Below are 69,120 nucleotides of genomic sequence, written 5' to 3' on the forward strand. Positions count from 1 at the left end.
AAATAGAAGAGGAAAGTGAAAACAGCGACATAAATGAAAACAAGAACTAAAAGCAAACTAAACAAAATGCAAACTATAGTGGGCCAAAGAACTTACTCCCATTTGGGTTTTATTTGTGGCTGCAAGCAATCCCCAAACTGAGAGATTAATAAACTAGGGACCAGTTTCAATACACTGAGGGATCACAATTTGCATAAAAATATTATTAAAATATTTTCTAAGAGTTGTGTGTACTTCATTGTTGAATTTGGTGCAAACAATCAAGAAATGACCAAATAAAATAAACTTCGAATGTTTTCTTTTTACTATACCCACTTCCAAAAATTTCTAAGCATATTTAACCCAATTTTCTCTGCTATTCCTCAACTGAATCAGTAAAACATATAAAAACTCAAAATAGAACTGTAATATTACACAAGATAAATTCTTCTCCAATAACTTAATCTGTTCCAAAGCACTTCTGTCCAAAATGTGTAGGTGTCACAGGATGAACTTCAGTGGTTAAAATTGTGATCTCTGGTAACTCCTGAATGACTGATTTGTCACCATGAGGAGTGGAGAAGAGACTGAGTAGAATGGTAACACTGGGTTGAACCCCACATTCTATAAGAACCTTTCTTTACAGCTTCAGGTACAGTATCTCCAGTGCTGAGAATCAGAAGGACTTTTCTCTGACAAATGTCTGGAGGGGACTTGGCATAATATACTTTGGCTCTTGGTGTCTCCTCGTCACTCTGAATCAAGATCTTTCCAATACACACTGATCGACAGCAGTCTCGCAGACCTTGTTCCGTTGCCTCACCACTTCTCGTTATGCCGACCCCACAATTTCCCTTCTCAAATTTTACTCCTTCATACCTGTACCCTGTTGGAGTGGTCACCTCACATTCTTTACCTGGCTGCTGATTCAATCAATCCCTCTTCCACAACAAATGTAATCAAACGATCCTCAGAAAACACGAAGACCCGTCTACTGGCCGACCTAGATTGTGGGTTCAGTCCCTGGTCTGGTTGCATATGGGAGGCCACCAATTGATGCTTCTCTCTTGCATCAAGGTTTCTCTCTACCCTTTCCTCTCTCCTTATCCCAAAGGATGGTTTGCAGCTCCTGGATCTGGTCATTTCATGGGTAATAGCTTAAGCTGAGCCCCAATCTGCCAGGAGAGTTGGCTGTCCCTTAGGAGGCAAGAGCGGGCTGATGCGTCATAGTCGTCACTGCCACCGTTGCTCTCTGGGTTGAGGCTGCGGCTGGTGCAGGCCTGAGGACCCACCTCCCCCAGTGTGCTAGAATGGGCATCCAAATCAGTGGCAATTTCTATATGAAGCAAAATATCCACTAACAGATGTAATGTTTCCCCAAAACAGTTTGATACAATCACTGGATTGAACAATTTGCATATTTTTAAAAAGACCCATCTCTAAAATTCCTTTTAATGGTAATGACAAGGCATAAGTTTCCTTTTTTATGGTAATGAGGTACATAAGTAAAGAAGAAAGAGAAAACAATAGTTGGTAAATGTCTTGGTAGCTCATTCCACATTTCACTTGTAAAATTGTTTAGGAAAAAAACATTTAAAATATTTTCCATTATCTTATTAAAAACAAAAAAACAAAACAAGCTCAACATAATTAAACAACCTAGCAACACTGAAACCATATTACACAGATGGATCATCTTGTTTTCATCTGGTTTAACTATCACATGCAGTTTAATTGGGATGCGTTTCAGCTTAAAAAACTGTGATAAGTGAAGATGTAACGTTAATGGGTACTTTTAAATTTGGCTTTAACATTGTTGAGTATGATAAGAGTATACTTATTACACTAGAGTGTAGCACATCCTTCTATTCTAAAAAAAATGTAAGATCCTCTACCCATCTCTTTAAGCTAAAGGTGTGATATCATAAAGAGTGTCAACTGGCTGGCTGGTTTTACAGCACACACATATATTATGAAGTAAGTTCTTAACAAATCTGATGGTTAATTTACACAGCTCCTGTCTTCACCTTTCCATCGGTGAATTAACTGCTTGAGGTGGAGTGAGGGGACATCCCCAATTCGGCCCGCCATGCTGGTACTCAGATTTCTCTCCAGATGGTTTCAGTATCTCAAATAAACATGTCAAACTTTCATCCACATTCATCACTCCACCAGCATTATCAAATTTGCCATAGTGATTTGGGGCTGAAAAAATAGGGTCACCTATTGTCATTTAGCAAAAAAATTTATATCTACCTTCCACCAACTGATCTCAACAGATCAGGTCTAAATCATGATGATTCAAAAATTTACTGCTTACGTCAACAAGATAATACCACAGTTATTTTCTCACCCTTGCACACCCTTACCTGGGTCAGATCACAGCAAATCACAGAGCAAACTTGTATCAGGGACATCGGTGGGTCTCCTAATTCTCCAAATCTGCTACATGGATTGCAGGTCTACTGACGGTCCTCCATGACATCAGATCTTCTCATCAATGGCAGCTACAGGCAGACAGTTAAAACAATTGGTGAAGATCTTCCATAATTTAATATTAAACCTTTGTTTGCATTCATCATAGAATCCATAAATGCAATTGATGCTACTACACTCATGGTTTCCTCTTAAGAGAAAGAAGTTCTCTGAATATTTGATTTTTTTTAAGCCAATAACGAACAAATGGCTTCCAAAGACTGCTTTCCTCTGTCCACAAAATCTCCTAAGAAAAGATAGTTGTGCCCTGGATAGGTGTCTCAGTTGGTTGGAGCATCATCCCATGCAGAGAGAGATTGTGGGTTCATTCCCAGCGAGGGCACATGCCTGGGTTGAGGGTTCGACCTCCCTGGTCAGGATGCATATGGGAAGCAATCAATTGATGTTTCTCTCTCAGGTTAATTTCTCTCTCTCTTTCTCTCTTTCCAATGAAAAAAATGTCCTCGGGTAAGGATTTAAAAAAAAAGAGTGTGGGCCTCTGGGGAAACCTCCATATTCAAATATTCACAGTAAATCTGTATACTGTCCATGAATATCTCCACACATTCTCAGTGGTGCTTTCAACTCCAAGTGTATAGGACCTCAGCTTCTTCATTAAAATGGGAATGATAACAGTACCTACACCATAGGATCGTCAGGAAGCTTAACTGTAAAATAATGTGCCACATAGGAGGCTAGATGAGAGAAAATTGGGGACATCCCACTGTAAATTCCAGGAGCTGACTCCTTTCCCCCATGTGATGGGACTCAGTGTTCTCAGCAGCACAACACAGTGATCCGTGGTGGGAGCTGGGGAAATGGCTGCTTCCTGAAGCTTCCATATATCTTTACAGTAATGGGTGCCTTGGCAGGGGTCCCCACTCTGGCATGTGGGGCAATAGGCTTACTAATTGATCATTCAAATGTAGTGAAGACTGGGACAGTACATTAGTCTACCTGGCCACAGTAGTTTTACTTGTTAGTAAATTAATCTGCTGCTTTAGTATTCTATTTTTCCTTTTTAACAACCCTGCTGCTTGCAGGTTATAGGGGAGATGGAACCTCCATTCAACATTATGTTCTTTTGCTCAGTCTTGCATTTCATGACCCTTGAAATGTAACTTCTGATCACTACCTGTGCAGCCCGGGTATCCATATATGGTACTCGGCTTCTCTTATCCCCTAATGGTGGCCTGGTTTGCATGGTGACAGGGAAAGCTTGAGTTAAACCAGACATGATGTCCACATAAACCAAGGCATGTTTAGAACCCGCACTCACAGGGAGCGGCTGATGTAATCATTGCCAACCCCTTACCTGTTGGGAGCTCCTGTGGTTAGGCTCAGACTGCTTTGGCAGTTGCCTTGGCTGTTGGTTAGAACACACATGACATGCTGTTATTGCATCAACCAAGTCCCTGTATTTCAATGGCAATCCAGTATCCTTGGCAATATGCCATCCCCCTTGGGCACTGTGATGACCACAGTTTTTATGCACCTTATCTCCTGTATCAAAGGGTCAATGGCTACGGCTTATACCCAATCTAGGACATCAGCTCCTTGATTTCCAGTGGTGTCAATGCCTTGTTAACTGGGACGTGAAAGACAGTAAGGACCGCCTGAGGCTCTTGCAGGTGAATCCAGATAGCTCTCCACACATCCTGACCCTGTAAAGCCCACTCATCAATCATCCACCCCTCGGTGTGCCATTGTCCAAGCCATAGGGCTATAGGGTTAATCTCTTCTGAACAGCCTGTCAGTGCAAAGGGTTCATGGCCAGGACTCATGAGTGGTCACCAGCCACACTGCTCGGCGTTCAGCCCGCTGGCTGCTGTTGTCCCTTCCTTCCTGAGAGGCTCCACCTGGAGGAGTGGTGTGTAGTTGCTTTATGGAGTATATGGGATTTCTGTGCCCTGCCAGAACCAGGACCGAAACCTCAGGGCACCCTTCCATTGTGCCACAGTGCCTGATCCATGCCTCCTGGGGTCACAGACATGTCTGACTCAGATCGTAACCCTGCTTAGGCGAGGCCCAGAGCTCTTAATGGCTTCCCTAGTATTTTTGCCTTCTCAGAGGCGGTTTGTTGCTCTGATCCCCAGTCCCACATGTGCCCTTTCTCTACCAGGCAGCATAAGGGCGGGAGGCACTGTGCCAGGTGGGGAATGAAAGTCCTACAAACTCCCAAATTCGTTCTTAGGCGATGGATGGGCTGACACCTTATCATTCACAGCTTTTGGGACAACACGGGTCTTATCTGGTCAAATGACAACTAACATCTCCTGGTGGTGCCTAGGCCTTTAATTTTCTGTGGGTTCACTGCCCATCTTCTCCCTAGATGTTCCAGCAAAGCCTGCGGGGTGTCCTATACACTCATGTGTGCCAATGCTAACATTCTATCACCAGTGTAGTGGCTTCATTCTCCTGACGTGAGGAAGGAGAACAGAGCCAGTCTCAGGCTACCATCCCATGGCATATTGTGGGGCTGTGCAGGTAGTCTTGGGAAAGCACTTGAAGGTTTCATTACTGTCCCTTCCACACGAAGGCAAATTGATCTTAGTTATCAGAAACATGTACTTGTCAGAATCTTTCCATGAATCTCCAAGAAGGTGAAGCACCTTGGCAGTAACACTTGAGCAAGAGCATCAGAGAAAAACAGTAACTGTCTGCAAATGACAAAAGACTTCCACACCAAATGATACAATTGACTTAGTTATCCATTCCACTCTTAGTCAGCTTGGTCACACATACAATTCCTTCTCAAGATTCCTTTTCTTGGAACATTCTGCAACTTCTAGAAACTTCCTGCCACTTTCGTATACCTTTCAATTTTTGTTCTTTTTCTTTCCTATTGTGAAACATTCACTTTACTTTAGGGCAAAATTACTTTCTCTTTTTTCCTTTACAAAAAATTCCCCCTAAAATCCCATGTCCTTTATCAAACACAACACACACACACACACACACACATTCTCTATTGCTTTCACTTAACAAACATGCATCCCCTTTTTCATATTCCTTTACCAAAAACATATATCCTGCTTTCTGTATACAGTCATTATCTTTCATCCATATTATTTTCTGGTAGTTTTGTAAAAATACTTAGCTCTTTTTTAAAAAGAATCACTTTTGGCAAGAAAACTGTATTTTGGGGGAGGGGTATGTAACATTAGTTTTATTCTATTTTTAAAAATATATTGTATTATGTTTTTACAGTTTTCCTGATTTTTCCCCTTTGCTCCCTCTCCACCTGGCACCCCCATTTCCTCAAGCAATCCCCTCTCTTAGTTCATGGCCATGGGCCATGCATATAAGTTCTTTGGCTTCTCTATTTCCTATGTTGTTCTTAATATCCTCCTATTTTGTACCTACCAATTTGTGCTTTTTAATTCCTGCACTTTTTCACCCATTATTCTGCTTCCCCCTCCCTACTGATAACCCTCCAAAAGATCTCCATATCTTTGATTCTGTTCCTGTTCTGCTTGTTTGCTTAGTTTGTTATTTAGATTCAATTATTGATAGTTGTGAATATATTGACATTTTAATGTTCATCATTTTTATCTTCTTTTACTTATATAATTGTCTTTAGCATTTCGTATAATAATGATTTGGTGATGATGAACTCCTTTAGTTTTACCTTGTCTGGGAAACACTTTGTCTTCCTTTCCATTCTAAATGATAGCTTTGCTGGATAGAGTAATCTAGGTTGTAGGTCCTTGCTTTTTATCACTTTGAATAGTTCTTGCCAGTTAATTTCCTTTTGAGAAATCAGCTCAAAAGAGAAATCATACCCTTTTTGCCTGCAAAGTTTCTTTTGAGAAATCAGCTGATGGTCTTATGGGAACTCCTTTGTAGGTAACTTTATCCTTTTCTCTTGCTGCTTTTATGATTCTCTCTTTACCTTTAACTTTTGACGCTTAATTATGATCTGTCTTGGTGTGGTCCTCTTTGGATTCATCTTGTTTGGGACTTTCTCTGCTTCCTGAACTTGTATGTTTATTTCCTTCACCAAATTAAGGAAGTTTTCTTTCATTATTTTTTTTTAATAAGCTTTCAATTTCTTGCTCTTGCTCGTCTTCTTCTGGCAGCCCTATGGTTTGGATGTTGATATGTTTAAAGATGTCCCAGAGGTTTCTTAGGCTATCCTCGTTTGTTTGTTTTTTTCATTCTTTTTTCTTCCTGCTGTTCTGATTGAAAGTTTTTTTCTTCCTTGTGTTCCAAATCATTGATTTGATTCTTGGCTTCATTCTCTACATTGTTTGTCCCCTGTAGAGTCTTCTTTATTTCACTTAATGCAACGTTCATTTCTACCTGGGTCTTTTTTATGCTGTTGAAGTACCCAGTGAGTTCCTGGAGCATCCTGAGAAGCAGTGTTTTGAACTCTGCATTTGATAAGTTGCTCCTCTCCATTTCATTCAACCCGTGTCACTGTTCTGTGGCTCTGTGTGGGGGAGGGCTTGGAAAGGGGACAATGCCACCATCTGGCTTCTGGCATTTTACCCAGAAAGAAGCTGTCTCCCAGCACTCACCCTGTTGCCAGTCACTTCACTTTCTCCCTATATGTCACTGGTGCCCTTCAAGCTCTTGCCCTGGTGTTGAATCCCAGAGGGGGTGGGTCTGCATGAGTCCTAAAGTTTGTTGTGTGCCCTTTAAGAGGAGTCTCTTGAGAACCCCACAGTTTTTTCTGCCACCCCCAACCCACTGGTTTTTACAGCCAGAAGTTATGGGGACTTATCTTCCTGGCGTTGGAACCCTGGGCTGGGTATTCTGGTCAGGGGTTAGGGTCCCTCACTCCCAAGGTATCCCTCCTGATTTTTGTCCACCACACATGGATGTGGTAGCACACGTTCATGTCTCCGCACCTCTCTGTGCCTCTCCATGCCTCTCTGCATCTCCACCCCTCCTACCCATCTAGATGAATGTGTCTTCTTTAAATCCTTGGTTGTTGGACTTCCATACAGCTCTATTTTCTGATAATTCTAGGTAATATTTGTTTTGTAAACTAGTTGTATTTTTTGCTATAGTTGTGTGAGGCAGCAAGGTATGTTTACCTATTCCTCCATCTTGACCAGAAGTCCTGGGCATTGGAGGGAGCACAGCTCTGATGTCACCTGCTTTCTCTTTTGGGTAGAGGCTACATTCAGTGCTGCTGCAGTTCCTCTCTGATGTCTCCATGGTAACATTAACAGGCCATTCACAGGAAAAGAGAAGGCAGCAGGTCCAGACAGGGAACGCCACATACCCAGTGTCACACAACAAGCCAGGGACCCTGACAGGACCTGGCACTATTCCCAAGTAGGGTCTCTTTCTCTGAGATTGTAGACAGCTGAATTCCATAGAGTTACTGAAAAAATGGACCCACGTGTGTGGGGGGGGTGCCCTGATGCTGTCACCAAAAAAACACCCACCCCTCTTCCCTGGGGTTCCTCAGTTGTAGGTCCTTTGCCCACCACCCTTGAAATTATGGCTCTGAATGGCAGAGTTTGGTGAAAAGGAAAGAAACTATTTATTAAAAAGTTATACAGGTTTGATTAATGACTAAATGTTGCCCTTAAACCTCAAAATCCCTTTAAAACAATCACCAGTCCACACACCGTCCTGCCTCCCCCACTTTGCCCAGTTAGGCCAGTCAGGGGCACCGTCCTTCAGAAGAAACAGAACAGAAGTCCGGGGCTCGGCTGGGCAGGTCTCTCGTGGTTCTCAGTACCATCCATTGCAACGCCGCAATCTCCAGCTCTTAATCCATAACCATGTGGCATCTTCTCATGGCCCACAGGCAAGAGTCCTTTCTCCCCTCTTTCTTCCCATGTGGTGTTCACACTGTTCCCCAGAGTCTGTGTCCCTTTGTCTCTCCCACAGGCCCCTGTCCCTCCTATTCCTCTCTCCAGTTACCTTCTGTATTAAGTCTTTCAAACCTTCCTGTTTAGCCTTGGTGATATGCAAAATAACCCTCTTTGCATATGAGGAATGAAACTATCCTGTTATTAACATGCAAAATGACTCTCAATGGCCCTGCTCAAGGCTCCCATCCCCCATGGCGGTCCGCCCTGGGGTGGGGAGAATATATTTTTCTTGGACACCCCAATATCTGGACCCCATCCCAAATACCCTTTGAGGGGCTGTGGATGTGCCCCATTACAATAGGACAAACTTGCCAAGAGTGCTTTGGGAGCATCTGGTGGTCTGTGGCCTCACTGAGACCTGTCTTTGGAAGCAGCCTCAGAGAAATACCTGCTGTGTCCTCTCAAGGAGCTGTGGCCTGACAGCAACCATGGTTGTAATGATGTCATGTTTCTAGGTTGCGTGTTCAATCCCCGGTTGGGGCTATGGGAAGCAACAGATCAGTGTTTCTCTCTCCCCACCCCTGCCCCCACCTTCCTCTATCTCTTCACTGAAAACCCATCATGTGCTATGGGTTCCTGTGGCCAGGACTTCAGATGCCAAGGTCAACCGTGAGGTCCAAACACTGACCAGCTGGAGACAATGCGGGCCATTTTGAACTAAAGAAGCCCCTGTCCCAAGAACCGTATTTTTAAAAGTTTTCTTTTTCTCTTCTTCTGTCTTGGTGGGCAGTGTTTTGGTTAGCACCTGTGTGTTTATAAGTCAAATACACAATAAGATTTACAACTTTAAGAGACAGAAAGAACACAAGTTTTCTCCTAGGAGCTTTGGGGTATATTTTTCTATTATCAGAAGTCTAGGGTAATTGCTATTTAACATTTTCCTTTGTATTAGGAGTTGGACGGGGAGGGGCACTCCATCCATTTCATTGTCAATCAGCACTGTATTCTCCTCTTTGTTTTCCTTACTTTCCCAGGATTCCATCTCTTAGCATTCCAATCAGGCTGTGCCACAAGTTCTCAGGTTTATTTTGTAGCTGCTTGCACCCTCCTACCTTTGCAAAATGGCATGATAAGGTCTCCAACTTATTATCCTGCTCTCCTACCTTGTTTGCCTGCCCTAAAGCTGGGAGAGTAGGGAAAAGCTGCAGGTCTTTCTCTAATCTCAGCTCATTTTCCAGATTTCTAATGCCTCTAGTTGGGCACTGATGATGAGCCAAACTACCCACGGTAGAGGCCAGCCCACCACACAGTCATGCATTTCCCTTCTCCACTGCGATGTGTTAGGCGCAGTTCTTCAAACAATTGTATTAAAGCAGCCAGCATTTTCAGGGCATCTCTGTACTCAGATGCCCAAGTATCTGGGATATGAGCCACCCCCTCCCCACATAGAGGTCATGGCCAACTCAAGGTTTCCCCTGTTAATGCCTCTTTCCCAAGGCCAACTACATTGATTGCCTCATTGGCTTGCTAACTACTGGGTTAAAACCTCTTTGGGAGCTTCCTGGTTGTAACCTGAAATTGGTCCCCCGTATACAAAGGGCAGGGAGGGACCAAAGAAAGAGGCATATCCCTCCAGATTGGTAGGTAGCAGGTTTAATAAGCAAGGGAACTGACATAAGTGGCTTGTCTTGGGTGGCTGACAGATGAGTGATTTTCTGTACATACTCAACAAACTTAAAAGTTTATATAGAAGCCCTAACTGGATTCAGTCACGTACCCAGGGGGTCTTACCTCAGGTTAGCCACACAGCCAATGCAGAGAGTCTCATCACCACATTTCTATCTCAAAGCTGTATCCTTGGAGCAGCTCTGGGAGCAGGGAAGGCAAGCAGAACCCACAGTGCAGACAGGGGAGGTGATGCCAGGGTCCAGCTCCTGGGTCAGTATAAAAATCAACTGAACATACTTCAAAGAACAAAAATGAACTGAAAAATATAACTAAAAGTTAAAACTTAGTAGGTAGGTTAAACACCAGATCATCATATCCTCTGCTTCATTTATTCTTAAGAAGAAAAATGTGAAAGATATGTTAAAAGGTATGGAGAATAGTGTGATAGGTCTAATAAAAAACAAGTTGGAGTTTCAGAAGTAAATAATGGTGAAAATGGGAAGGGGGTAATATTCAAAGATATGACTGAGGAATCTCCAAAATGTTGAAAGATACTAGGTGTTGCCTATAGGTATCTCACTGAATCCTAAGCACAATAAAAGAAAAAATGGAAACTACAGAGCAAGAAAAAATAAGAGAAACTCTCTTACTCTTTTTTCTATTTGAAAAGAAGACAAATAAAGGACAGGTCTACGAAAACCAGCAACTAGTCTGACAACTTTTTACTCAACAGGAACATGGAAGTCAGAAAAAAAAAAAAAAAGGGAGGTGGGAGAAACAGCACTGAGAGAAAATAATCATCAATTCAGAAGTTTTTAACCAAAAATTTATCTTTTAAGAAAAATACCTAAAGGGAGATAGTCTCAGGGAAAGAAAAAGTTTACCATTTAAAAAAATCGTCATTAAAGAATATTCTAAAAGATATTTAAGAAAGAAGTAAAATCCCAGCTGGAAGGCCTAGGATTCAAGTTGGAATGGTAAACAGATATTGGGAAATATGTAAGTAAATTGAAACAAAAATTAACTATAGAACAATTATAATTTCTAATTTGGAATTAGAACTAAAGACTTGATTATATTTTTATACATCTTCAGAAGGAGTAATCAATGTTAAAGTATTTTAAGGTTCTTATATTGTTTGAAAAAAAGTAAAACTATTGATTAAATTTAGACTTAGTTGTATATTTATTTTCAAATACCTAGAGTGACAACTAAAAGAATGGACATAGTGTGTACACCTTCTGATTTCATTCCAAAGTGTATAATGAGAAATAGAAAAGAAAAAACTCAATGCAAAAGAAGAACAGGAAGGCAAAAAAGAAAAAGAAGCAAAAACAGAGAAACAAGTGGAAAGCACATGTTATATTAATATATATAGATCTATAATTATAATAAATGTAAATGTATCAAACACTCCAGTTAAAAGACAATGATTTTTGGACTGGATATGTTTTATACAAGAGGTATATTTAAAACTTAAGGACACTAGCCCTGGCTGGTGTGGCTCAGTGGACTAAGTGCCGGCCTGTGGATTGAAAGGTTGCTGGTTCAATTCTCAGTCAGGACACATGCCTGGGTTGAGGGCCAGGTCCCCATTTGGGGATGTGAGAGGGGCAACCAATAGTAGTTTGTCTTGCACATCACATTCCTCTCCCTCTTTTCCCCTTCTTTAAAAATAAATAAATAAAATCTTTTTTAAAAACTTAATGACACTAGAGAAATTAAAAGTAAAATGATGGGGAAAAGATATGCCAGGTAAACATAATCAAAGCTATGTCACTATATTAGTATGAGACAAATAAACTTTAGGGTGCAAATATTATCAGAGGTGAAGAGAGTAATTCCAGAGTGATAAAAAGTTCAGTTCAACAACAAAGGTTAACAGTCCTAAACTTCAATGCACCTAATAAAACAGCCTCAAAATAATATAAAGCACAACTTGTTAGAATCACAAGGAGAAATTGACAACTCCACCATCATTTTGGGTAATTTTAAGTTTGCTTTTTATTAATTGATAAATGGAATAGCAGAGTCTGGCGTAGATCAATAAGGTATAAACATCACAATTAACTGACTCAATCTAAGGGACATTTGTAGAAAATTGCATTGTAAAGTTCGATGAATACATATTATTTTCAAGTGCACATAGAACGTCTATAAAAATTGATCATAAACTGGATAGTCAAAATGACCTTAATAAGCATCATACAGACTTTATTTTCTCACCACAATTAAGTTATAAATGAATAATAAAATGATAACTGGAAGAATTAAAAACAGACTCTGTATACACTCAAGGAACATTTATCTCTTTGGATCTTGTGAAAGTGAGACTTGATATGAAGGAAAAAAAATGAATTCTGATCTGGAGACTTTGAAATTAGCTTACTAAACCCAACTAGTCCACTTTTGTTTCTCAATCTGTGCCCCATTAAACTTTCATGGCAGAGCCAATTTGCTGCCCAGCACTGGGTGTCAAAAGCTCCAAGTGATTACTTCCTGGTTTTCCTTTAACAGAAGTTAATTTTCCTCTTAAAGGGATACTTACAGTTCTAGTCTCATATTTGTTCCTTTTCAAAGGAGAGGCTTATCTTATGTGGTTTTTATAGCTGTTAATATATCTTTAAGATATTTCAGGTTTAGCTTTAATTAATAAGAGTATAAGTTCCATGAGGAATTTTTGTCTTTTTTGTTCACTGCTGTATCCCCATGTCCAATATATAGTGTGACACTTGGGTAAGGCACTCAATAAATGAATAAATTTGTTAGATGCCTATGATGTGTCAGATCAAGTGTATATGTTTTATGCTAACAAATAATTTAGCGCTCAAAATAACCTTGTAGTGTTAGGATGATTAACACCATTTCAGATGAGGAGATTAAGACATTAAGGTATACAGAAGTAGAAGGGCTTGCTCAAGCTTGTACATAGTAGAATAGTTGATTTATAATAATTTTATAGTTGCTACAGGAAAGTTATATTAGTATACATTCATTCCACAGGGCAAATGAGTATATGTGTGTGTCTGAAGTCTTAAGGCTAGGAAGGAAAACATTTCCCTATGCTATGATGATACAAATGTACATGTTTGTGCCATTTGAGGTCCTCCAAGAAGCATACACCAAGAGAGTTGAGGTACAAGATATTTATAAGTGGATAATGCCTCTGAAAGATGAAGGTGACAGAGCACAGAAATAAGCAGATGGATATTAAAATTGTGAAAAGAGGAAGAACGCAGGAGGATTATGTAGGAATAGCCTCAGACTGTGGTTCAGCTCTGAGGAGGCTCAGCCAGGTCGACAGGGAGCCTGGGTATGTAGATTGCCCGTGGAAGAGCACCACACCATCCAGGAGTGGTGAGTCCTTGTGTCACTGCCATGCACAGTCATTGCCCAGGGACTGCCTGGGAAGCATCTGGCATGAACTTAGAAGCTGATGCAGAGCCCGGAGGCATCCACAACTGAAAGCTGTCAGATGACTGCACACCCTGTGGCAGGTTCTCCCTTGAGGACAGCTGAGTGGCACATCTCCATGGCTGTCACAGCCTTTGTGAAGGACTTGTATCACCCAAGTTTGTGATTAAGGCAGAGACTAACATGGTCGTCTTGTAGGCTTTGACAACAGACACTCTCATTAAACCCTGGCAATACTGGTTGTGTAACCTTGAGCAAGACACTTGATGTCTGTGAGCCTCAGATTCCTATCATTCCCAAGCTCCTTTGACAAGTGTTAACTCTCTTGTAAAGAGCTGTTTGATCCTCTCTGCATCTCCAGAATTGACTCCCTAGGAAAAACATGATATCTTTACATTGGGTCAAATTTGATGTTAGTAAATGGCACTAAGGCCTCCTTGCTATGAATATCAAGAAGAATCACATCCTGGTTTTGAATCTTCTTCAAGCTTCATTATATCTTGTTGATAATAAGACTATCCACTTTATTGGCTGGTGTAGAGATTTCTCAGTTGACATAGGTAATGCATAGTGCTAGAGGTAGTAATAATGATGTCATTTGAACAGTACTTATCATGATGGAGGTATGGAGAGGGTGGAGATGATGGTGATTGTGAAGGTGGTAGTGATAACATCAGAGATTGGAGAAGTGGTGAAAGTAGTGGTGGGGAAGGTAGAAATGATAGAGATTGTAGGCATGATGATGCTGATGAAGGTGGTGGAGTGATGGCGATCACGAAAGTAATGGTGGCAACCATGGAGGTGGTAGAAAAGTTGATGATGGTGGTGGTAACGGAAGGGATGGGAAATATAAGGGTGATGATGATGGAAGGGGAGACGGTGGTGGTGGTGATGCCATTGGCAGAGGGGATTGGTGAAGCCGACTCCAGCAATCTGACGTGGGGTCTCCTGAATCCCACTTCTGGCCCACATGAGCCACCGTGAGTTGTGTCCTTACCCTGGGGACTACATGCCAGTCCCCACCCATCCTCCCCTGTGCCTCTGCAGTCACAAGCCAGGAATGATCTCCACCTGACTTGGGGAAAACCCAAGAAGCAAAGGTAGTTGTCCACATGTCTGAGTGGTGATCAAGGTGACTCAGACTGAGACACACTGGTGTATTTGTCCTGGTCTGTGGGCAGACCCACAGCAGCCGCAGGGACCAGCCCTCCTATTCTCCTGAGGCCCCATGGACCCAGGAAGTTTGTCTCCCTGGCCTCTCAGAAGGAAGCAGCCAGGCCTCTCTTCTCCTTTTGCAAACCCACAGCCTGACATTCCTCCCCAGGTTCCTGCTCAGGTTCTGTGACATAACATCTCTGGGCCTCATCTCTTCATCAAGGTGATTAATGCCTACCCCGTGGTTCCATTTATGATGATGAGACCATGTACAGGAAGTGTCTAGCTCCCCACTACCCTGACTCAAGGAATTGTATCTAAACATTTTAATACATCACCATTATCCTCATTGATCTCCAAATCAGTGGAACAGAAGATACAAAGAAGGTGATTTTGCCTCTCACTCATAAGGTGGGTGACCTCAAGAACTACCTGAGCCCTGACCTTGATCTAGGAACCTGGGGCATGAGCATATTGCACATGACCCAGTTGTTCAGCTCCCTCTCTGCAGACCCCTCTGCATTCTCTCTTTCCCCTGCTTCTAGTCTCTGACCATAAGTTTCTCATCCCCAACACCAGGCCGTAGGTCGTGATTTGTGAAAAGCCATGACAACGTTCATTAAATCAGTGTTGCCCAAAGTGTGGTTCCTGTGTCACCCTGCTGGTAACCAGATAACGAGACAGGAAGTGTTCACCTACAGGCTTTAAATACAGTGGACCACATGGAAATAAAGAGGGTTTCCTTTCAATTCTTTGTAATCATCACCACTATTATTATGAAATGACTATTTTTGTAGACCAAAACAGACAAATAGTAGCAGTTTCATATGACTCAGTCTAGTAGGATATTTTAGACATATAAGAAGTTATAGAGAATAAGAACATAAATGGTTATGTACTCAAAACTCTGCTAGTGAAATAAAACATTAAAGTTTTATTGAGGTCCCCAGTGAATTTTTTCCTGACGCTGTTCCCATTATCCCTCCTATCTCCACACGCCCTTTGCTCTAGAAATAACCTATCTCCTGAAATGACAGTTGGTAATTTTCATGCACATCCTCCCCTGTTATGAACCCCATACCTAGATAATTCTTTGCAGACTACAGTTGGCTTTCTGCTCATTACATTTTTGAGCTTGGCATGTTAATATTTGTAGGCCTACTTTACGTGTTTTACTGTTGTGTAGGATTCCATCATAGAGCTATATAGCAACTTGTTTATACTCTCTGCTTTAGAAGGCTATTTAAGTTGTTTCTAGGGTCTTCAGGTGATTTTTTTAAATAGTTACTGAAATGACTGTATTCTTTTATTTGTTTTTGTTTATGTGTGCTATGCTTCAACTTTCAATAATAAAATTCAATCACTCTGATTCCTTAAAACTTTGCTTTACACATTATTTTCATGCTGCCACAGTCAACAGCCATACAAAAAATTTCAAGGGCTTAACTGACTCTACACATCATCTAAGAGGGAGCTGATTAAGTCACAGCTATTCAACGATGAAATTATAGATATACACAGTATATCTGTCACTGTTCTTAAATATTATAATGCCTTCATTTCTGAGATAAGCATTTTTAAGCATGTATACAATATACAGTATAGACATTTGTGTAAAATCACCCAACTTTATAAGAAAAGTCAAACAATTTAAAATCAAACAATAACTAGAATTGGGACTATTTGGGAACTCAAATCTTCCAACATCTTGCTCTACTCCAGACAGCTGCCATCCACAAGACAGGTTTAATTTGGTTGCGTTACTGCTATTGGATTGTCAAACAGAAACTACTTTAAGATATTATCCTTTAATACACAGAAAAATGAACAGCACTTTTCTTTAAAATTATCAATTCTTCATGGAAGTGCAGTCAGATAGCCCTAATGATACATAACTTGTGATGCTTTTGGAAGGAATTGCAAGTGGATGATCATGAATGGCTACAAAAGGTGTGGAGAGTGTGCCAGCCTCTGAGCTCATAAGGAGAACGTAGCTGAATTCAGAGCCCTTAGTAACCTGTTTTACCGGTCTCTTCTTAGATATATAACACTCTTGTGGATTTAACAGATTATGGTTTTCCGTGTATGTGTTAACACCATACTATGATGAAACAGAAGGAGAAGTTGTAAAGACTCAACCATTAAACCTTTATAATTTGGGTTATATCCCAATGTGTAATTGACTTGACTCACTTCATTTTAACAACCATTAAATTCTTTCATTTCAAGTGGGTCCACTACGTTTAATTCATTAAAGCCCCAAGTATTCCTGAATGAGGAGTGCAAATGTAGCATATATACTCCCATTTTCATAGGTATTGCCAAATTGTTACCCTAAGTGATTGCACTATTCTGTATGGTTTCAAGGAGAGTTTTCATTTTTCTACACCTTTACTAGCAGCTTTTAAATTGTTTTACTAGTTTGCTGATGCAAGCACATTCAGCTTGGTGCTAGACTATCTTTAACATCTCTTTAACACTTGCTAACCACACTTTGTCAAAAACTTCACGAAGAAGACTCTAAACTTTCATATTAACATTTTACTTCCCACGTGTTTGTCACAGTTGCCTACCATTCTTTGGCAAATTATATGACTTCCCAACTGTGAAGTTTCCTTCTATGATAAATAAATAAGCCAGATTAAAGCAAAATATCTGATAAATAATAGTACAGGCAGCATGAGAAATGAAGTCTTGCAAGGGGATCTGAATGACTATAGACGAGGGAAATTCTACTCTCATGACTAATCACAGGGGAAATACATGGAACTCTGAGAGCAATGTGTTCTGCAGCTGAGTAACACATCCTTGAAAATGGCAGCATTTCGGAATGAAAACAGATTTTAGGAATCATGTAATTTGACCAACTTCTTTTGCTGGTGACGAAATTGTGGTCTAGAGAGAGGAAACGTCTTGCCTGTGGTAGCACAGTGAGTCAGTGGCTGAGTAGAGGCTGGTATCCAGGCTTTCCTGACCAAACTCATGACTTGGTGGTGGCTGGATTGATGGGAAAGAGGAAGACACCTTATAAGTGGCTTAGGAAAACTTATCCTTATCCCCAGTTCTGTGCACTCAATGTTTGCTCTTTCATTATCCACCACTCCACCTTGGATGCTTGAGGATGGATTCTCATGGTGTAGGCCTCTCTCCCAAGTGCCTCAGAGGTGAGGTCCTTAAGAACACAAGTTCCTTTTCTAAAGTAGGCAACAGACGGGGCAGAGGGGGGTGAGGTGGGAAATAATTAGAACAACTGTAAAACATACAAATAAAAAATACATAAATAAAATAAAACTTTATTTTTCAATTATACTTTACATTCATATTTATTTTGTATCAGTTTCGGGTATATAGTATAGTGGTTAGACAATCATATAATTTACAAAACGATCCCCTCCTATATGTTCAGTACTCACCTGGCACCACACATAGTTATTAACAACATTACTGACTATATTCCCTATGCTGTATTTTACATCCTTGTAACTATTTTGTAACTATCAATTTGTACTTCTTAATCTCTTTACCATTTTCACCCAGCTTCCTAACCCCTCCCTACTTTCTGGCAACCATCAGCTTTTTCTCTGTTTTATATTAGTTGAAACAACTTCAAAACCAAAAATAGTAAAGCTATTGCCAATGAGAAAAAAAATTAGATTATGTAAATGTGAAAAGATACAGACAAGGTTCTTTACTGAAGTAGAATTCATAATGACAAAAAGATTGAATGCTACCTTGAAGACCAACAAGTATAGATTGGGGTAGTCCAAGCAATGGGATACTGTTGACAATATTTTTGACATGATATATTATTTTTAGAAATCAAACAAAAATACTGCATTTTCAATATGATCACAATATGGTAAAAATAGATGTGTGGCAGTAGACTGTATTGAAACATAAATTCATTACTCTGTGTTTTGTTCACTAGACATAAAAAGAAAAAGAAAAAGAAAAAGAAAAAGAAAAAGAAAAGAACACGGATTCCTTATACCTTCCAGCACCACCCCTGCCATCTTCTCCGGGGCTGTGGCTGGAGATTCCATGCCATCTATCCCATCTGTGAAAATACTCTTTTGGCTCCTTCTTTCCTAACTACTAGATTTTAAGCTCCTCAAAACTTCTTTTTCTCTCAGGTCTAATTGATGGGCATTACTGCCTTGTCCAAAACCTGCATGGTCTTCTAACTGCTGAGAAAAGAAATCTCAGAACGAAGGGCAAGTGGGCGAAAGCTTCCTCTTCCTCTCTAGCTGCAGTAAAACAGACACTGTTCTGTATCACAAAGTTATTTCTGGTAAACTTGAAAACATTTGCACAAGCACCCATCTCATTGTCCTGCCTTGAAAGAAGACCTGTGTAAAAATGCAAAGTTTTGTTTTGTGATTATAAAACTATCCTTGAAAGTGTTATTTGTACAAAGGAGTCTTAACATACCCAGCCTAAAAAAATTATTGACTTACCCTGAATTTGCCTTTCAAAGCCTAAAAAGTATGCAGTTTTAATTATCATAATTGATAATTTGTTGTACTGGTAATAATATTTACATTGACGTCTCTGCTTACTCAAAAGCATTAATACTTTGCTAAGTGAGAAGAGCTTTGGAATTTCCCCTTCTGCCTTTATGCACAAAGTTTATAATGCCATGATCTTGTTGGACTGCTTATTCAAACCAAGAGTTGGGAGTCCATCTCATTTAAAAGTCTGTATTCATTTCTTATTGTTGTTTAGCTATAACCTTTTGTATTATGTTTTAGTGGTTGCCCAAGGGATGATAATATACATCTTCCATTTCTCCCACTTGATATAAAATATAGAAACTTTGCAACTATATAGGCCCAACCATCCTTTATGCTATAATCATCATATGTATTATATTTACGTATATTTAAAAGTCACAAGACAATACTATAATTTTTGCTTTAAGCAACTGTGTTTTTAAATAAGAGAAAAAACTGTGTTTTTTATCCTCACCCAAGGACATTTTTTTTCATTGCTTAGTAGAGAGAGAGGAAGGAAGATAGAGAAACATTGATGCAAGAGAGAAGCATTGGTAGGATCGTTGCCTCCTGTACGCACCCGGGCCAAGAATCTGGGATTGACACGGCAACCCAAGTGTGTGCTCTGATCAGGAATCGGACCTGCATCCCTTTGGTTACCAGATGACACTCCAACCAACTGAGCCACACTGGCCAAGGCGAGATGACTATTTCTAAATGCTCTTCGATCATCTCTGCAGATGTGGGTTTCTAACATGTATCATTTACCCTCCATAGAAAGAACTTACTTTAGCATTTCTTGAAGTGGAGGTCTGCTACAACACATTCTTTTAGTTTTCTTTGATCTGAAAATACCCTTTTTTCCGAATTTTTTGAAGGAGATTTTCATTGGATTTAGAAATCTGGGTTGACAGTTTCTTTTCCTCTCAGTTCTTTCAAGATACTGTTACATAGACTTCTGGCCTCCATGGTTTCTAATGCACTCCTGTACGTAATACGCTGTTTTGATCTGGTTTTCAGCAGTTTCACTATGATATGCCTGGGTGTGGTTTCTTTGTAATTATCCTGCTTGGAGTTTACAAAGCTTCACAGAAGTTGTGGGTTTTATTTCTTTAGGTCTTTTTCCTACCCTGTTCTCTCTCTTTTCCTTCTGTGACTCCAAATATGCATAATCTCGATCTTTTGACATTGTCCCAAAAAATCTTGAAGTTCATTTACTTCAATCCTCTTCTCTCTGTTATTCAGGTCAAATAATTTTTATCATTTCATCTTAAAGTTTTCTTTCTTTGTCCTTCCCTAATTTCCTGTTAATCCCAACCAGTGACTTTTAAAATTTGATATATTGTACTTTTCACTTTGATAATTTTCATTTGTTAATTTTAAAATATTTTCTACTTTCCCACTGAAATTTCCTATCTTTTTATTTTTATGAGCATATTTTCCTTTACATCCTTTATATCTTTTTTCATTCACAGCTTTAGTCACTGCTTTAAAAATCCTTGTCTGCTCATTTCAACATCTGGGTCATCTTTGGGTCGGTTTTAATTGATTATCTTTTTCTTTTGTGAATGTGTCCATTTTTTCCTGTTTCTTTATAATCAAGTAATTTTGGATGTATACCATACATCATAAATGATATATTGTAGACACTCTGGACTCTGTTATAATAGAAATAGTGTTAATTTCTTTGTTGTTTTAGCAGGCTCATAAACTTGGCTGGCATCAAAGGCAAAGTATCCCACCGCCTCCCCACCTCCGGCGTTGGTTGTGACTCAAATCTCAGCTGTGGGGTCCCTGTTTTGGCACCAGATGAGGGAATACCTGCCTCACAACATCCCCGTGGCTGCCATAGATGAAGAAATAAGTCATTCCAGACACTCTTGGTCTGCCAGGAAAAGGGGTGGTGATTCCCTCTAGTGGAGAATGCCCCGAGCCCTTCTCCTAACGTAGCTTTTATTGAGAATGGTAAGTGCAGGGGTACACAACACGGATGCAAAGTTTATCAATCAGTGCCTAAAGCTTATGTTTAGAGAAAACAGATAAAGATCATAGACAACAATTGAAGGAACACAGAAATTTGCCTCAGGTCAGGGTCTGGTAGACAGGGTGGTGCCCACAAAGCCCTGAAACCTGGGAAGCTAATCTCATCCTATGCTTAGACCCCAAACATCAGTACTCATTAACTGGAGGGCATTCTTAGGAAAGTAGGTTTCATAGGATTTAATGTATTCCTTTTTAAGGCCTAATTGTCCCCAGGGAACCACCTGATCCATTTTAGGGCTGTATCTGCCTTTAGTACTGTTTCACTGACCTGGTCAGGTGGTGGGCAGAGCAGCCAAGAGATAAGAAGACTTCTTTCAGATAGAATGAGGACTCTGGCCATGACAAAGCTGAGGGATGAGGGTCTTTTGTCCCTTCTCCATGTCCCCCAAGTCCTTCCCTGATGGTCTCTATGTGATTGTGCCTGTCTTAAGTTGCCCCTGCCATTGAGGGGTCTTACCAGTCATTGACTAACCAGCCATCCTCCGGGGTCAAGCAGGAGGATGTGAGGGAGGCAGGGGCTGTGTCCCTGCCAGGGGGACAGGTTTTGTCTCCCCAGTGGCCTATTTTCCCAAGGCCTCTTTGCTCAGCTCTAGCCTTGGGGACCTCTTGCCTGTCAACGAGGCTATAGTCCCTGAAACCAGGCAGGAAAGTTCCCAACACTCAATTCACTTCTCTTAGCCTTAGCTGAGCTGTTTGGAGTCTGATCATAAATATGTGCATGGTTCAGAGGTCATCTAGATATATGGGCAGTTTATACATAGAATTTGGAGCAACTTCTCTCTGTTTCTCTCCTTTCTCACACTTCTACCCCCCACTTTCCAGTAGGGATTGTTACCCCAAATTCGTCCTCTGGTCATCTGGGGAAGTAACACATTGTATATTTTAACAGAGTTTTAGTTGCCTAGCATAGCAGCAACTGAGGCCTGCCTTCAGACTAAACTTGTAAGCCAAGAATTCACCAGTGATATTCTTGTCTTTCACAAGTTGACTCTCTTCTAGTATCTGCCTTCTCTGGTCACTCTCCAGTGGCTTCAGATATTTTTTATATTTTTTCCCCAGAGTTTATAGTTGTCATCTATGGTAGAGCTGGTCAGATAGGAGCCACTCAGCCACACCGGAGGCGGCAATCCTTATTTGTCCCATTTAAATGAGCAAATGCAAATGGTCCCATCTAAGAGATGGTAAATCTGAGGCCAGGAGAGGAAGCAAAGCCATGGGCCTTTCAGAATGGGCAGGGAGAGCAGTCAGCTATGATTTAAAAAGTTGTTTTGGGGGTTTTTAGAGTAAAATCCTGAAAGAGACCAATTCCTGTGCAAAGCCTCTGTTTAATGCACTAGTAAGTTTGAGGATAATATTAGTACATAGTCAATGTTCATTACATGTTTATTAGGTCTAATGCTAAGCCCCTTAATGCATTATCTCTTTTAATCCTCAAAACAACTAAGTGAGATTGGATTACTTTTAATAGAATATTTTGCAGAGGAGGAGATTGACATTTAGTGAGGTTAAACTCAACATGACACAGAGTTGTTTGCATGATTAATCAATAATAATATTAATGACAATAAATATTAAAATATAAGTAATGGCTCATATTTACCCAACTATTATCATATTGTAAATAATGTGAGGTAGTCTATAAACATTATCTCATTTAATCTTCCCAACAAATCTATGGGGTAAATACTATTATTATCACTCTACATTTTCCTGTGGAAGAATGTAAGCTAGAGGAAACTGAGTAATTTGCCCAAGGGCACATAATTAGCAATCAGTGGACATAGAATTTGAACCCAGACAGATTAGCTCCAAACCCAATTGCTTAACTTTTATGCTCCAATTGCCTTCTTGTTATGATAAAACATCTGTAAAGGCCTTTTACCTTAGAGGTCTTCAGTCAGATTTCCTTCCTTTTAATAAATACCATATTACATAGAATAGAATCCACAAGGCTGCAGGCTTCTCCTGCATGTGCACACTGCTGGTACCTGCAACTATCTACAGGGTCTGAAGCTAGCCAAGAACCCATTTCCAACCATTCACCAGACACCCCAGCCTACAATGCAAATGAGGAAATCTTCCTAAGCAGGAATAAACTACAACAAACTGCAGAGGTTCCCTCATCCTGTTTTTCACTTCATGTTTTGGATGCAGGGTGGGTAAGCAGAAATCCCAGACTCTGGCACTGGGCAGCTGCCCTCCTCCGAGTGCTGCCATGGACCACTTCCAGACCATCCTAACTCAGGTCCGGATGCTGCTCTCCAGCCATCAGCCAAGCCAGGTGCAAGCCCTTCTGGATAACATGCTGCAGGAGGAGCTTCTCTCCAAGGAGTACCACTGCGCCCTGCTCCATGAGCCTGATGCAGAGGCTCTGGCCAGGAAGATCTCCTTGACCCTATTGCAGAAAGAAGACCCAGACTTGGCCCTCTTGGGGTGGGCCTGGAGTGGGCTGCAGTGCCCTGCAGTTGAAAAGGATCCCATCTACCAGGACCATGGTGGTAAGTTGACATCCCCTTGGCTCCAGGAGCAATGACTAGCCCTAGTCACCTCAAGGATTTTTCTTCCTCTCTGAAAGGGAAGTCAATGGGAGCATTCTTATTCCAAGATGGGAAGACAGACCTAGACAGGAATCAGGACTTCTGGTGGAGCTGGCAGGAGCAGCAAGGGCAAAGAGAACTCAGGGCCTATGATGATGGGTGTGCTGGAGGCTTACGGCATGCTCCCCACTCAGCTTGAGAGAACACCCTCCTGGAGGCATGCAGGTAAATGCCCGCTTGGTTTACTCTCTGAATTGCCTTGATGTGTCAGGCACTGTACCGGGCATGGGACGGGCCACAGATGGACAGATCAAGTCTTGCCTGTGCCAGGAGTCCACACTCCAGTGGGGAAGACAGATGAAAGCACAATCAGTGTGGTTCAGTGTTGGAGAAATGAGGTGCCACAGACAGGTGGGCCAAAGTGCTGGAGAGCAGAGGATGCTCTGTGTGCATATATGCATGTGCATACATTTTGTGCAATTGTATGTGTGTGTGTATGTGTGTGGGCATATGTGTGCATGCACATGCATTTGTATGTGTGTGCATCTGTGTCATGGAGAAAGGAACAAAGATGAACAGGGAGACAGAAAGGAAGAGGGAGATAGAGTAGAGACAGAGAGACAGAGTTAGAAAGGAGGGAGGGAAGGAGAGAGAAAGGGAGAGAGTTGTGGAGGAGAGAAAGAGAAAGAAGGTGGGGAAAAGAGAGAGAAAAAGAGAGACAGGGAATAGGAGCTGGATCAGAGGGAGAGAGTGTCTAATGTTGAACATGATGACACTCGATGCATCTTAAATCAGAAAAAAACCAAGCCTACACCATATGTTTCAGTCACAGCCTTAGCTCTTCAAACATGTTAGGTCTTCATTCTCAGAATTACAAAGAGTTTCTCTCCGTTGCAAACAACCTTCTTCCCAAAGATGTGTGTTTGTTCTGTCTTTGTCTCTTTGCAATTGTGTTTTTCCAATTTTATGACTTGGCATCATAAGCTCCTAATCCTCTTTGGTCCCTTTATGGTTTCAGTGTAACTTGGAAACTTGAGATAATAACAATGATTCACATTTCTTCACTGTTTACTGTGTGCCAGGTACAACCTAAACATATTCAAGCACCTTTTTTAGGTTGTTCTCACATCCAACCTAAGCCCTTTGATGATCTCCATCCTGATTTTATACATAAAGAAAAAATAGAGACTGCTCAGAGGTTACACAACTCTGGGTCCCCAGGTGGGAAGGGGTGGAGGTGGAAGGTGGTGGAGTCAGGATCTGAAGACAGGCAAGCTTTATCCTCCACTTGGCCTTGAGGGGTAAAAAGACTTCTGATGGTCTTGTCTGTGGCACCAGGGTGCCAAACTCTTCTCCAACTCTTCTGCCAAGACAAAAGTTTACCTGGGATTGGCTCTCCTGTGGTTAAATTCTCACCCAGAAAGTCTCCTGGACACATATTTACTCTCTCCCTCCTAACAAACCTGTGGGGAAACAGGCATCTTTACAGCTGAATGATCTCTCTGTGTTCTTAAACATGGCTGGCTGTCGTGCCTGCAACCCACGTGGTGGTGGCGGCGGGGGTCGGGGGAGGGAACAAGGGTTGCAGAAACCAACCTTGGGGGAAGTCAAAGCCTTCCTCTCTCCTAGGCACACCCTGCTCTGCAAATTGCAAGCTCCTTCAGACACCTCTGCCCCTCCCTCCTCTATCTCTGGTTCCTGTTGTTTAATTGCGTTTCCTCCCTGGGGATGTCATATTTTTATTTCTGATTCCACATGACTCTAGAAAGGGAACTGGGCTCAGAGTCACATGGTCTTCAAGAGGATGGGAGAGAGAGAAGGACAAATCCCTTTCTCTTCTACTTCTTCTGTCTTCCAGGTCAGCTCCCTGGGACTGAATGCTTGACACAGGCCTGGGTCAATGTGCGGCTGTGGTGCAAGTGAGGCAGAAGCAGCTGTCAGAGGGGGCAGAGACAGGAAAGACAGTTGTATGGTTTATAAATAAAGGCCACTGACTAGTTTCACTGGGGGTTCAGAAAAAGAAATCATCATGTGAAGCTTTGTAACTCTCTCCATAACTCTGTAACGATCTTCACACTCCACTGCTCTAAACCCTGCACTGCCCTCACCCCCACCCCAGACGAGAAGCTAAATCCGGACAATGGCCCAAAGATTTCACTCTCTGGCTCTTATCAGCATTCTGCTCTCATCATCTACTTCTGCCTTGCTCCTACTCCAGCCATGCCGGCCCCCTGGCTATTCCTGGGACAGGCCTCAGGACCTGTGCGCCTGCAGTTCCCTCCATTAGAACACTCCTCCAGATTCCCTCTAGGCCAACCACCCCACAGCCTTCAGCTCTTTGCCCAGATGTCACCTTCTCAATGAGGCCTGTCCCAACCACCCCGTTTAGAATTGCAACTCTCCCTCCACACTCCGAATCCCCTCCATGGATTACTATTTTCACCTTCTGTATATTTAACTTTTGGATGTTGTTTATTGTCTGGGTCTCCCACTGGAAAAGAAGTTCCATGCGGTCAGGGACCTATGCTTTGATTATCAATGCCTCCCAACTGTCTGGAGTAGGGTAGGTGTGCAATATGTATTTGTTGAATGTTGGATGGGTGGATGGATGGAGAGATGGATGGATGGGGGGTTAGATGAATGAGTGGGTCAGCAGTTGGGTGATAAGTAGATGGATGGAGGGATGGATGAATAGGTGGGTGGATGAGAATGTGGGTGGGCAGGTAGGTGGGTGGGTGGATGGGGAATGGGTGTGTAGATAGGTGGGTGGGTAGGTGAATGGTTCATGTACTGCCATCATTCTCACTTTACAGATGAGTAAACTGAGGCACAGAGAGGTTAAGTGATTTGCTTCAGGTCATGGCCTGGGGAAGGGGGCTATTGCATCTCCCAGGTAGAGATCTATCACTGCACTTTTTGCTTGGCTGCTTCTCTGAAACAACCCAAAAGAATACCATAGCAGTACCAAAAACAGGTTAACCAGCTTCAAACTGAAACTAGCCAGATGATTCAGAAGGCACCTTATGCTATAGCAGCATTTTGGCTGCAGTTGTGCAGAAAGCCCACTTCTGGGGATGTGGCCTTGGGAGTTTGACTCTGCCACACAAAGCAGCATGTGTACATCCAGCCCCAGGCAAGCTGGAGGACCGGGAGGCTGGACAGCCCCAAGAGTCAAGGCCTTTGCCCTGACAGAACTCAACGGCTTCACTGGGGAATCAGAGCAAATGCTTGGGCATTCTTTGGTTAACAGGGCGTGACAACCCCTGGAAGGGCAACCTGAGGCCAGAAAAGGGAGAGTTAGAAGGGCAATGATGATAGAAGAATGAGGCCAGAAGCTGGGTTGTTCCTGGTTTGAGGCCATGCTCTGTTTTTTATAAACCTTGAGGCCTTGACTATGTGACTAAACCACTCTGATTTTTAGTTTCTTCATCTCTAAAATGGGAATGATCCTGTTAGGTAACAGCTAGGAATGAGAGCGGCCAGAAGGGATAAAAAGACAGGGCCCTCGTCATTACAATCTAACAAAGAACTTAATGCAGGAGGCTAGAAACACAAGGGACACATGTCTCACCAATTAGCTGAGTAGTCCTGAGCTCAGTTTGGTAAGATTGCCAGGTGTCTTGAGCATTACAAGCAAAATTGCGCAGGAGAGGGGGAGCCCTTGAGACTGTGCTGAGAAAAGAGAGGCTCCTGTAACAATCTTACTGAGATTGACAGGTGTCCTGAACATCACAAGCGGGAACTGCACAGGATAAAAAGGGGGGCCTATGCTAGGAAAGGGGGCCTCTGTAATAATTTCACTAAGAGCCTTGACTAAGAAAGAAAGTCTTTGCAGCTGTACACAATTTTCAAGGGGAAGAAGTTGGGGGGGACCTAGAAGCTGACTAAGGTGTTTAACCCCTGAACCCCAATAGTGTACTTAGGTTGGCTAAGTACCCACTTGTAGCCTCGGCTCAAGTTTATAAAGCAAACTTACCAACAACTTTCTTTCCTCTGTATGTGGGGCATTTAAACTTGCCGGGGGCCTGCTTGCAGGTTTGTGTCCGTTTGTGTGTCATAAATAAACTTGCTATCTCATTTCCACTATACATGCTTGCCTCTCACTTGAGTTATTCTTTTGCAGGCAAGATAAGAACCAAGGTCGGGGGAGGGATCCTCTTGACTGGGTCTCTCTCTCCCCTCTGGAACACTCCCAGGGCTATAGTGAGGCTTAAATGAGATGGCACCTGGGAAACTTTTGGAGGCAGTGCCTGGCTCTAGGCAGATAACTCTAGGGAGATTAATAGCAAGGAAGAAATAAACCAGCAGTTTGAGATGTTGAGAAAACAATCATGCCTATAGTCTCATTGGGAGCCCCACATAATATCTAGATACTCATTTCATGCGACTCACAGCTCTGGAGTGCTTGGGTGCCATTGGCACCTGAGCAATGAGTCAATGTGGCCCCTGCCCTCAGACTGGCACACTGGTTAATTGGGTTGTGCCCTCAGAGGGCCTGAATTCCAGTTGTGGCTCCCTGATTCCATGGGGCATGGCTGTGAGCACTTCCTGGGGCACTTCTGGGCCTGTTTCTTCATCTAAAAAATGGAGGTAATAATAGTGCCCAGAGTGGTGTTCTGAGGATTCAGTGACCTCTCCCAATGTAAGGCATATGCATTTCTGGGAGGAGGAAAGCTGGTTCTAACTCATGAGCCTTGAGGATGTTGTCTGGGGCAAGCACAGACCCAAGGTGAAGAGAAGGATGGCCAGGCAAGGTCATATGCAGCCGGCCTTGGGTTTGTGAACACGTGGACGGGGGAAGGGCAGCAGTGCATTCCTGGGCACGCTTTCCCATAGGCTGTAGGACATAGCCCTCTCCTCCTACTGCTCCCCCTCCCCATTTTATATCCTATTGTTTTCTTCAGCTTTCTTTTGTTGTTTTGTCACTCTCTGTTTTCATGATGTGATATTTTTGCCCATGAGAACTCTGTTTTAGAAACCATAGAACAAAGGCTCCTTCTATGATGTTGCCTGATCTATTGGAAAAGGAGGGAAACACCCCAGGCTGCCAAGCTCTTCCTCCAGCTTCCTTCCTCTTTTGGCCATTAGGATGGGATCCACCAGAGCTGGAGCCACAGAGAGAAGAGGGGCTGCACATTCCCTCCTCCTTCCTTCCTTTCCCCAAACCCTCTCCTGCTCCTATAGGGAGGCCTCCTTTTTTTTTCCTGGAAGGAGACATGTTGTGTTGGCAAGAATGACCGTTGTCTTTTCACATTAGGCAGCTTCTCAGCCAGTCAGACCCTCTTCACCTTCACCCCAAGAACCACAGAGGGAGAGGAACCCGCATCCGGAAGTTGGCACTTCCCCATGGGTTTTCCCGGGCTGACCGGTTGCCTACTCCATACTCAGCTTGGCTCCAAGCCTGGTGTCTGACTCAACCACAGATAGTTTCTGTTCTCTGTTGTTGCTACCTTGAGCAGCACACTTGTGTCCTTACTGCTTATTAGTCTGTCCAGCCACCTGCCCAGTCACCTACTTGCCTGCCCTCAAACTTACTTGGTTTACCTACCTACCTACTATATACTTATATCTATGATATACTTATATGTACTTACCAGCTTATCAATCTTTCTACTTATATATTTATGTATCAACTTATTTACCTGCCTTTCTACCAACTAATCCACTTGTATATTACCTACAAAAGGGCTTAAGTTCTCATACGCCTCTCTACTTGCCTAATTTGGATACGTACAGTTTTGTTGTCTCTATTTACCTACCTCTCTATTTGCTGACCTCTTCCTTCCTTCCTTCCTTCCTTCCTTCCTTCCTTCCTTCCTTCCTTCCTTCCTTCCTTCCTTCCTCCCCTCCCTTTCCCTCCTCCTTAATCGTTTATTTAGCACCTGCTAGGAATTGTGGTGGTCACAAAAAGCATAAGAAAAAGCATTTCCAACCTAGTAAGGGAGGACTCTTCATCCATTTGGAACTTGAGTCTACCTTGATCATTCAAATTCAAGCTTCATCCCATTCATTCAAACAATTTTGGAGTAGTGTGTTTTTTAAGTCAGAAAATAAAACATTGGTTTACAGACAGTAACAACTTAATGACTTTAATGGGGGCTATATTCATGGAATAGGAAGTTCACAATATATTGCAAAATGCATGGCAACAACTTTTCTAAAAATGAATAAAGCAGAAGATGGTCGTTAGCTGGAAAAGTAAGGAAGGTGGGAAGTCAGGCCTTGAAGGATGGCTAAAATATGGGGAGAAGGCAAGAGTAGGGGCCTGGGAGGGGATATTGTTTGAGCAGAGGTACACAGGTAGGGCCAAGCCAGGTCTCTTTGGGGAGACTGCAGCAAGGGACGGTGAGCTTTCTCAAGTGCTAATCTTACTTGGAAGATCAAGTCCCCCCACATCTCCTCTCCTTGGGACCCCCCAATCTGGCAACTTTAACAACCTTTCCACTGGTAGCTAGTGGTATTTTTCATGTTAGATCCTAACTTAAGACAGAGACATTCAGATGCCCAGGGCAAGGCTGGCTTCAATAGCACTGAGAAGGCCCCTCGGCAGGAGGGGATGGAGCAGCATCAGCAGGAATGCAGGATGCTTTAATAGGGAGAAAATCCAGGCTTGGCTTAACCTCTCCACCATACTACTTGCCCTTATTCACTCAGTCTAGGAGGCTTGCCTTCTACCTCTGTGCCAGCCTGCCCCCTCTCCCCGTCTCTCCATCTCCACTGCCTCTGCTGGGATTCACACCTCCATCAGCTCCTGGGTGGGCAGCATGGTGCCTCCTGCCTGGTCTTTCTACCCCAGGCCCTCCTCGTACTGGTCTACGGCCTCTGCCATCAGCCAAACACACAGGCTAGCACAGGTCTCTGAGACCTGTGCTGACACAGTCATGATCAGATTCTGGTCCTATGGAGAGGCCAGGGAGAATGTGGAGAATCCTCACCCTGTGGAAGGCTGCCACTGTCGTCCAGGCAAGAGATGATGGCCTCCAGGCAGGCGCTCCTCCAGCCCTGGCTGACTCGCACCGTAAGCCTCACTGTAAGTCCCACTCTAAACCCCTGCCAGGAGGCTGATTCAGAACTGCTTTGGCCATGGCCATGGGGGCTGGCTGCCCCTGAGGATAGGAGGAGACTCCCGTAGGTGGTCTCAAGGTAGCTGAGTAGCCAGGGATGCCTCTCTCTTGGCACCAGGTCTTGGGACAGTGAAACGTCTTGGGATTTCTAATATTTGTCCCTTCTGTTAGCCTTCCAGAACAAGACTCCATTTCAAATGGACTCTTTGCATCTCTTATTTGGTTGCCTACTTCTCCGTGGGACTTCTGAAAGCAGCAGTTGTTTCAAAATAAACACCATGCAAAGACAGGCATCATTTTCCTCATTGCGTGCATGGGGAGACTGAGTCCTGCACAAGGGAAGTGAGGGGTCCAAGGTCACACACTGCCAGTGACAGCAGGAGCTACACACCCAAGCCAGTGCTTTTCAGTAAAAATGCATGAGGCACTTAAGTGATTGTTTCCTGAACTTCTTTCATTTCAGTACCACCCTCATGATGTCTGCCCACCACCTATACTATTATTTACTTGACAGTTGTCTTCAAACCACTCACATTTTTTATTCAACTTTACTTCCTAAGAAAAGTTTGTGTCTATCATAAATGAAAAAGAGCACCACACATAGAAGGTAACTCTGAAATAGGAAAGCAGAGCAATGGTATTTGATTCTAGCCAAATAGTGTTGTCTGCCAAAGGCTTGAAGGTGGGGGCTGCTCTCTGTGAAATGGGGACATCTTACGTTAGAAGAGCTATTAAAGACATATTAGCCCCACACAGGGAGATTTTCTCCCTGGTGCCATCAGGAGCATGGGCAGGGACCTGAAAGGGCGCCAACTTTCTTCCTAGGTGAGTCAATGTTATTTGGTACCACATCTACATGTCACGTCAAACCATCTGGCATAGATCCCATATTTTGGATATAATCTTTTTATGTTTCAGTCCAATGTCTTGGAGTAAAAATGATGAGCTAACCATACATGATCTGCAGTGAAATTCAGGGCAACCTGGTCTGGGGGTAGCTGTGGAATCTAGGAAGCCTGCTGGAACCCAGCAGGGACTCTCAGCTCCTCCAAGACATTTCTGGGGTTCTCATCCTCGCCCCATCCTGCAGAAGATGGTAGATATTGGCACCTGGCCCCCGTGGCCTCCACCATTTCAGAATGTGAGTGTGTTGAAGGTTCACCACAACAGTCAACTTTACAACCTTCTTCAGTCACCCCATTTTGTTCACAATAAGGAACTGAAATTAACAGCAGAGGCAATGGGAGAGTTTAGGGAGTGTGGACAAATTAGAGCATGTCTAGACCAGAGAGATCCGAGAGCTTAAAGCCACATCAAGGGCGGAGAACTTTCTTCCAGTCCCTTACTTTCATCTTTTGCTTGCCGGCATCCTCCGCATCTAGGGAAATAGGTTAGAGATGAGGCGGTCGACTACTAAACGCAGCATCTGAAAGCTCCATCCTCCGGCAGGCTGAGGGTATCACCAGGAAGAGCTGCCAGACTCACCGCTTTTCCTACACCATGCGTTGCCTGGCTCCACTCCCTGCCGGGTCTTGCCTGCCAGAGCCACAAGGTAAAAAAGCGGGTGGTGGAAGTTGGGGCTGAGAATGTTTCTTAATTTAGGGTGAGGTCTCAGCTGGTCTTGCCACCCCAAATAAACAGATCCACTCTGAACTGGGGAGTGGGTCAGAGAAGGGGTCCTTGTCCTGCTGTGGCTGTTGAAAGAAGGGAGGTTCTTGGCCATTTCCTTCCACTTGAGGACATCAGGTTGGTCCAGATGCTCGGAATGTGAGAGGATTTTATCAGTCCTTGAAGTGTTCTAGAGGGCCCACTTTCAAAGTTAGCTCTCAGCATTAATGGTTTGACCCAGCCAACCACAAGGTCCTCTGCCTGACAGGTAAACACTGAGGGTGCGTTTAAAGCACGGGACCCCTGCCAGACCCCACCCTGTCTTCGGGGAAGCAGGGAAACCAAAGCCAAAGTCAGCCCCTTGGTATCCTTGGTGAACCTCAACCAGCGGGCCATCGCCCGTCACCTGGACAGATGCTGCCCTTTCCCCAGTTTCCAGATGGTGTTTTGGGGGAGAAGTGCCGGTCAAGGGAGACCGGGAGATAGTGAGAGGTCAGCATAGTGCAAACAACCGGCGCCAGCTCTGAAGTCAGAGGGTCAGTTTTGAATCCAAGCTTCACAGTGTCTGGGTGTGTTGTGACAGAAGCATGTGACTGAGCACGTTGCTACCCTGCCTGAGGCTGAGCTACTGGGCTGTAAAATAGGATGAGGGGAAGTGTTGTATGACAGGATAATGGTGAGGAATTAGAGGGTCTAGCACAGTGCCTGGCGCACTGTAGGGACTGACTATCATCATAGGAGCCCAATAGTATTGGTGTGTTGTGTGGTTGAGAAAGGTGGAACTCCTTTTCTTGGACACCACTGAAATGTGTGACTTCTCCGAACCCCAGAATGATGACAAATTGCCAGCTCTTTGGATACAGCCAGAGCTTATTGGGGGAGTTTTTGAGGGGGAGAGACAGGTCACCTTGACCAACCTCTCGATTCCAGAAGAGGAAATCCAAGGGGAAGGGAAGTGACCTCCTCAAGTTCTCCTGGTTGGCTAGGCAGGGTCCAGGGCCCCGAAGGAAGAAGGCAAGGGTAATGCTCAGGTTGCTGGGCTGAGCCTCCAGCCAGTGAAGGTCCCTGAGGAATTTTCTCTTTCTCCCAAGGGCATCCAGCTTCCAGGAATAAAAAGGTCAGGGGGCATCCTCAGTGTTCCCATGCCCTGCAAGGATGGTCTCCTTCCCAGTAAAAATGAGCTCCCTGCAAGCCAGGGCTTACAGATCACATGTTCATGGGCAGGCTGGCTCCATTTCAAAGAATAGCAGAGTGGATATTCCAAAAGTGCTCAGGAGTGTATGGGGTGCGGCAGAGGAGCTTCTGAGAAAGCACGTGGTAGATGCAGCAGAAAGAGGCTTGGGTGCCTGTTTAGTCTCCAGTTTGACCCAAGCCCTGCTGTGAGAAGAGAAAGTGAAAGTGACAACCGGCTGCTGGAGGGGCCGGCAGGGGGGAGAAGGTGTGGCCAGGTGCTTGGCCATCTCAGGCTCACAACAGCCCCAGAGCGGCCCGTGTGAAGAGGTCACCAGCAGCGCGGCAGCCCTGGGAGTTTGGGAACAACGGTAGGTGACCAAGGTCCCTTCTGCAGCCCCTAGAGTTGGGCTGGGAACCCAGACTCAGAGACACGACTTGTCCAAGGTCACACAGCAAGGCTGGGAGTAGGCAGGGAGAATGCGCAGAGTGTAGGTAGATAGGGGAAAGTCCTCATTTCCAGCTGCGGTGCCCAGAGCGAGCTGAGGGAGGCAGGCAGGGAAAGCCAGGTGCGAGCAGGGAGTGTCTGCAGAAGGACTGGGATGAAGAGGGGGCACACAGAACAGAAACAGGTGATGGGGCCAGGCCCTGGGCTAACAGACACTGCGTGTCCTAAAGTCTGTAGAGGCAGGCAGGGATGCACAGAGGAGACACAGGCTCTTCCTACGAGGGGGACCTTGGACCAGGGCTGCCCTCCTCTGAGGCTTAGTCTCTCTGTTAGATCTTATTCTAGCTCAGACTCCGGAGTCTGGGTGCATGACCCTCCTTGTGCAGGGCGGGCTGCGGGAAGCCAGAACTTTAGCTATCCAACAGGAGAAATCCTCACCTCTTTTTGATTGTATTGGGAGGTGGGGTTTTTCCTTGACTGCCTTTGAAAATTGATATCTCTACCTCACTTTGGGGTCGCCAGCCTCATCATCTAAAGAGAGAAATAAGGAGCCTCTGAAAAGAGGGTGTGGGGCTCTCTAGGGTCCCAGAATGCTGGAATTGGAGCCACCTTAACACTGAGGTCAGTCCCACAGCCTCTCTCTCCATCTGCATGTCGGGGGTGGGGGGTGGCAGGGGGGTGCGGGCGGGAGAGGGGAGGAGGAACAGCAGCTCAGGAGCCCACAGTGCCCCACCTCCAGTTGCAGCCAGGAGCCCTCACTTTGGCAAGAAGTCTTCCATCTGTGCACCACACCAAGAAATACTCCTGGTAGATCAAACGGTTAAAAACAATGGTGCTTCTTATTCTGAAAGGGGAGGGGAGGAGAACCCAGCAAATCATCGTCTTCCAAATCCCAGGCTGCCTTAGGCAAGGACCTGATCTCCAAGGATGTGGAGTGGAAGGGTCCTCAGAGATAACTGAGACAGGGGATCCCAGACTCCCCAAATGTGGAAATCACTTGGGAAGCTGTCTAGTGCGCAGCTTTCTAGGCCCCACCTCTAAACCCCATTTGCTAGGCCTGGGATGGGGCTCAAATGGCAGGTTAAACGATTTATCCCTGGTGATTCCTATGTCAAGGGTCCAGTGGTCATACACACTTTAAGACCACAGACGTGGTCCAAACCCTGTACTCTGTCCATGTTATCAAAGCTCTGGGAACTTCCCCAAGAGGTTTTGTCAAAGGCCACATAGCAAAATAGTTGTTAGAGCCAGGATTTGAAGCAAGGTCTCCAGAGCAGAAGGGAGATTTTCTAAAGACTCTAATACACATGCAGTGGGTGGTCCAAAGACAGTTCTCAAAGAGACATTAATTTACACTGGTTCTCATAGGGAGGAAACTCGTGCTTTTCTGATCATTTTTCATCCTTCTTTTTCTGTTTTTACAAGGATGTTTAACAGCACTCTAAATACTGTATTGTACTTGCTAACTGTTTCTTTTAAACAAATTGGTAGGGCAGCAGGCATTATTTGATAACATTGTTTTGTTTTCAACGGCAAGTGATAGTTTGTTTTTTTCCATCTGAGGTAGTCATAGAAAGTTTTCATCTTCTAAAATAATAACAAACTTTGCCTTTGCTTTTGTGACTCAGTTGGTTGAGTGTGGTCTTGTAAACTGAAAGGCTGAGGGTCTGATACCCAGTCAGGGTGCATGCCAAGGTTGTGGGTTTGGTCCCCAGTTGGGGCACATAGGAGAGGCAACTGATTGACATTTCTCCTCCATATCTATGTTTCTCTCCCTCCCTTTCCCTCTCCCTAATATCAGTAAGCAGGCCCTCAGGTGAAGAATAAAAAGTAAATAAATAAAACAATAAACTTTATCAATGTACCATTTTAAATGTACAATTTAGCGGCGTTAAGTACGTTCACAATGTCATACAACTATCACCACCATCCATTTCCAGAACTTTTTCATCTTTCTGAACTGAGAGTGTGTCTCCATTACACAATAACTTTATTCCTCTCTCCCCGCAGCCCCTGGCACCCCCCTTCACTTTCTGTTTCTATGAATATGACTACTTTAGGTGCTTCATGTAAGCAGAATCATGTATTTGTCCTTTTGTGTCTGGCTTCTTTCAGTTAACACCTTCAAGGTGCATCCACACTGCAGCATGGATCAGAATGTCATTCCTTCTTATGGCTGAGTAATATTCCAGTGTATGGATAGGCCACATTTTGCTTATCCATTTATCTGTCAATGGATACTTGAGTTGTTTTCACCTTTCATCTGCTGTGAATAGCACTGTTATGAACACGCATGTATATGTTTGTGTCCTTGCACTTAATTCTTGAAAGTTTTTCTTTTCAAATGAATATATTTATTTCTTTAAAAGTTAATGTAAGTGAAACACAAAGATAAAGTATAGAGTAGGTGAAATGACAATCTGATGAAAAATTGTAAAGGAGGCAGATTAATGGCTGAAGTATGGGAGACTCTGCATTGGTGGAAAGAACTGTAGCTATTATACGATCTAGGCTGTGGGTCTGAGGGCTGCTAGATCAAGGGCATGGCAGCTGAGGGACTTTTGGGAGGAAAAATATAGGAATTGAGGTAGTGTTCGATGGTGGCAAAAATGGATAGTCTGGACAGTTCATGTCAGGGAAGGAGAATTGCAGCCTTCTTGGTGTTCAAGAAAATCCATGCAAAGTGAGGGAGTCAGTGTCTTCTTGGCAAGTAGAAACTCAGGCTTCCTTAGAAATCAAACCTAGTTCTTAGAATCACCAATTTGTGTGTGTGTGTATGTGTGTGTGTGTGTGTGCGTATGTGTCTAGTAGGAGGCGCAAGGGGCATGCTCATTTAAACATTCAGATTCCAGGGACTTGCCCCACACCTACTGAATTAGAACTTTGTCGGGGTGAGGCCCAGGCTGCTATGTGGTTAGCACTCTTTCAAGGCCCAAGCCTGCCTACAGCTGGGCTCTGTAGACAGTTCCTGGCAGGCAGGGCCAGCCTGTGATTCATCTTGGAAACTCCAGCCTCCCTTTCTCCCTCAGCAGAGGGCCTAGTACTGGCTTAGGTGCCATGCTGGGCTGAACTAGGGGTCAGAACTGGAGTTGGGGACCTGTCTTGCTAACTGCAGCCACAGCACCCTCATTCCCCTCCCTGCCTCAGCATCTGGCTCAGGTTCTCTTCCAAAAAAACTTGTTGGACTCCTTTTGCAGGTCATTAACTATAGCTAGGAATGTTGGGGCATGCAGAGGGAAGGCCACCGGACGATGGGGGAGGCCAGGCGAGCTGGAAGGGGGACTGCATCCAGACCAGCACTGAAGGCAACCCTCTGCCCCTGGCTGCAGCTCTTAAAGTTTGTCTCCTCCCTTTTTATCCCCGGACCACTGGGCTTCCCACCCCCCAATAACTGTACCATTTATAAGCACATGTACAAGCCCAGATGGTCTCTTTTGAGTTCTAAGTTTCCCAAGTTGTGATAAGGTAGATGTCTTCAATGGGGGTCCAGAGAGATGGGTGGCTTACCTGAGCTCTCAGAGGTGGTCTCTGTGAGGCATTTTGTGTGTGTGGGGGGGATTCTTTATGATTTCCAGACCCCACCTGGGAAAAACCAGAGCCAAGTTGTCTCAGGTATGGCTCCCGGGGAAGCAAACTAGGAGATGGAGATTTGCACATGGGAGATTTATTGGAGAAGTCACAATGGGTGGGGAAGACCCAAGGGGTAAGGCAGGAAGCAGGACTGGGCAGAGGGAGAAGTTGGGATGCAATAGAGTCACAACAGAGGTCTCAGCCAATCCCATGGGGAGCACTGAAGCTGGGACAGACTATAGGGTTATCTCAAAAGACTACAGGGTTATCTCAGATTGAGGCAGAGTGACCAAACCTTTGCACTCCACTGGGACCAATCATTACACTTGGGCTACCGCTACAGAAGGATGTGACTTTGGGCTGTTCAGAAAGAGCTTGAGCTGTGAGCTTGATCCACTTACCCTCCAGCAGCTGGTGCTAATGGGGCTGATCTGAGCAGCACACACCACAGCATCCACTACACAAGCAGAAATTGTCAAGGCAGAGAGTATGTGGAGGCTGAGGCCTAAACTGTCACCTAGAGTTGTTTTTAATACTGGTGGCCTTTTTTGAGGAAGGAAGGAACAGAGTCCCCCATCCTCTTTAAGCACACAGCTCCATCACCTGTTCTAAGATTTGGGCTCCTTGATCAATTTCATCAGAAAGGCATCGCCCTAGAATGACATTCTTACTTAACAGATGAGGGCACTGGAGACCAGAAAGGAAAGAGGACTTGCCTAAGGTCCCACAGCCTGTCAGATGTGGAGCAGGATCCAGAGCTCAGGTTTCATGAGTACCTGTGTTGATCCCATCCCCAGAGTGTGTTGTAAACTCATCCGTCTCCTTGGCTGTGACGTCCATTTCCTCCACCCTCCCTCCAACTTCTGAGAAACACTGTGAACAGGGCCTGGAGCCAATTGGGCTTCCATTTTCAGTTTTCCTGCTTTGCAGTGCCTTTGTCCTCACACGGGCTTGTCCCAGCACAGAGGAGCTGGTGAGCTGTGATGAAATATCAAGATACTTGAGGGAGCTAGAACTGGGGGGAGGTGGAGCATCAAGCTGGATCCAGAGGGATCCAAAGGCATTTGGTGCCCCACAGTTCCCAGATGGTTTATCTCTTAATCCCCTCTCAGCCCAAGCTGGCCCTAGAGCGGGGAAGACACGCCTGGCACCATAGATGCTACAACTCCTGTGCTTCCTGCTCCTCCCCTTTGTGGAAGTGTCCAGTTTGGGTGAGCAGGGCCAATTTCCTCCAAGCCCTTCCGTTGGAATAGACCTCCTGTGCATTTCAATTCCATTGTGGGGCAGGAAAGAATTTAATCCTGCCTCTTTCTGCCCCAATCACCCATTCATGCATGCCATGCCATCATCTTTCCAGCAGATCAGAGACAGAAGGACCTTGGAGGGCCTCCAAGACAAGGGTTGCAAACACAAATGCCTGAGGGGCCATAATTGTGCAAAATGGGGTCAGACAGAAGGCAATAGGGAGTAGCGGGAATTTTGGCAACACTATATGGAGTACACAATTGTGAGGGTAATTAAGACACACACATATACATGCTCAAATTGCTTTAGGAGATAAAACATCTAGGTCCATGGGCCTGACTTAACCCTCATTTTTGAGTCCATACTCAAGCCACACCTGCCATGGCAGAGATGAGGGGCCTGCCGTTAGAGTCAAGCACCAGAGCTAACCAATTGCAGCATTTCCAGGCCCCTTCTGACATGAAACTTGTCTGGCCTGCTGCCTCCTATTCCATGTTCACATACATGCATATGCAGATGCATGCACACACATGTTTTCTGATCACCCTGCTGGGAAGAGAAGCAACTAGAACCTCTAGCTGTCTTTCAGCCCTACAAGCTCCTCAGCATTGCCACATACCTCAGTTTCCCTTCTGTCTCTTGTGACTTCCTCAAGTCCCTCCATGAAGTGAGACTCTTGAATGAAACCAGCAGTTTCTCCACGTCCTCTGTTTTATTTTCCTGGGACGCCCAGGCTGGGCTGGCAAACACTGTGCCAGAGCACTGGGGCTTCCTCCTCTGAAGACAGTATCTGCCCTCCTCAAGTCCCGAACATTCTCATCTTCTCCCCCAGAACAGGGGGCTCTCGGGCCCAGCTTGGCCTCTCCTGGGATGGCCTAGCAGCGGCATCCAACCCTCTGGCATCTCTGTCTCACACTGGAAGAAGAAGAGTTGTCTTGGGCCACACATTAAATACATTGAGACACGTAGTCACAAAAAAAATCTTGTAATGTTTTAAGCAAATTTATGATTTTGTGTTGGACCACATTCATAGCCATCCTGAGCTGCATGTGGCCTGCAGGTCACAAGTTGGACACCCCTGGCCCACAGAGCCACAAGAGCACAGGTGGTCCTATTTGAGCATCTATAGAGCCCAGGCCCTGTGTAGGTCCTGTGTAGGCCCTGTTGGGGAGCCGCAGAGATACCCCACCCCATGAAGCTTCTGTCATACTTGGTTTTGCTTTGTTTCTTGTAATCTTTAGGAGCCTCTAACCTTTGTTTTACTACGCACTTTACTTTATGGTACTCTTATGATTTTTGGTCCGCATGAGGTAACTCTCAATTCTCCTTTTCCCCTTCTGGCACCCATTCTAATGTATTTGAAATGTATCCTTTTGTTTGTATGTGTTCTTTTTTTCAAAATTAAGTTTGCTGGGGTTACATTTGTTATAACATTATATAAGTTTCAGGTGTGTGATTTGATAATGCATCATTTGTGTATTGCATTGTGTATTCATCATCCAAAGACTAGTCTCCTTCCATAACCATATATTTGACCCTCTTTACCCTCTTTGTCCTCTTTGTATGTGTTCTTGTAAATTATGTGTTGCTTTTTTTATGTGCATATTGTCACTCTGCATGTCTAGAATTGGGCTATCAGAGCTCATTCTCTTTTTTACCTTTTAACTCAGTATTGTGTTTTAAAGATCCACCTGTGTTGCTCTGTGCACATTTTGGTCTGCTTCTTCTAATCACTGTATCATCCTCCATGGATTGTAGCTGCTACTTTTTCCCATCCCTCCCCCAGCAATGGACACCCCGTTGGCTTCCAACTTTTCTATCACCACAAATAGCATGGCAGTGATATCCTTAGATGTGTGTCCTTGCAGAGTTATGGGAATATTTCTTTCAAGTGTGTATATCCAAGAACTGAATTGCTGGGCTGTAGAATCTACACATCCGTAGGTATGCTAAGTGGTGCCATGTTCTCCTCTGGGATGGTCAAACCAGCCCACCCCCACAAACCCATTCAAAAGCATTGCCTAGCTTTCTAATTTTTGCTAAGTGTAGAGTGTCAAATGACACCTTGCTGTTTTCATTTTGGAGATTACATCTTAGTAACACATCCTGGATATATCACATTAGACAATTCACAGTCAACTGATGAGGTAGACACTATGCCAACCAAGTACAGTAGATTTCACAACCCAGAGAAGCTGAGCAACTTACGTAAACTCACACAGTTAGTGTTGAACTGGGGTTTGAACCCAGAGCTCACCTTCTTAACCACTGTACTATTATCATGTTTTGTATCTCTTCTAAAACATTATCTGGGTCTACTACACTATAAGCTTCTTGGCAGGGACTGTGTTTTAAACCTCTTTAGGACCCCTGGAAACCTGAGCCCAGGGATATTTCTTGTGGGAGATGCTCAGTAAATCATTGGGTTACAGATTTGGAGAAAAAGAGTGCAAGAGGTTACTTAGAGTTTAAGTGAAAGCCTAGAGGGTGCAAGAGAAAAAGAGGAACTTATTTGATCTATGAGCCCCACAAAGATGCTGATTGGGCACTGGTTATGGTAGATAAGTGACTCTGGGCTCCTGCTTTCTACCATCGTCTGACCTCTGGAAGCAGCTTGTCATTTGGTTGCAGAGCCAGGTGGTGTTATGGGGGCCTTGGCAGAAGATAAGGGGGAAAGACTGACAGGCAGAGAGGAACCTAGAATCCCAAAATGCTTTAGCTGTATGGGCTCCCACACCCAGTGGGTGAAACTCAGGCTCAGAGGGGTAAAGAAATGTATTCAAGATCAAAAGCAGAGCAGGGACTCAAATTCGTATCTCTAGATGCACAGTTCAGAGATTTTCCATTCTTTCCTCAGGAAGAGAAGTTTATAGTTGACAAATAGGGAAGAATCCCTTCTCACACTCTTGTACTGCAGTGCAGAGCAGTGCTGAAGGCTTGGGGGGCAGCAGAGGAGCCCATTTCTTCTTCTCAACACTTCCTCAGACCTTCAAGGATATATGCCCTCTTTCTGGGAAGAAAGCATCTGATAAACTGAGCCTAACTTCATTGTCATCATCTGTAAAATGGGTAGAATGTCAAGTTGCTCAGGTTTGAGTGAGGAAATTCTTGTCATACTTGATTTTCCTCATGAGAGAGAGAAATGAATTTTTGTTTTAGAAAACATTTTGGTGCACCTGCTTTTTAAAAGTCTACACTATAGTGTCAAATGGGGATGGAAAGGAACCCCAGAAGGAACATGGAAGGTGGTGGCCCAGGGAGAAGGGTGTGTTCAAAGAGGACCTTCTAAAAATACTGTTATTTACCAAAAACACAGAGTACTTCTCTGCTGCGGCTCAGGAGCTCCTTAAAAGGAGAAGTAGTCTTGCCTTCTCTCACTGAGTGAGGGCAGCTCCCTAAGGGGATTGGGGGTCAAGAGTGACTAGAAGAAACTGAGACTTTGGAGCTAGGCAGTTGGTTCAGATCCCAACTCCCTTCTCTTCTCTCTAAGCCCGATTCTTCATCTGCAAAATGGAAATACAGATAGCTAATGTGTGAGTTAAGACTCAGTGGGGTAATGTTTATACATCATATCCTTTGGTGCCGGGCACTGAGAAGATAATTGTGAATTCTAATTACACTTCATTCTTGTTGATGGAGGGAACCCACTATGTGCTGGAACCCAGGGATAGAGGAGTGAGGTGGACAGGGTCCTGCCCTCCCAGGGCTCCTGGCCTCTGAGATCTGCCCTGTGCAGGCCAGCTGAAGGGGGCACTCTCCTCTGCAGTGTGGTGATCAGGGCCATCTCTGCTTTTCTGTCCCCTCTGGAATTGCAGGTGGGAGAAAGAGCACAGTTGATGGGCCTTTGAATAATATCCTAAGCATCTAGAGACAGAAGAAACATGGTTGTGGGAACTCCAGATGGGAGAGGGGCTAGACCAAGATGCTAGTAGACCTTGGCATGAGTGGGAGGCACTATGGGGAGATCTAGACTGAGAGCTTATAGTCTTAGGTCTGAGTCCCAGCTCTGAGACTTCCCAACATAATGGGTTTCCTTTGACTGTGGGCCTTCTATGTACCTGGTGCACCACACAGAGTCCCCCTTGGCCTTTTGATGGTCCTGCAAGGCTGGCCTTATTATCCTGACCTATTGGTGGGTAAACAGATATTCAGTTAAGTCACTTGTTAAGGCCTTCCAGCCAGAATGCAAACTCAAACTCTCTAACCAGGTGCCCTTGGGTAAGTGTTTGAGGTGTTTGAGTGTCTTCCTCTGTCTAGTATACATAACATTCCATCCTGCTTTCTCCCCGAGGCTCTTTAGGAGCAAAGATGGGGACATGGGAGTGGAGGCAGAAGTCTGTTGTGAGCTGCAAATCCCTGTCTATTTGAGAGGAAGTATGCAAGATGCAGTGTTCATCTTAGGGAAGAGAGATGTCCTGGTGCATGTTGGAGGTATCTGAGAGTAGATTTCTTCTTGTACAGGTTGAGCAAATGACACAGAACTCAGGCCCTGGGGCGACTTCTCTCAGATACCTTCTCGGTGGTAGTGATGGGGGAAGGGGCAGTGTTATTGGACCTTCCAGGTTACACTGCTGACTGTGGGGCTTTCTTGTTCCTATGGGGTCTATGAAGTCTCCCCATGCAAAACAACAGAAATCTTGGCTTGGTAAGTCAGGCAGGAGTGGAAGAGAAAGAATCCCTTTGTCAACCTCAGAGATAAGAGACGAATTATAATAAAATAATAACTATAATAATGGCCATCACTCATTGTGTATATGTTAGATGTTGTTCTAAGCTTCCATTTATTAAGTACTTCCTAAGCACCAGTCACCTTCCTGAGGGCTGTACATGGGGTGCAATATCGTCACAACAGGGGTCTCAGCCAATCTCATGGGGAGCACTGAAGCTGGGACAGACTACAGAATTATCTCAAAGGACTACAGGGTTATCTCAAATTGAGATAGGGCAACCAGACCCTTGCACTTCACTGGGATGAATCATTAGATGCAGGCTACCCCTAGAGAAGGGCGAGAATAAATACACCCTTCTACATGAATTAACTTACCTAACCCTTATGAGTTATCAATTATTATAATTCCCATTTTATTTTTTAAAGATTTTATTTATTTATTTTCAGAGAGGGGGTGTGATGGAGAAAGGAGGGAGAGAAATATCAATGTGTGAGTGAAATAGCGACTGGTTGCCTCTTGCACACCCCCAACTGGGGACCTGGCCCACAACCCAGGCATGTGCCCTGACTGGGAATCAAACCAGTGACCTTTCAGTTCATAGGCCAGTGCTCAATCCACTGAGTGACACCAGCCAAGGCCATAATTCTCATTTTATATGTGAGAAAAATTAATGCTACAAGAGGTTTAAAAAACACCCAGGTTGCAGTGGGTTGGTAGGTAGGAGTGGTTTCAGAGTCAGGCAATTTGACTCCAAAACTCACGTGAATTGCCTTCTTTCTCTCTGTCCGTATATTTTCCCAGTGTTTAACCACATTTGGCAATGTTGCCCAAAGCTTGGAGCTGAGCCTGTCGATAGTGAGGCTGGGCTAGACTTTTTAGACTCTTTCCCACTGCACCTCTTGCCAATGCCCATCTATTAAAGGAGCTGGTCTCTCTTCTTTGGCTTAGACACAATGGGGACATTAATTTGAATGGAAATATCTTGATTGCCAAGAAAGAGCACTGGACTGTGCTAGGGGATCAGGTGCGAGCTTGGCCACTGGCAGACTGTGGGGCCTTCTGCAAAGCACATCTCTCTTAGGGTCTCATTTTCTCTGAAGGATGAAGGAGGTTGAAGACCCCTGGAAGCCCTGATGCCCTGTAAGAAAACAGACTGGGTAACTTGACCAAAATCATACAACTCATTCCTGGAATTGCCGGTGTCAGTCCTGAGCTATTGTCATCAGATCTCAGTGCCTGGAAAAAGAGGCAGATTTCTACAAGGTAGGGTCTCAATAAACAGCATAGACTGAAAGTAGGAGGCAGGCAGCAGAAAAGATTCAGGGCAGGAAGTCTCTTCTCACCATCCTTGAGAGAGCAATAGATCGCTTGGCCAGCCCCTAGGCCACCGTGTTGGGAGGGGTGCAGCCCTTCTCCCTCCCCTTCCTCCCAGCCTTGGCCCCAGCCCAGGAAAAAGGCAGTGTCTTTCAGTTCTGCTTTCTCAAGCCATGGCTGGCTGGGCCCTTGATGCAAGCCTGTTGTTTGGGTTCCTGCAACTGCCACCTAGCCCATTGTAAACAGATAGCTCCCCCCAGGGCCCTATGTTGAATTGTAGACTACCTGAACTAGAGAGCAGGCAGGGGCATCTGAGCCACACAGATGAGGCTTCAAATTGGCTCTCACAGGCAAGAGCTTAGCTTGCCTTCTAGGGTTAGTGTTTTGTTTCATTTTAGAAGCTTTATTGGCATATAATTCACACATCATACAATTCACCTGTTTAAAGTGTACAATCCAATGGTCTTTTTAGTATATTCACCCAGTTGTGCAACCATCCCCATGGTCAACTTTAAAACATTTTCATCATCCTCCCCCAAAGAAACCCTGTACCCATTAGCAATTGCTCCCCATTCTCCCCTCCCCCCACAACTCTACCCCAACCCTAGTCAGCCACTAATCTACTATTTGTTTCTAAAAATGTGCGTATTCTGCATATTTCACATAAACAAAATCATACAACATGTGGCCCTTTGTGTCTGTTTTCTTTCACTTAGCATAGTTGTTTTCAAGTTTCATCCATGTTGTGGCATTTATCAATACTTTGTTTCTTTTTATGGCTGAATAACATTACACCGTATGGATTTACCACATCCTGTTTATCCATTCATCCCCCGATGGACACTTAAGTTGCCTCTGTATTTTGGTGGTTATGAATTATGCATCTATACACTTATGCTTTGTATACAAGGTTTTGTGTGGACATGTCCAAGATTGTCTTACAGATTAAATGAAGTCGCATCTAAGGTATTTGCTATATCCTTTTAACAAACGATAATGATGGATCTTACAGAGAATCTGCCCCAACTCCTTCAATTTACAGATTAGGAAACTGAGGCACAGGGAGGAGCAGAAAAGTGCTTGAGGTCACCCACAACAGTAGAGCATAACAGTTAAATGCAGGCCCTTGAGTCAGACTGCCCAGAACCAGATCCTGTTTCCACCTGGACTTGGGTTACCTTGTATGCAGTCACTTCATATCTCTGAGACTTAGTTTACTCAGGCATGAAATGAAGACAGTAATGGTACCTACCTTGTATGGCTGGTGTGAGGACTAAACATACTAGCCCAGGTGTCTGGCACACAGTAGGTGCTCTCTCGTCATTTATGACATTGTGAGATGTATAACTCAAGTCTCTTGGCTCAGAGGTATAAGATGTTTTGACTTTACACTTCTCCAGTGTCCTCTCCTGTATCACAGACATCTTTCTGTTATAATTATAAGTCTTTTGGAGGTAGGAGGTATGGCCTTCTATTCCCACTGCCCTGGGAGCTGAATGAGCACTTTTGCTCACTTTTTTAAAAAAGATTTTATTTATTTACTTTTAGAAAGGGGAAAGGAGGGAGAAAGAAAGGGAGAGAATCACCAATGTGTGATTGCCACATGTGCATCCCCCACGGGGGACCCAGCCCGCAACCCAGGCATGTGCCCTAGACTGTGACCCTTTGATTCACAGGCCAGCACTCAATCCTCTGAGCCACACCAGCCAGGGCTGCTCACTTTCTTGGGCTGCCCAAACCTTATCCTTTACTAAGTGACTCAACTTGGAACTACATTAATTTTCTGCACCTTTTCAACATTCTATGACATGACTGAGTGTGTTTCCCTTCCAGGCAGTGGACAGTGTGCCGCCATGGAGCTGGGGCCCCTGGAAGGTGGGTATCTGGAGCTTCTCAACAGCAATGCCGACCCTTTCCAGCTCTACCACCTCTATGACCAGATGGACTTGGCTGGAGAAGAAGAGATGGAGCTCTGCTCAGGTGGGCTCTTTTCCCTCGGTCCCCTCCCAACCCCTCGTCCTGCAGTAGAGCCTGGGAGCAAACAGGGCAAGTGCAGACACTGAGCTCCCATCAGCACCAAGGACAGCTCCTATCGCTTCAAGAAACTTCCTCTCGAGGCCATCTCCCAGCCTCACCTGTCTCTCCCACCTTCCCCACCAATCCTCTTCCCAGATCTTTCCTGCTTCATTCAAGGGGCTTTTCCCACAGAACCTGACATGGACACCATCAACTGCGAACAGTTCAGCAGGATGTTGTGTGACATAGAAGGTGACGAAGAGACCAGGGAAGCTTATGCCAGTATCGGTGAGAAAGTGTTCTGAACCCAAAAAAAGGACAATTGTGGGGAAAGGTTTTTTTCTCTCTCGTTAATCTCACCCATTCACCATGAGCCACAGCAGGCCCTTCTCTCAGAAATCAGGACAAGGGGGATGGGGAGCAAGGACTAAAAGAACAGAGACTCCAGGGAAGCCTCCAGGAAGATGGAGAGTAGTAAGGGAAATAGACCCCTCTACTAAAGACCTGAAAGCAAACAAAATCTCACTTTTACCTTCTCTGCCTCCCTTTCTATACCTTTTTCTACTTCTTGTTCTTCCCTTCCTTTTCACAAAACCCATAGTATACATCCCTCCCACTCTTTCCCCCTAGCTCCTAAGCCAAACTACTCTAGTATTTGCACTTACTTTTGAATCACAAGATATGTAGCATCCCAACAACAAAGGAAGTAGATATTATTAGTATCTCCATTTTACAGATAACAAAATTGAGGTTCAGAAGGGTGAAACAATCTACCCAAGGCTGCATTAGAGATAGTAATGGGTAGGTCTGAAATTCTAACCCATGTTTTTCTCATTGTAAAGTCCTATTAACCATAAAAAGGGAAGTATCTGGGGTGGGAAGGTTTGTCAAAACATAAGTGGAGAGGCTAGTTTGCAGCTTTAACAAGAGCTTCCTGACCAGGATGCCTCAGTTTGGTGGAGCATCATCCCATGCACACAAAAGCTGAGGGTTTCACTCTGGTCAGGGCACATACCTCGGTTGTGGGATCAATCCTGGGGCTCATGTGGGAAGTGACTGATCGATGTTTCTCTCACACTGATATCTGTATATCTGTCTGTCTGTTTCTCCCTCTCTCTCAAAAATTAAAAAACACATCCTTGTATGAGGGAAAGAAAGAAAGAAAGAAAAGAAAAGAAAAGAAAAGAAAAGAAAAGAAAAGAAAAGAAAAGAAAAGAAAAGAAAAGAAAAGAAAAAAGGAAGAGGGAGGGAGGGAGGGAGACACAGTTCTCAGATAAAGGCAGAACTCTGGGGAGAGGTGTTTCCATTACTGTTGTTTTGGGGGTGGGGGTGGGGTAAAGGATCCCTCCTAACAAGAATTACCACTATTTCATACAGATACTTTGTTAAATTAGAAAACGACTCCACTTTTCTGGAGGATGCATTCCCCACCCGGAAGTAACAGCCTGGCTATTGAAGTGCAGGCTGAATCTCCTGCCCCCATTTGCCTTCTTAGCTGGGCACCCTTGGACAGTGAACAACTTGCACAAATGTTCTTACTTGCCCTTTTTCTGGCAACACAAGGAGCACATCACTCAGGAGGTCTGTGCTCAGCACAAATGTGGCCAGTCTTTCCTCAGGGCACAGCCAATCCAGCATCACATCAGGCCAGAAAATGGAGGTGTCTCAAAATTGCAGAACCAAGAGCCTGCACACTTCCTTTTCTTCCTCGGAATTTACCTGTGGGAAGCAGAAGGGTTTGGTGCTGAGGGAACTCATACTTCCTCACAACTGGAGGCAGCAGTAAAAGATTTGGGCATCACTTAGGATTTGGGGGTTCTTCCCTTATGGGCATCTACACAGGAAGTGGACCTGCCTGAGCAAGTGGAGGATACAGTGTCACTCGAGTGTGCTCCTCAAACCTGTGGGTTTCTCCATGCCTTGGCCTGAGCACACAGTCATTTGAGACATCCTGAAATATTACATTGGCTTCCATATGTGTAATGGGAATAACAATCACATATGCCCCATGGAATGGCTGTGAGGATTAAATAAATCTCTGTGTGTAAAGTCATTAGAAAAGGAATTTGCAATCATCGTCGTCATCATCATCATCATCATCATCTTCTTCATTTCTGCCCTTACTCCATTCTTCAGCTCAGATGCCTTTTATGGCTCCGCATTGCCTATAAAATCAAGTTCTAACTTTCTCCAACATGAAACTTCTACTGCAGACACCTGCCTCTCAGTGTTTCCCACACATAGTGCAAATACCTTCCCTTTCTCTGTACCCACTACCCAGAAAGCCCTCCATTTTCCACCTCTCAGACTCTGCCCTGTCTTTCAAGGCCTGGCTCCAGGATCCCTTCCTCTGGGAAGCACTCCCCGACTGCCCCATCCCACTCTATCCTCAGACCTCCTGCCATGGCAATTGTCTTTCTACTCATTCCAAGCCACATTCTACTTCATATAATTAGCCATCATTTATTGAGTGCTTACTGTATACTGACTACTGTGTTGGATGCTTTAAATGCAGAGCTGTTAATCCTCATCATCCATCTCTGGGTTGTAGTATTATTTATTCTCCTTACACAGACAATGAAATGGGGGTACAGAGAGGTTAAGTAACTGGCCCAAGGTTGTATAGCTCTTAGGGCTAGTGGGGGATAGAGCTGGAATTTAAACTCAAGCCCCCATGACAACTCATCCACACTACACTGTACTACTTTATAGCAATAGATAAGTTTTCATGGATACATACCCCATCCCTTCAATTAGATTAAGAGCCCATGAAGGTTCAGTTTTCCTTCATTAATTTGATCATTCTTTCAGCAAACATTGAGAACTCACTAATTGACTGTACTTTTCCTTGTCTGGGCAGCGGAGCTGGACCAGTATGTATTCCAGGACTCCCAGTTTGAGGGCCTGAGCAAAGACATTTTCAGTAAGTTGGGGGCTCTTGGCTGAGCCCACATTTCTTTCCTTATTCCTTTTGGAGCACATAATACCTGGTGGCCACCCTTTGATGGACAGTCAGATCCCTTCCCAATATAGGGACAACGCAGTTTTGCCTGGAGCATCCATTGACTGTGCATGTTGGTGTCTTTGATTTTTCTTTAAAGTTGAGCACATAGGATTAGAAGACATAATCGGCGAGAGTGTGGACATGCTGGAAGAAGAAGGACAAAAAAGTCAGAAAAGACGTGAGTGAGCCCCTCCCTGATCATACCCAACCTTGCTTGACTACTGGCCTTGCCTTGGCTCCAAAACCTGTTGTGGCTTCCAGTTGCTTCCCTCATTGAGCCCTGTCTAGTCCAGCTGGGTGTGAGTGTTCTGCCTACCTCTCCCTTTACCACTGCTCCCTGGTGACCAAGGAAACTGACAGCCTAGGTGCAAATGACTACCCTCCTGGTAGGTCTCTGTCACTGGCTGTATTGACTGCTCTTTCCAAAAGACCTCTGGGTTCTTACTTCCCTTTTGTCCTTAGTTTTCACCACTGTATTTGAAGGAGGTCTCTTCAAGTGCAGGGTTCAGCAAGAATTGGGTTTTAATTCTTTAATATCTCTTTGAGCATAAGTAGCAGGTCCTGCACCTTTTAGAGCTTCCTACTTAGTGTCCCTGCCTCCTCAATCTGTCCTCACCTGGCAGCCAACATGATCTTTTAAGTACAAATAAGATCATTTTGCTTCCCTGTTAACCTTCCAGTGGCTACAAGATACACACCACAAGGCCTGCATGATCAGGTCCTTTCCACTTGTCCAAACTCCCCATAAGCCACTGTGCTCCAACCACCCTGGCTTCTTTCCATTCGTGTAACCCACATACATTGTCTAGCCTCAAGGCCTTTGCACTTGCTGTTTTCTCTATCTGTGATGTCTTCTCCCACTTTGCATGGCCAGCTTTTTCAAATCTTCTGAATCTTGCCTAACTGGATCTGGAGGCCTCCTTGACCACCATTTTCACATAGATTACCTCATTTATTTTCACCTTGCTGTGTCTCTCCTAGCACCTTAGCACCTGTTGTAATCTGAACTTATTTTATGTATTGCCTTTTGCCTAGTTCCCCACTGTGAGGACAGAGACTTTGTCTTTCTTACTCATCACTACATTCCCAATGTCTAGCACAGTGTCTGGCATGCAGTAATACCTCAATAAATATCTGTTGAATGAAAATATCTGTAAAATGGGCATAACAGTTAATCAAGTGCATACTATGTGCCAGACCATGTGTAAGCCCTATACCAGTTTACTTATTTTCATAGAGTTTTCCTCAGTTTATTTCCCTCAGTTTTCCTCCTTGAAGACAACCTATGTTGTCAGTTTCCTTTTTGCCTTGTTAGAAATATTTTATTTATCTATAACCCAACTAATTTTTTTTTAATTTTCTGCACAAATGACCACATTTTTACCCCACTCTTCTAGCTTTCTTCATGTAACATGTATGGGAGGTCGTTTCTATATCACTGATGAAGAATTGTCCTGCCTCCTGGGAATTCTCCTCCCTCCCTCCCCCCTCCTTCCATTCCTTCCTTCCTTCCTTCCTTCCTTCCTTCCTTCCTTCCTTCCTTCCTTCCTTCCTTCCTCCCTCCCTTCCTCTTTCTCTCTCTTCCCCTCTCTCTACCCTCCTCTCATTTTCATTTGACAATTTTTTTTCAACATTTTATTATGAAAAATTTCCACATACAGTAAGGGTGGAAGAATTGTACTACAAACCACCACATACCTGCCACTTACATTCTACAATTAATGTTTGGCTATATTTGCCTTAAGACATATCTACCCATCTGTCCATCCCTCTATCCACCCACCCATTCATCCATGTTATATTTGGAACATTTCAAAGTAAACTGCAGATGCCAGTACACTTCCCCATACATCTTTCAGCATTTTTATCCATTTTCAGGGCTGCATGGTATTTCATTGGTGGATGAACCATAATGCCCCTTGCTAAGAGACACATAGAGTTTTTCTCCATTAGTGTGCTAAGTGCTTGATAGTCACTCACTTATTTTCAATGTACTTCTGCAAGGAAGGAATCACCCACCCCCACTCCCCATCCCCCATTTCACAGATGAGAGATCATAGTCTCAGAGAGGTTGTGTTGCAAAAACACACAGCTAGGAAGGGATCAAAAGCAGGTTATTTTTAATTTTCATTTCCTTAAACTCAAACTTATCTTGTCTGTCCCTTCTGTGTCTCTGCCACTTCCAGTGCCTCACTTCCCTGTGAGCTTCAACATGGAGTTTGGTCACAAGCAGACAGACAAGGGGACAGGAATGGTCAGGGGAGGGGAATGGGACTCCCAAGGCCACTTCTCTGACATTTAAGGCAAAGCTATTTGGCCTGCTGGGGTGCAGAAGCCCTTCCTGGCTTGGAACATCACTTCCCTGAGGCTGATGACCATGGTGTTCTCTCTGCAGCCTTTCCTGAGGAGCTGCCTGGGGACCTGAAGCACAGGAAGCTCGGTGAGCAGGGCTGGTGGGCCCAGGGAGACTGCAAGGCAGGAAAGCTCGGGCCTCCTCAGGTGTGCATATAAACTGGCATTTAAAAGCTGAGGATCAGAGAGGTGAAGCCACTTGTCCACAGTCACACAGCTGTTGAGGGGTGGAGCTGGGACTGAAACCAAGATCCATGGTTCCAGAGCTTGTATAGCTCCAGGGCTGCTAGGAGACTCAGTTTCTCCTACAAAGACTCTTTTCTGCATGATCAGGTCCTTTCCACCTGTCCAAACTCCCCATAAGCCACTGTGCTCCAATCACCCTGGCTTCTTTCTGTTCCTGTAACCCACATACATTGTCTAGCCTCAAGGCCTTTGCACTTGCTGTTCTCTCTATCTGTGATGTCTTCTCCCACTTTGCAGGGCCAGCTTTTTCAAATGAGTCAGAGTTGAGACCCTGCTCCACCCGCCCCCACCCCCCGCCCACAATCCCCCCACCTTGTTCCGCTGCCTCCTCTTTTCAGAGTACAGTCATCTAGGGTTAGCTGGTCACCCAGTGCCCTCCTGCCGCCCACCCCCTCCCTGCCTCAGTGAGACTCCTCCTCCAAGCTCACCTTCTTCTCCCACCAGTTGCTTCCTCTTCTGCCTTCCCCTCCTCTCTACTCTCCTCCCACCCAGTTGTTATTGCAAAAGTCAGAAGACCAGCCCCTGAGGAACAGACTGAGGAATGAAAGGCTCAGAGTCTGATGGAAGAAGCCTAGTCCCCAATCTCAGGGAGTTCCAATCTGATGGGGGAGATAGGGAGCCTGCCCATGAAGGGCCCATGATAGTGAAGTAGTCCCTATCTCCAGGGAACTCTCAGTCTGCTGGGGGAGGCAAGTTTCTACCCTCTTCGATCTTCCCATTAAATCTTCCCTGCCCCAGTCTGATAGGGGTACAACCTCTCCTTTGTTTGAGAAGTGCGTGGTGCTTCTTGAGTCCCCCCAGGAGCTCCGTGTCTTGTTGTAAAAGGTGGTAGGGGCTTGGGCCAATGGCCTACTTATAGGTCTGTCCTGCCTTAGTGGCCTAATGGGTCCATCACTAGGTCTTCATCTCAGGAAACTCTAAGGGCCTAGTCACAAGTAGAGGGCTGGGAACAGGGGCTGGCTGGCACAGAATAGCTGCTGATCAAATCAGCTTCACCCAGGGCTAAGGAGAGGACAGGAATTTCCTCCAACTGCCAGGAGAGAGACCTACTCTGCTCTTGGAGCGCTCCCCATCCAAGGAAGGCCCCTCTAGAAACCCACCTAGATTTCATGCAGCCTCTAACATGGCTCCTTCCACACAGCCGAACCCCTAAATGTGCCCATGGTGACTGGCACTTTCCTAGTGGGGCCAGCGAGTGACTTGTCAGCTCCGTCCTGCCCATCACCACCTATTCTGCTCAACAAGGAGACAACATCTGGACAGACCCGGCTAGAGGAAATTGTCCCGATGCCTGGTATGTGAGAGGCTTGGAGAAGGTGGGCTTCCCCGCTCCCTGTGCCTGAGGAATGACTAAGGCAGGGGCCACCAGGGACAGGAATCCCAGTCCCAACTAGTGTCACCCACTTCCGTCCCAGCCCATCCCATCCTTTGGGTCCCTATCAATTCAGTCCATGCCAGAAAACATGCTCTAGAAGGAACCATGTCCCTGGGAGGTACAACAGGGAATCCCCATCAATTAAAGAATTCACTCACTAGCCCAATGCATTCATCATCTGTGAATGGAGCACCTCTTTGTACTAGCCACTCTGTTAGGCGCTAGGGACACTGCCACGATCCAGACAGACACAGCTGCTACTCTTTGGGTAATTGGAGCCCTTTAGAAAGGGAGTCAGATGTTAATCAAATAATCACAAAACAGGATTACAAACATAGGTGCTGCAGAGGATCCCAACTCACCATCTTCGTCTCTTGCAGTGCCCGCCTCCAGTTCCTTGTTGAGTTGCCTGAGTCTCCCTGCGGGACCCATCCACATCATTCCCACTCTCCCTCTTCCCCAAGGGCTCTGGCAAATCTCAGGAGCTGGAACAGAGGTGCCCAGTATACTCATCTACCAAGGTGAGGGAGTGAGACCTAGCCCTGGCGCCCCTACCCGCTCTCCCTGCTACCTGACTGTTCCCTGATTGTGTCCTCTTCCAACCCCAGGTATTTGGCAGTTGTAGCCTAGTGCCTTTTCATGATCTACTCTCATCATAACACCTTTCTATGTCCCCATTTCCTAAGAATCAAAGTAGAGGAGCAGAGCTCCCCAAGGTGGTCTGGGTGAATCACTCTCTGAATGGCTGTGTGGCCTTCTATGTGTCATTTTCCCCCACTAAGCCTTTTTTCCCCCCGCTACTAAATGTTATATTTTTAAACTACAACATCAATGAGTACTCATTAAAAAGCCAAACAATAAGAGATGCTTACAAGTGTTGGGTTACTGAGTCTCTCCCACAACTCTCCCAGGATACCCTTGTCGACAGTCTGGTGTCACCCTTGCATGGCTTTCTCTGAACTACCTTGTTTCCTGATCAGTGAAATGATCCCTTCTGATTGCCACACTGATGGATTGTGAATTGTTCAGGGAAGGCCATGTTTGGGCTCACAGGGATGGGAGAGAGAATGAGGCCAGGGTACACTTCCACTCAATTAAAGAGCATCCTTTGAAGGTCACATGCCAGCTTTCGTATAATGCGCCGGTATCCCAGAAGCAGGGGAACATCCTGGGCGTCTAGGAAAATGAGCACCATACAGTAGAAAACCTGCCATAGTAGCACTTGCCCTAAGCTCCCTATGAGCTGATTGTGTCCATTTCACAGATGGGGACACCAAGTCTCCAGGAGCTAGATGTAACTCCAGAGCTCTTTTCTCAACTCCACCCTGAGAAGCCATCCTTTGGAAGTTTTCTTCTCCTCTCTCCAGAGTTCCCAAGCCCCACAGCCTGACTTGAGGTTGGGTGACTCAACTAGGTTCCTGGGTGGGCACCTGGTTGTTCTTATACTTTCTTCACACCTCATGTAGGCAAGATGTCCCAGGCCAGCCAAGCACCCCCTCCCAGCAGCCCAGCTATCCACAGCCTCCCAAAGTCCCCAGACAGGCCTGGATCTACCAGCCCCTTCGCCCCGTCTGCAGCTGACCTTCCCAGCATGCCAGAACCAGCCCTGACCTCCCGTGCAAATGTAGCAGGTAAGGACCTCAGGGTCTGTGAGGGTCACTGGAAGCAGGTTTTGACCCTGGAGAAGAAATTGCTCCAATAAGCTGCCTTCAGGGGCAAGCAGACCATATTTATGTAAAACAGGGAGAATCTCCAGGGAGTGGAGGGCCTGGGAGGATGGGCAAAGAAGACAACTGGAGAATCCATGTCCCACCTAAACAAGGCCATCACCAGCTTGTCATGCAGCAGGAAAGCCCAGTGTGGCCAGATCTTCTGAATTGTCAGCAGAATCTGGAGATTTTGATTTTTACATAGATGCTGTGATTTTTAAAACCATAGTAAAAGCCCTGGCTGGTATGGCTCAGTTGGTTGGAACATCACCAGGGGTGTCCAACATTTTGACATCTCTGGGCCACATTGGAAGAACAGTTTTCTTGGGCCACACATTAAATACACAAACACTGAAAACTAAGGAGCTAAAAAAAGGTTTTAAGTAAATTTATGATTTTGTGTTGGGCTGCATTCATAGCCATACTGGGCACCATGCAGCCCACAGGCCGTGGGTTGGACACCCTGCAAAGTCATGGGTTTGATTCCTGATTGGGGCACATGCCTAGGTTGCGGGTTTATTCGGTCTCCAGTTGGGGGTGTGTACGAGAGGCAACTGATCAATATTTCACTCTCACAGTGTTTCTCCCCCCCTCTCTCTCTCACTTCCTTGTCTTCTCGAAGTATGTTCTCCAATGAGGATTATTAAAAAAAAAACAACTCAAAAACCCGTGGTAAAATTTTTTTTTAAAGTAAAACTGGCCAAAGAAAGACATCTTTGAGCAGGATACAACCACAAGTCCCCACCTTCGAAGCCCTCCAGCCCTTGTTGGCTCTGCCCTCTGGGTACTCAGACGACTGAATGCCTCAGAGGGAGGGAGGACTGTAGGGTGCCCCTCACCCTAATTCTGACACCGCCTTCTTCATCTGCAGAGAACGAGACGTCCCCCACCCAATGCCCGGCAGCTCACGGGGTCTCCAGCAAGCTTCCAAAATGGCCTGGTGAGTGGCAGCAGGGTCCCTCTGCCCTGGGTGCTGAAGGCAGGATCCCAAGTCTGGTGTCACTTCATTCAGTTCACTCAACACCTGTTCAACCCCTTCTTTGTTGGCACTCACTCACTCACTCACTCACTCCCTCACTGACTCATTGGGCCCTGCCATCATGTCAGCATTCATTCTGGCACTCGCTTACACTTAAGTAATATCTACTGAGGGCCTGTCCCTCAGTAAGCCCATGCTCGGTGTTGACATCTTGTTTGTGAGGCTGAGAGAACAAGACGAGGGAAGAGTAGGTGATTGAGTGAGGGGGTGGAAGGAGTTGATAAGTGTGGGACAGCCGGTGAGAATGAAAGAACGAATAGAGAATGGCCAGGTTACCAAGTGCTTACTCTGTTCCGAGTACTCTTCTAAGCATATCAGATATATTAAATCATTAACATCACAAACAACCCTCATATTATCCCCGTTGTACAGACAAGGAAACTGAAGCATAGTGGGGTATATAACATGCTTAAGAGTACACTAATTGGTGAAGCTAAGATTTGTGCCAGATACATGGATCCCACAATCTTAATTCTTAGCACCCCACCAATGTCCTCCCTATTGTGAGTGAGCAAAAGGAGGAGGTTAATGAGTAAATGAAGGAATGGATAGGTATATGAATGAGAAGATGAGGGAATGAATGAGTTAATAAATGAATACCTGGTTGCTGAACGAAGGAAGCAGTGGATAAAGCAGGTAGTCAGTAAAGATTGTGTGGTGAAGAAGCTAGTGATGGCGGCTGGGTTGGCTTCTTGGCTGCCCTCATGGTGGCCAGTCCTGTCACTAGCCTCCTCCCCCCACCCCACACATCTCTTGACTTTGCAGAGAGTGTGGAGCAGTTTCGCCGCTCACTACGGGACAAGTACCAGGCTGAACCTGCAGGCCCGGAAGGCATCCTGGTGGAGGTGGACCTGATGAGGGTACGGCTGGAGAGGAGCAGCAGCAAGAGCCAGGAGAAGGAGCTGGTCACCCTGGACTGGACTGAGCGGCAGCCAGCCCGCAGGGGTCTGGCTGAGGTATTGCTTGCTGCTACTGACCGTCGGCAGCCGCGTGAGACACAGGTGATTGCTGTGCTTGGCAAGGCAGGACAGGGGAAGAGCCACTGGGCCCGGGCAGTGAGCCGGACCTGGGCCTGTGGCCAGCTGCCACAGTACGACTTTGTCTTCTACTTGCCTTGCCACTGTTTGGACCATTCAGGGGACACCTACCGCCTGCAAGATCTATTCTTCTCCCTGGGCCCACAGCCACTGCCGGTGGACAATGAGGTCTTTGGTCACATCTTGAGGAGGCCTGACCGTGTCCTGCTTATCCTGGATGCCTTTGAGGAGCTCGAAGCCCAGGACGGCCTCCTGCACAGTACATCCGGACCCATGTTGGCGGAGCCTCGCTCCCTTCGGGGGCTGCTGGCTGGCCTACTCCAGCGCAAGCTGTTGCGAGGCTGCACCCTGCTGCTCACAGCCCGGTCCCGAGGCCGCCTGGCTCAGGGTCTGAGCAAAGCTGATGCCCTGTTCGAGATGGCCGGCTTCTCAGCTGAGCAGGCTAAGACCTACGTGCTGCGCTACTTTGAGCGGCTGGGAGCCGCTCACCACCAAGAGAGAGCTTTGGCACTCCTCCAGGGCCAGCCGCTTCTCCTCAGTCACAGCCACAGTCCCACTGTGTGCAGGGCTATGTGCCAGCTCTCAGGGGCCCTGCTGGCGCTGGGAGAGGAGGCAGAGCTACCCTCCACACTTACAGGCCTCTACGTTGGCCTCCTAAGCCCAGCAGTCCGTGACAGCCCCCCTGGGGCCCTGGAGGCACTGGCCAGGCTGGCCTGGGAACAGGGTCGCAGACACCACAGCACCCTGCAGGAGGGCCAGTTCCCATCGGCGGAGGTGAGGGCCTGGGCTGTAGCCAAAGGCTTGGTGCAGCGTGCCCCTGGGGCCCCAGAGACCGAGCTGGCCTTCCCCAGCTTCCTCCTGCAGTGCTTCCTGGGAGCCCTGTGGCTGGCTCTGAGCAGTGAGATCAAGGACAAGGAGCTGCCACAGTATTTGGCATTAACCCCAAGGAAGAAGAAGCCCTATGACAACTGGCTGGAGGGCGTACCACGCTTTCTGGTCGGGCTGGTCTTCCAGCCTCATGCCTGCTGCCTGGGAGCCCTGGCAGGGTCCGTGGCAGCCACTGTGGTGAAGAGAAAGCAGAAGGTGCTCACCAGATACCTGAAGCGGCTGCAGCCAGGGTTGCTACAGACAGGGCGGCTGCTGGAGCTGCTGCACTGCGCCCATGAGGCATTGGACACTGGCCTTTGGCAGCATGTGGTGCAGGGTCTCCCCACCAACCTCTCCTTCCTGGGTACGCGGCTCATGCCTCCAGACACCCACGTACTGGCCAGCACCTTGGAGGCAGCGGGCCGTGACTTTTCCCTGGACCTCCGCAGCACTGGCATTGATCCCCCTGGACTCAGAAGACTTGTAGGACTCAGATGTGTCACCCGTTTCAGGTGGGGACAGGGGATAAGAAGGGGGTCTTTTTGCATTGGGCACTTGTGTGGTCGTGATACCATGCTGAGATCAGCATGCCAGGTCTCATGTCATATGCACAGCAGCCAGGTCAGGGCAGAAATGACTCCTTCATTTTTTAAGATGAGGAAACTGAAGCTCAGAGAGGGATAGCAGCTTGTCCAAGGTTGCACAGCCAGCATCCTGCAGGGTAGCATCCTTTTTTTCAAACATATGTCAGGCACGGGGCCATGTCTAGAATCTGTGACTGATTGGGGTTCAGATTTGTTTTCTTTTCTCCACCCCTTGATCAAGCCACCCTTTTGTCATGGTTGGATTCAAGCCACTGCCTTACATGGACTCTCTGCCTCTGTCCATTCTCTCCTCTTCCACTTTACTGTATTTCACCAAGACTTGAATCTGGTCATACTTACAACGCTTTAGAGGGATCCCACTACCCTCAGCATGAAGTCAAAATTTCTTAATTTGTCTCATTTGAATCCTTCTACAATCTGTTCAATCACTTCAGCGTAATCTCCAGAGACTCTCTCCCACCTTCCCCCTAAACATACCTTACCCAATCTGTAAGGTCTTACACCATTGTAGTGATTCACTCAAGAATTTAGCACTGAACTTCCTAATAGCCAAAGCAAAAAGGGAAACAAAACCACTCAGAGCGGGGGCTGGAGTAGTCATTGAAGGCTTTCAGAAGAAGTACGGGTGAGGCTGAGGAAGGAAAGTATCTGAGTAGGCAGGAGGGTCCTTCACGGAGCTGCCCCTCCATTATGGTCTAGCCCAGTCGCTGTGCCTGGGTCTGAGGCCCTCCCTCCACAGGGCTGCGTTGAGTGACACGGTGGGGCTGTGGGAGTCCCTACAACAGCATGGGGAAGCCAAGCTACTCCAGGCGGTGGAAGAGAAGTTCACAATCGAGCCTTTCAAAGCCAAGTCCTTGAAGGATGTGGAAGACCTGGGCAACCTTGTGCAGATCCAGAGGTGAGAGAGAACGGAATGGGAGGTGGTCCAGGCCATTCAAGTTGAAGGCATATAAGACCTAAGATCAAGTTTGCCATTAGCACTTCCAATGCCTCCTCTCCTTTTGGGACACCCCATGCTCTCGCCCTGGGCAATGGCTACCCAGAGTCTCTCAGTGCAGTTACCACCCAGGCAGAGCCCCTAGGACTTACACTTTGTCCCATTCAAAACTTGCCTTCATGTACATAGTTCTTTCTTAGCTAAAGCCAGGGACACATCTCCCTTGCTAAGAGTTAAAGAGCTGTCTTCTGCATCTAGTAACAGAAGTGACACCTATGGCCAGCTTTCAAGGCAACCAGGACCAGTATCATCCCCATTTTACACATAGCAGAGCTCTGAAGTCCTGAGAGCAGAGGGAACTTGACCACAGAACAACTGTCTTTCACTCATGCCATCATCACACATTGTTTGAGCACTTACTGTGTGCTGTCTGGGGTGGGTGCTGGTAAGTGTCTTCCCTGAGGCTCTCCCACGACACGCACAGTAAAGCCTAAATAAGGCCCTGTCTTGAGAATTTTCTTTCCAATGGTGGGCTACAGTGGCCACAAGAAAGGTAGTCTTTGGGGGGAATTTGGGGCCCTGGGTCAGGCATCCTGGGACACATAGGTAGGGGCTCAGGGACAGGCAAAGAGCTTACTCCCGCCTAACACTGCCCATTCTCTCCAGGACAAAAAGTTCCTCAGAAGACACAGCTGGGGAACTCCCTGCCATCCGGGACCTAAAGAAGCTGGAGTTTGCGTAAGCAAAGGGATGGGTTGTCTCAGGTCCCCATGAGGTTCCTTCTCCAGCATTAGCTGGGCTTGTGCCACCAGAATGGAGATAGGTCCCCGTCATTATTCTTACTCTCTTGCCTCACCCCTCTGGAACCTAGCTTCTAGCGGCTGGGGCATGGCTGGTCTGGGCCAGTAAAGATCATTGGCCCATTTACTGATGAACATGCTTATTTGAATTCATTCATTCAACAGACCTATTCAGATGAACAAGGCCACTATCCTCAAGGAGCTTGCAGCCTAGTGTAAATAGACAGTTGCCACCTGCTGTCGTAAGCGGCAGGAAACTCGACGGTTGTGAGAGTGCAAGACTTATGAGAGATCATGGAACTTTCTGGAGGAAGCAATTGTAGCAATGAAACGTGATAAAGGAGTAGGAATGAGCCAGGTGGCGGGGCCACACAGGGTGGAGGTACTGTTATTTTGTCCCCATCGTACAGATGTAAATACTGAGGCCTAGAGAGTATTAATTGTTTGTCCAGAGTCACAAAAGTCAGGACAGCCTGACTCTTGCTCCAACAAAGGAAAAAGCTAAATTTGTATTTGGTAAAGGACTTTAAAATCATCTAATGATTAGGAAGGAATTATTAAACACCTACAGTATACTCAGTGCATTTTATATATAATCTTACCAATTTCAAGAGCTACTCTGGAAGATAGTCATTATTTTCCCCATTTTACAGATGAGAATCCAGTGAGGTTAAGTCACATGCCCAAGGTCTCCAGCTGGCCACCCACAACCTGTCGGCTCCTCCTTGTCACTGTTCCCCCTGCACCCCAGAAGATGAATTGTTTCTTGTTTCAAACAAAGACAAGTTGTCAAATTTGTACAGAGATAAAAATGGTTCTGAAAAGAGGAAACGTATGAAAACAATCACCAAAAGCCCCACTAGCTTTGAATTATTTCTGGCTTCAAAAGCCCCTAGTTCAAGGTCAGAACGGTGTTCTGGGGAAAGCAGCCATGGGGTGGAACAGCCCAGAACCAGGAGACAGGCCACCTGGAGGCCGGAAACCCCAAGAAAGTTCTGAGGAAGGAAGGAAGGAAGGAAAAGAGTATTTTGGGTGTATGACTGGCAGCCACCGTTCCAGCCACTGCTCGAACATGCAGGGGCTAAAGATCACTAGGAGGCTGTACTGGCAGACAGGGTTCTTCTCTGATTCAGCCCTCGTTTATCTCTTCAGCCTTACCTCCTCTCCTCACTCCCTTGCTCACTCCACTCCAGTCACACGGGTCTCCCTGCTGGTTTTCAGTATTGCTAAGCATGACCCAGGCTCTGGGCCTTTGCATCGGCTGTGGCTTCTGCCGAGGACACTCTTCCCCGGATAACTGTGTGGCCCATGCCCTCATTTCCTTCTCGTTTTCACTAAGCGAGGTCTTTTCTGACCACCATTTTTAAAAGTAAAATTCCATCCCACTAGCCACTGTATTTTTCTCCACGTCACAGAGTATCTCCTACACCAGGTAATTTATCAATTTCTGCCTTGCCCACTGGAATGCCCGCTCCCCAAGGGCAAAGTTGTTGTTTTTTTTTTTTTTTGCCTGTTTTGTCCACAGCTGTTTCATGATGGGCACTATGGGCCTGGCACACAGGAGGCAAATAATCAATATTTGATGAATGAATTCCTCAATCCTTCTAGAAACCTCATATGATAAGGGCTAAATGTTAGGAGTCTGAGGTTCAGAGGTGAAAGGATTTGCCCAAAAGACCCCAGGGGAGGGAAGTGGCAGATCCCAGATTCAAATCAGATTTCGGACTCCCAACTCACAGCCTTTCATTGAGACCAGTGGTTCCCAACCTTTGGGATTTCAAAGACACAGTATTTCAGAGAGAATGTAAGTGACTGTGCAGTTACCATCTTCTAATTTTTATCAAGTATATTTTTTCAAATAAGCAAACTAACCACTGCTAGCACTACCGCATTAGCAAAGAATTAATATTTTAGTGTCAAAAAGATCCACAGAATATAATTTCAGAATAAAGAACAGTTCTATCTTTACACTGAGTATATTTAACCATATTTTAAAAACAAAACACCCATCCATTGTCTTTATTTTTCTCATTCCCTCCAAGTCTAGTCTAAATAGCAATCCAGAGCATGTGACCTTGTTGTGTGAGTTAGTTAACCTCTCTGCACCTCCATTTTTCCACCTGTAACATGGGAATAAGAAGTCCCCTTAGCTCAGCGTCATTGTGAGGATTAAGTGAGATCTAATCTAAGTGAAGGATATGTTGTGTTCCTGGCACATACTAATTGCTCAAGACACAGTTCTGTTATTCAAATGTAGCGGCAAATACATAAACCATCTTTCCTGGGCCTCGTACTGGCCTTCAGACCAGCATTTGGAAACCACTTTCCCAGGCCAGGGCAGAAAAAGGGTGCATGCAGACGTTGGCAGGAGTAAGAATCCCACTCAGGATGAAAGCTGGGGAGCTCCCAGCTGGCTACTTGAGGGGGCCTTGTGAAATCTACCCAGAGCAGATTTGGGGTCCTACCTGGTGGGGCGGGGAGAAGGGAAGGAGAGGGGACCTCAGAGGGCCTGCCTTCTGTACCCTGTCTGTTTCCCCTTCCAGCCCAGGGCTGAATTGAGAGGCTGTAACTGTTTCAGGGTCTTACCCCTACTGTTTGCTTCCTAGGCTGGGCCCTGTCTTGGGCCCCCAGGCTTTCCCCAAACTGGTGAGGATTCTTGAGGCCTTTTCTTCCCTTCAGCATCTGGAGTGAGTATAGACCCCAGAGCCCTCCCTGTGACCTCAGGCTTTGACATCCCGAAACCCTACCCTGTTTGTATGTGTGTGTCTCTCTGTCCTGCTGCTTCCTTCATGGGGCTGGTGTGAGTGATCAGATGACCCCACTGCAAGGAAGCGATGGTGGAGGGGAATCCCCAATAATTTTTTTTACAAGTCAAATCCTTTTGTTATCTTTGCAATTCTTCATCTCATCTGTTGCTCCCAGCAGCCCCATCGAGAAGCCAGGTCAGAGAGCATGATTCCGTGGTACAGTTGAGGTACCAAGAGGTTGCCAGGAAGTTTCCCAAGCTCGTTGGGACTCCTAGGAAGCAAAATAGGGATTCAGGTCTGTTAGAACCTAGAACCTTGTCCCCTGGCTGGTGAGCTGGTTCCCCTGGAGATGAAAACTTGCTCTCAAAAGCTCTGGAGCAGACATCTGCTACAGTGTGGCCAGGAGTCGGGGAATGGGAGGAGGGCCCCGGTGAGTTAGAGGGAGGGGACGGGTCAGGTGGCCTCTAGGGTGCTGGCTGATGACTCCCATCTGATTTCACCTGCAGCCTGGACTCGCTGAGTGAGAACAAGATTGGAGATGAGGGTGTCGTGCAGCTCTCGGCCACTTTCCCTCAGCTGAAGGCCCTGGAGACTCTCAAGTGAGTGGGCTAGGCCTGCCCTTCCTGCTGCATCTGCGCCCCCATGATCCTCTGGATTTGTTATTCTTTCATTCACTTATGCATTCAATCATCCATCCATCCATCCATCCATCCATCCATCCATCCATCTGTCCATTCAGCCTTTCACTCATTCATTTTTATAATTTAATCATTTGTGCACCCAATCATTAATTAATTTAATCAACACATATTTAAGGAGCATCTAATGTGTGTAGGCTCCATTCTTGGCCCTAGAGATCCAGCTTTAAACAAAACAAAGTCCCTGACCTCAGAAGTCTTCTAAACAAAAACACAATAAACAAACAAATAAATGAATCCATAATTAAAAAGTATATAGTAATGAAAGTAAACAATGTTGAGTGACAGAAAATTACACTGGAGGTGAAATGGAAGAGATAGATTAGGATTTATCAGTTGAATGCTTTCGAAATAATACATTTTTATTCTTTTAAAAAAACTATTCTGGGCTTGGGAAGTCGGATATGGATATGGTACAAGAAGATGAATATGAGTTTTGTTTTTTACTGAACCTAGATGGTATCATCAAAATTTACCCACACTCCAGTTCATAACCATTATCATGATGGCCACAGAATTCACCAGAATTCATCAAAATTCAGGCATTTCCTTCATTGTTAGATACTGAGACTTTTCAAGTAACTTAGTGTGTTTTAAGGAACACTGTGAGTGAGCTAGATTTCCCTCCCTTAGTCCATCCGTCCTTCCTTCCTTCCTTCCCTTCCTTCCTTCCTTCCTTCTTTCCTTCCATCTTTCTCTCCTTCCTTTCTTCCTCTCTCTCTCTCTCTTCTCTTCTTCTCCCTTCCCCTCTTTCCTTTTCTCCACCATCTCACTTAACTTTTTATTGAACTCCTGCTATGCACTTTGCATTGCTCTAGGCACAGGAATACAGTAATGAACCAAAAACAGAATGACCGCTTGCCTTGTGGAGCCCACAGCCATTAGGCAAATAATGTGAACACTTATTTACAGTGCTGAAAAGTCATTCAAAGGGAATGCTAATAAAATAATAAAATAGGTGTGGTCTGGAAAGTGCGTACTCGCACGTGCGCTCTTTCTCTCTCTCTCCCTCTCTGTCATATGTATCCTCACCTCCATCATCTCACTCAGCCACAGGATAAGAGTTAGCACCAGTCTACCCACAGCCGCCATTCACAGCTCATTACCCCACAGCTCTCCTTGAGGTCCGTGGTCATGTGTTAGCTGTTCTGGGCCACCCTGTGAAGAATCAAGAGCTGCTCAGCTCTGTTGGGGTAGGGGGCGGTGCATGGAGATGGATGGACGCTGATGGGAAAAGGGGATTGCAAGTTTGGCCCTGAGCCCTTTCTCTTGCTGGGTCCCTGCAGCTTGTCCCAGAACAGCATCACCGATGTGGGTGCCCGCAAGCTCGCCGAAGCCCTGCCCTCGCTGGCTGCGTCCCTTCTCAGGCTGAGGTGAGTGGGACCCTGCCATGGATGAGGTGCTGAGCTGGTAGGCGGAGGGGAGGGCAGAGAGCCCCCTTTGTGCCAGTTGCAAAGCCCCACACTGCGACCCCGGAGGCAGTCACTACAGGCTGTTATGCTGTCCCAGTGTTGCACAGCTTGGCAGGGTGGGGGTGGGGTGGGCATTGACCTAAAACCCAGTATGAACACAACCTTCTGCCCTGGAGTTGGGCAATGCCTCTATATCTTCGTCTAGAATATGGGTGCCATCCCAATGGTCTGTGGAAAACCCTTCGTGCAGTGCTGGGCCCTGGCACACAACATTGGCCCTCTACTCCCAGGGGGCGGCAGGACTGAGCTTTTTCTAGAGTCCAAGGGTGGTGATTTCTAGAAGACTGACCATTCTCCGCAGCCTTGGCTAGCTTTTATCACTCACACACCAGTCAGTGCTTACACTGCCACCTTCTGGTGAGCCTTGGCATAGCAACTCTTGCTTTTGATTACTGCGAACCTGGCCCCTGGTGGTACACAGCAATTTAGGAACTGAGTGAGAGCTTGGACCAAATCCCCAGTCATTCAGCTCAGCATGGCCAGCTCTCCTCTCTCACCAGGCATCAGGAACTTCCCTCTCCTTCCCCGGCCCTCATCACCTGCCAAGGACTGCCGGAGCCAGATTCCCAGCGGAGATGGCATCTGGTTCATTGAGTTATTGATGTATCCATTCTTTATCCTTCTGTTCAGGGCCACTGGGTACAGCCATGAAACTTGTAGTCTGTGTGATTGGCACCCCCTAGAGTTGTCAAAATATCTAATATTCTCTATCATCAACCATGGGCCAGAACCTGTGCTAGGAGCTAGAGATACAACTATGAACAAAACAGATGTGGTTCTTACTTTTGAGTTTCTTAATATAATAAGCGAGTAAGCATATGTACAAATAAAATATTTTGAAATAGTGATTTATGCTGGGGAGAAAACTAACAAGGGCCCAGGAGTTACAATAGGAAATACTGAATTCATCAGAGAGGTCAGGGGACCTCTGAGTGGGTGGGAAACACTTCCCCTTCCATGGGCAGCTCTAGGGGAAAAGCATTCCAAGAAGAGGGAACAGAAGATGCAAAGGCGCTGAGGTAGGAAAGAGGTTGAGTCTTTGAGTGCCAGAAAGTCCACTGTGGCTGGATGTCATAAATGAGGGACAGAGGATGGGAGATGAGGTAAGAGAGATAAGTGGAGGCCAGATCATGCTGGGAGGCCCTTGTAGGTCAGGAGGAGGCTTTGGAGTGTTTCTACTGTGAATGGAGAAGCAGGTGGGGCCTATGGAGGTGACACCTGATACAACTGATGCTTAAACAAACCTCATACTTCATGGAATCTAAGATGCTATATGTTGTAAGACGTCATTTAGAGGACAAACACTGCAGATTATATGATACTCCATTGATTAGTAGATCCTAATCTCAATGATATTTAAATATATGAACATGTGCTTCTTGGCGTCAATGAACTATGGGAAGGAACCTCTGCCTGTGCAAGCAGGAAGGACCTCCTGGGTCCTAAGACTCACCCAGAAGAGATTGCAAAGCCCCTGCCTTGGTACCAGCCAAATCTTGACATCAGGGAATGCTGGAGTTTAGCCTGAATCCACTTTGCTGCAGTATAGACCTGCTGCTTTTACATGCAGCCCTGTAGTGTAGCCCTGAGGCTATCATGGCAAAGTTGTGGCCTTGAAATTAGAACCACAGCAGTACCTGGCTTGTTTAAAGGATGCTTAGTAATGAGTCAGCAACACTTGTCATGCTATTTTCAACACTACAAGCGGTGGCTGTGAATACACCACAGAAACCTGAGCCAGACCAGCGACTGGACTTTTCTCTCTCTTTTATCCTCAGTGCTGGTCATACCTTCTACAGTAACTCATTTAACCCTCCCAACCCACCCTGGGAGGTAGTAATAACCATAGCTAACATTTAGTTCATTCCACATGCCAAGCCTGTTCTATGTGTTTTACGGGCATTAACTCAACTCTTTCTCACAATGACTCTATCATGCCCATTTTATGGAGAAGCAAACCGAGCTACAGAGGAGGTAAGAAATTTGCCAAAGGTCACATAGGCGGCAAATGGCAGGGTTGGGATTTGAACTCGTGAAGTCTCGGGCTGGAAGCTATCCCCTCTCAGTCCTGCTGCTTCCCTGGACTCACTGTGTGACCACGGTGAAGAAGCCTCAATGCTCTGGGCCTCAGTTTGCCCTCTGTAAACTGGGGCAGTCATCCCAGTTCTGTATAGGTCCCCCTGGGCCCTGAACCCCTGCAACCCAAACCCTGTCCTGACTTCTGTTTCCCACAGTTTGTACAATAACTGCATCGGTGACGTGGGAGCCGAGAGCCTGGCACACGTGCTTCCAGACATGGTGTCCCTGAGGGTGCTGGAGTGAGTATGGGAACTTGGGTGGCAGCTTGGGGAGATCGGGATCTCCCTCTGGCACCATAGGAAGGACTGGGCTGGGGTCTGGTTGTCAAGAGGGTGGGGGTGGCCTTGGAATGGGGCTGGCTGGTCCTAAGGGCCAGGCCCCAAGATGGGTTTGTCTCCCCAGTGTCCAGTACAACAAGTTCACGGCCGCCGGGGCTCAGCAACTCACTGCCAGCCTGAGAAAGTGCCCTCATGTGGAGACACTAGCGTAAGTCTCAGCAGCCCCAGAGGGTGGTTCTGTGAACCTTGAGCTCAAATCCTGCTCTGCCCCTCAACAATGCGGGACCTTGGGCAAGCAGGACACATGTCACCATTTTCACCTGTTTCTTCATCTGTAAAATGGTGAGGGTTACATTTCCCCCCAAGCAGTATTGTGAGGTTTAAATTAGTCAAGATGTATCAAGCACTTAGAACAGTGTCTGGTACATGAAGATGCTCAATATGTTGGATTGAATTATATGAAATTGCTTATATAAACCATTAACCTACAAAATTGGCAATTTCATACGGCTCAAACTTATTATCACATCACCATGATGTGTAATGTTCAATACTGGTACTTTATACATTTTCAAAGCATTTTAATTTATGTAACCACTCATCTCCTTTAAGAGGATAGGGTAGATCTAATGAACCCATTTTTCAGATGAAGAGAATAAGGCACAGAGAGTTTAATCAAAGTTTCTGAGGTCATACAGCAAGTCAGCAGCAGAACCAGATCTAAGGAATGGGGCCTTGGGGTTCCTAGGCCTCTGTTGTTCCCATGTCCCCACACTGGTGTGGTCCTGCTAGTTGGGAAGTCCCCAAGGTTCCAGGTTGAGTAGGAGGAGGGATTTGGGGACCTCTTATGTTGGGCACGTCAGGTCTCACTCTCTCCTCTAATCTGGCCTCTGTGTCCCATGCACCTATTGCAGGATGTGGACACCCACCATCCCTTTTGGTGTCCAGGAACACCTGCAGCAGCTGGACTCGCGCATCAGCCTGAGATGACTCCAGTTGTGCACAGGATAAGGTAATTGGGGTGGGCGTGGGAGGGAAGAACAACAAGGGCCCCTGGGTTCAGCATCCTGGGAAGGTGAATCCATAAAAAGTGGGCAGGGCAGCAGGTGGGATCTGGGTAACCACCCCCAGACTATGCACCATCTGAGGCGTCCCCCTGTTTCTGTGCTGGGCTTCGCAGAGGTATCCTAAAGGCTTTGTGGCTCAGGTCCTGAGGACCCTCCATGTGG

General features: G+C 45.7%; 1 protein-coding gene and 2 pseudogenes across 3 annotated transcripts; 1 reads left to right on the forward strand and 2 right to left on the reverse strand.

Annotated features, from left to right (window-relative positions):
* Positions 1 to 439: 439 nt before the first annotated feature.
* Positions 440 to 1,878, reverse strand: LOC129083300 (uracil phosphoribosyltransferase homolog; annotated as a pseudogene).
* A 124-nt stretch (positions 1,879 to 2,002) lies between these two features.
* Positions 2,003 to 7,623, reverse strand: LOC129083301 (serine/threonine-protein phosphatase PP1-beta catalytic subunit-like; annotated as a pseudogene).
* Positions 7,624 to 46,463: 38,840 nt separating this feature from the next.
* On the forward strand, positions 46,464 to 68,881 carry CIITA (class II major histocompatibility complex transactivator). 3 transcript variants are annotated; one of them, XM_054589231.1, is made up of 18 exons: positions 46,464 to 46,610; positions 46,839 to 46,934; positions 49,507 to 49,569; positions 49,748 to 49,828; positions 52,046 to 52,090; positions 53,390 to 53,542; positions 54,004 to 54,144; positions 55,090 to 55,254; positions 56,204 to 56,272; positions 57,137 to 58,787; positions 59,620 to 59,778; positions 60,484 to 60,555; positions 63,224 to 63,304; positions 63,871 to 63,963; positions 65,349 to 65,435; positions 67,769 to 67,852; positions 68,016 to 68,099; positions 68,806 to 68,881. In XM_054589231.1, exons 1-18 carry the CDS (start codon positions 46,484 to 46,486, stop codon positions 68,879 to 68,881), a joined length of 3,327 nt encoding a protein of 1,108 aa, XP_054445206.1. In that variant the 5' UTR covers positions 46,464 to 46,483. The 3 variants fall into 3 exon arrangements, with proteins under 3 accessions (XP_054445206.1, XP_054445208.1, XP_054445207.1); XM_054589233.1 differs by lacking the exon at positions 53,390 to 53,542 and having other exon boundaries at positions 46,468 to 46,610; positions 56,204 to 56,276; positions 58,188 to 58,194; positions 59,585 to 59,778; XM_054589232.1 differs by lacking the exon at positions 53,390 to 53,542 and having other exon boundaries at positions 46,468 to 46,610.
* Positions 68,882 to 69,120: the final 239 nt, after the last annotated feature.

The sequence above is a fragment of the Pteronotus mesoamericanus genome, unplaced genomic scaffold, assembly GCF_021234165.1.
Source record: "Pteronotus mesoamericanus isolate MK-2021 breed Mesoamerican mustached bat unplaced genomic scaffold, CSHL_Meso_final scaffold_167, whole genome shotgun sequence".
NCBI classification, from domain to species: Eukaryota; Metazoa; Chordata; class Mammalia; order Chiroptera; family Mormoopidae; genus Pteronotus; species Pteronotus mesoamericanus.

Bases quoted from the DNA above. Each gene is read 5' to 3' on its own strand.
- CIITA (XM_054589231.1), top strand. From the start codon at position 46,484: ATGGAGCTGGGGCCCCTGGAAGGTGGGTATCTGGAGCTTCTCAACAGC. The intron at 46,611-46,838 runs GTGGGCTCTTTT...CTTTTCCCACAG, and splicing joins AGAGATGGAGCTCTGCTCAG to AACCTGACATGGACACCATC. The intron at 68,100-68,805 runs GTAAGTCTCAGC...CACCTATTGCAG, and splicing joins CCTCATGTGGAGACACTAGC to GATGTGGACACCCACCATCC.